Below are 72,089 nucleotides of genomic sequence, written 5' to 3'. Positions count from 1 at the left end.
ATTAAGAGATAGCTTTTTGGTAAGGTTGTTGGATACATGTCAGTCATTGAGTTTCAAAAAAGAGGATTATCACATTCACACACTTTATTGATATTGGACAATCTCCATAAACCTATGACTACTCTCATGACTATAACAAATTGGTGTGTGTTGAATTGCCATGTAAGCAAATGTTCCTCGCTTTGCATGAGGTTGTCTTGCATTGCAATATCCATGGGCCTTATAGACCATTTAATCCAAGTGCTATTTGTATAAGTGAAGGGAAATACACAAGAAACTATCCATGTAGGTTTACATAAGAGACTAATATGGATAGTAGTGGTTACCTCATGTATATGTGTCACAGTGATGGTAGAATAGTATCAGTTGAATGTAGAATAGTATTACCATCAAGTTTTATCGATGGGCCATAGCAAATGTATCAACTTTATCAAGGCGCAATGGAAATTGTCTGTTCCAAGGGCAAGCCTGATTTATGTATTACTTTTACTTGCAATCCCAATTGGCAAGAGGTTTTAGATGCTTTACTTCCTGGACAGAGTGTATGTTGACCTGATTTGACAGCTAGAGTTTTCTACCAAAAGCACTTAGATATGATGAGATATGTCATTAAGAGATAGCTTTTTGGTAAGGTTGTTGGGTATGTGTCAGTCATCATCGAGTTTCAAAAAAGAGGATTACCACATTCACACAAGTTATTGATATTGGACAATCTCCATAAACCTGTGACTACTCAGGAGGACTATAACAAATTGGTTTGTGTTGAATTGCCATGAAAGCAAATGTTCCTCGCTTTGCATGAGGTTGTCTTGCATTGTAATATCCATGGGCCTTATAGACCATTAAATCAAAATGCTATTTGTACGAGTGAAGGGAAATACACAAGAAACTATCCATGTAGGTCTACATAACAGACTACTATGGATAGTAGTGTATATGCGTCGCAATGATGGTAGAGCAATAACAGTGAGAAAACGTAACATTGATAATAGATGGGTTGTGCCATATAACCATTTTTTATCAATGACATATAATACACATATAAATGTGGAAATATGCTCCACAATTTCAACAGTAAAGTATCTGTATAAGTACATATATAAGGTCCATGATATAGTAACGATAAGATTTCAAACTCTACAAGGTGGTGATGTTTTCCGTGGTAGGGTGCATGTACTTTATATCGCCTTCTATAGGTGATCAATACTATGTTCATTTATTTCGTACTATATGCAAAGAATGTAATTCATTTGAGTTCTTTCAATTGGTTGTATGTTTCCTACCTTTAAGGTAGCTTGCATTGCTAGAGGGATATAAGAAGATGATCGAGAATGTGTTGCCTATATAGAGGAAGCATCGCCTATATAATGTGGTTTGCACTTGGACAATTTTTTGTACCAATATTAGTGTTTTATGAGCCATCTTCTCTAAGAATATTGTGGGAGAGGTTTCGAGAGGCAATGATAGAATATTTTGTACGTCATTAAGCATGGATCGGTTTAATGATATTGAATAGTTGGTTGAAACTCATGCACTCTTACATCTAGAAGAAATTCTTCATGAGCAAGGACAAACATTAGTCGATTTTGTACGTGCTTTGTATATCAAGTTTTGTAATACTTTGTCATTAAGCATGGATCAGTTTACTGATATTGAACAGTTAGTGCACCCTTACATCTATAAGAAATTCTTCGTGAATAGAATGCATTTAGAGTGCTTGGGTGAAAAATAGAATACTTTTTGAAGAGAGAGCTTTTAATATAGTTGAGCAATTCAGCATATCATATGTGATGGAGTCAACATTAAACCATTGCGAGCGAGTTTCTTTTGAAATTGTATTGCATGCTGTGCCAATGGATTTGGGTGATATTTTTTTTTAATGGATCGGGGAATCAGGAAAGACATATCTGTATAATTGCTTGCTATTTTGATTACGTGTAGAAGGGGCATGTTGCTATATTTTGATTACGTGTAGAAGGGGCATGTTGCTCTATTCACTGCATCCTCAAGTATTGCTGCTCTACTATTGGCAAATGGTCATACAACACATTCAAGATTTAAGATACTGTTGGTAGCTAGACAATTCTTTAACGTGCAGAATTCATGTGCAACATGGGCAACTTGCTAAGGTTTTGAGAGTTTCTAAACTGATTATTTGGGATGAGGCTCCTATGATCCCCATTGTTATGCTCTTGAAGCATTGGATATGAGCTTACAAGATGTAATGTCTTTTAAAAATCCATTTGGTGGAAAGGTTGTGTTATTGGGGGGAGATTTTAGATAGATCTTGCTTGTAGTTGTGAAGGATAGATGAGAGGATATTGTTGATGCATCATCATGTCGCTCCTTTCTATGGAATTCCATTAAAGTTCTAAAGCTGACTGACAATATGCGGATTGTGTCTAGTAACTTTGACAAAAGTAGTGAGTTCAAAGAGTGGATATGAATATTGGCGATGGAATAGGTTATAGTGGTGATAATTAAATGGTGGCTGTACTAGAATACATGGTTTTACAAAGATCATCTCTAAAAGACTTAGTCAATTCAGTGTACTTAGAATTGACTACTACTATAGACTATGCTATATACTTTAGTTAATGGCCCATTCTTGTTGCAAAAAACAATGAAGTTAATATTGTGAATAAAACTACTTTGGATGCTATACTTGGTGAGGCTAGAGAGTATTTTAGTGCAGATTCAGTTGTTATTGAGAGAGAATAATTTCTCTCTATACTCCACTGAATTTTTGAATGGTCTCAATCTGGGGGAGGATATTCACCTTGTTGCTTGGTTTTAAAGTTAGAAGCCCCTATTATATTGTTGTGTAACTTGGATCCAAGACGCCGCTCTTTGCACTAGTATACGACTGATTTATAAGGCGTTTCACTTAAAAGTCTCAGAGGCTGAGGTCATCATCAGCACGAAAGTTGGAGAAAGAGTTTTTATTCCACGAATTACCTTCATATACACTGACACATAACACTTGTATTTACACATGGACAATTCTATGTTGCAGTCATGAGTACAATCTCTCTATGGGATGAAGGTTTTGCTTGAGGATAGTGATGCAAATGCTTTAGCTCTATCCGAGAGTCGCACGCCTACGACTTTTTTTTATATAATAAGGAGATCTTAGATACCTCCGGGTGAATTTATGGTATTGTATTGAAGTTATGTCTTCCAATTTTTTTCTATGTGTCTTTTTGCGTGTGCCTTTTTGTATGTATGTGTATCTTCCCTATTGAGCAATCTCCCTTCCCCTGCCATGCGGCAAGAGAAGAATGCATGCCAAAAGGAGTCTCCATGGCTCTTTGTGCTTTCTTTTTTGTATATTTTTTAAAAATTTTATTTTGTTTTAGGGACAAGCATGTATGACATCATATTCACTTTAGATATGTTGGAGTTGAGGGTTAAAGGTTTAACAATTTTATATCAAAATTTTCCTATTTTTCCATATTTTCTTTCTATCGATTCATAGTTTTTTAAATACATAACATTACATAACTTTATTTGTAGAGCCACCTCTTTGGTGTGCACCCCTTCCTTATCAACATGTTGCTAGGATTAAGCTAGATGGTCACAAGGATGGATACGTAAATTGCAAAGAAATTATTACAAGTGTTAACATAGAAACATTTGCATGTTTCTTTATGTTACTTCTTAATTTCTTCTTTGTTTTAGGATTCTACCTATGATGGATTTTTTCATGGTTAGAGTTGTGGATGAGGGGATTGAGAGATATGGGATTAATATTCTCGATGAGGAGCTAGGGGTATATATATTTACAAAAGAGTGCATGTCTGCTGACATGGTCCATGACATGCAGAGATGTGTTGCCTCTTTTGAGGGTTACTGTATACCAAAGGCTTGGGTTTTATTCACTACAGATAGGAGGTTCTCCTTTTGATACGAGTTCTTTGTAGCACCACACATAGCTTTATTTCAATCTTCATTTGTGTCTGGTAAGATTACCTATAATAGATTTTTATTTAAAAAATTTATTAATATTTTATCAATAATTCTCTCTTTTGTGTGTAGGTCCACACAAGAAGAAGACATTCGCACTTCATGGTTAGTGTATTGGAGATGTGTCACCATCGTTCCATGTCACGCGGCGACATCATACATTACCCATGGTGGTTGATGGCTCTAGGAAGCACAAGCTTGGCTATTCTATTAGATCGATGGATTGATTCTACTACTTTTACTAAGCTTTTTTTATATTAATCTTTTTCATCGCTATACAATGCGGACATTCTTTACGTGTTTATTTGGATATTGTTACTTTTTTGATGATATTATTAATACATACATGTATTTATGCTTATTTTCAATGTGGAGAGAGAGACAGAGAGAGAGAGAGAGAGAGAGAGAGAGAGAGAGAGAGAGAGAGAGAGAGAGAGAGAGAGAGAGAGAAGGTGTATGTACATGTATGTAATGGAGAGATGGACACACACACACACACACACACACACACACATGTAGAAACATTCGCTTGTTGGCTGTAGTAGTAGGAACACCACAAGTCCATGACTTCTATATTTGTATCTTTTTCAAATGTATCTATTAAGCATGGAGAAAAGAAGGGCACAAGGTGCAGCCAAGGAGTGAATGCTTTATTTTTTTGTACCATAGCAATGTGTGGGTCACTAACTAGATGCATACACACATGCACACTTGCATACACATATACATATGTATGCACATATGCATACAAGCAAAAACTGTATGTCAGCAAAACGTGGGTCACGTACTAGTCTTTGTTAACAATGAGTGGCCCAGACTCACCTTCGGGGGTTGCTTACCCTTCTCTCTCTCTTTCTCTTTGGTTCTTTTTTATTTTTCACCTTTAAAACAAATCAAAAAAGCATTTTTTAAAAACTAATTCTACTCTCTCTCTCTCTCTCTCTCTCTCTCTCTCTCTCTCTCTCTCTCTCTCTCTCTCTCCCCCCCCCTCGCTTTTTCTCTCTCTTACTTGGTTCATTTTATCTTTTCCATTTAAAACAAAACAAAATACCCTTTAAAATAATTTTATTTATCTCTCCCCCCCCAACTCACTCTAACTATATAAATTTCTCTCGAACTGGCCAACTCTCTCAACACACACACACTCTCTCTCTCTAACTCTACATAAATCTCTCTCTCTCTCTCTCGCTCTCGCTCTCTCTCTCTCTCCTCTGTCAATCTCTCTTACTCTCTTTATCTCTATTTTTCTTGAGCTGGCCAACCCCCTCTAACACACACAATCTCTCTCTCTCTCTCTCCTCTATCAATCTCTCTTACTCTCTTTATCTCTATTTATCTCGAGCTAGCCAACCCCCTCTAACACACACAATCTCTCTCTCTCTCTCTCTCTCTCTCTCTCTCTCTAACTCACTCTCTTTAAAGACCTTTCTCTAAACTCACTTTCTCTCTCTAATTCTCTAGTTCTAACTCTCTCTCTCTAATTCTCTCTCTCTCTCTCTCTCTCTCTCTCTCTCTCTCTCTCTCTCTTTAACTCCCTTAATCTCTCTTACTCTTTCTATTTCTCTTGAATTAGCCAACTTTCTCTCTTACTCTTTCTATTTCTCTTGAAGTAGCCAAGTCTCTCTGTAGCTCTCCTCTACCTGACTTTCTCTCTCTCTCTAAATCTCTCAATTTCTTTTACTTTCTCTCCCTCTCTCTCTAACTCTCTTTACCTTTATGTACCTCTCTCTCTCTCTCTCTCTCTCTCTCTCTCTCTCTCTCTCTCTCTCTCTCTCTATTTCTCTCAAACTAGCCAACTCTTTCTCTCTCTAACACACACTCTCTCTCTCTCTCTCTCTCTCTCTCTCTCTCTCTCTCTCTCTCTCTCTCTCTCTCTCTTAACTTTCTATCTCTCTTATTTCCTTAGCTCTCTGTTTCTATCGAATTGGCCAACTCTTTCCAACTCTCTCTCTCTCTCTCTCTCTCTCTCTCTCTCTCTCTCTCTAACTCACTCTCTCTCTCTCTAGCTCTTCCTCTTTCTCTCTCTCTAACTCTATGTAACTCTCTCTCTATCTCCCTCACTCACTCTATCTCTACCTCACTCTCTTTTCTCTCTCTAACTCTCTCAATCTCTCTCTTTTCTCTCTCTAACTCTCTCAATCTCTCTCTTACTCTCTCTAATTGTCTCTATTCCTCTTGAACTGACCACTCTCTTTAACTCTCTCTTTCTCTCTAATTCTCTCTTTTTAACTCTCTCAAGCTTACTATCTCTAACTGGCCATCTCTCTCTCTCTCTCTCTCTCTCTCTCTCTCTCTCTCTCTCTCTCTAACTCTCACATTGATCTTTTTCTAACTCTCTCTAACTATTTCCCTTTCTCTATCTCTCTCCAACTCTCACACTGATCTTTTTCTAACTCTCTCTAACTCTTTCCCTTTCTCTCTCTCTCTCTCTCTCTCAGATAAGGTGCCAAATTGCAATTGAATATACACCACCACCCACAATTTGTTTTGTTCAAGATTAACTAGGGCAGTTTTTAGTTTTCCTATGTTGGACCTGAGGAAAACCTCAAGGTTCTTGACCATCATTAATTTGCACATTGAAAGTGAAACAATTGATGTTTTTGGTTTTCTACCATGTGTTCATCTCCCTTGCTTCTTCCTCTGCGTGCACAAAAGATCAATGCAAGTCACTCTCTCTCATATGCAATCTCATGTGCAATGTAGAAATATGTAACTGGAAGTAACTTAATCTCTCTCTCTCTCTCTCTCTCTCTCTCTCTCTCTCTCTCTCTCTCTCTCTCTCTCTCTCTCTCTCTCTCTCTCTCTCTCTCTCTCTCTCTCTCTCTCCATGTTAACCACTTCGATTAACATGGCCTTGCTTTGCTATCTTATCTTTTTGCAGCGCCGTGAGTTTATCTTTATAAGATGGTGTTGGATCATATAAAGTGACCTTACTCTATGCTTAACACCAAATAGAGGATGTCTATGACTTCATGTATATACTTGATTAGGCTAGAAAGAGAGTCCCATGGACTATTTTTTAATCGTGGTGGCTAGTCAAGTGTGAATGCTTGTATCTAAGGTAATTTTGACATTAAGCAATACACAAGCATTCCCCCTTGCAATACTTGTGAGCTCTCCTCCTTCTCCTCTTTACTCTCTTGCTTGTGCCCTTTGCTTGATGGATGATGGCAGAGGAGACTACTTTGAGAGCGATAAAATAAACATCATGCTACCTATTATTTACAAACAAAAGCAATAACTGCAATCTTGGATGGTGATGTTGGTGTTAGCATAATCACCAAGAGTTATTGTCTTGGGATACCAAAAGGGAAGCCCACCGATTGTAAACGCCAAACTTGTGGGAACACAACTAAACCAATGGGTATCCATCGAGATAACAAGACCTTTGGATTGAATTACTACCACTCATTCGTGGTCATGGACTTCCAATGAAAGAGAGCTTACTCCATGATCCTTCGAAGGCCTTACAAGGCTAGTTCACTATTGGAAAACCAATCACATTTACTAAACCCTTAAAAGCAGAGTTTAATTGGGAAGACTCACCCAATGGGTCGAGTTATTCTCGTATATGAGTCGAATAAGATCGCTTGAACCGCTTTAGTCTATAGATCCCATAACATCTGTTTGAATAGTGAAGATGAGACTCAGACTATGTGCCACTCTCGAAGTGCCTATTGATGTGACTATGTGGACTAAATTCAACAACCATGGACATTCTCCCATAAAAGCTTGGGACGAGATGGTGTTGACCACTTTGTAGGTTAACATGGTTTCACCCGCTTAACCTACCACCGTAAGAGGTGCTTTGCCATCTTAGCTGCTCGAATAGGCACCTATAGTTTGTAAGATAGCACTAGACATATAAAATGGACTCACCTTGAGCTTAATGTCAAATAGAAAAAGTCTAAAACCTTCGTTTACATACTTGCGTGTAAGATTAGTAATAGTGGAGTGGCTAGACCATTTTACGTTTGACTAAGTAATAGTGGTCGGACCATTTTTAAGTTTGATTAGCCTAGTGTAAAAACTAGTCACACTTGTATATGTCATTTTTGACACTTAGCAATACACACAATTATTCCCTTGTAATAGAATATTGGTGAGCATTTATCTTACCTACTCTTGCTTATTAAATCTTTGCTAGATAGGTTTGTTTGTAGGTTTCTCTCTTCCATTAGCTTCCTCTTTCCCCACCTTTTAGGCGGGAGAACCACCATGACAACCAATTTCAATTTGCCTCCATCTAAGGCAAAGAGAGCTCTTCACTCCCTTAGCAACGAGCATTACAATGTGACAACGGAGTAATCACGATTGTTAATTTTGTTCATGCTTTTCATATATTATTGGAATTGGTAGCTTAGAAGCATGCAAAATCAACAAAAAACAATAAAAAAATCAACCAAAAACAATAAAAAGCCACTTAATTATTTGCATAACCATCGTTAACTAGAATTAAGAACCTTATAAGCATGCAAAATCAATGAAAAATAATAAAAAAGGCACTTAATTATTTACATAACCATCGTTAACTAGAATTAAGAACCTTATAAGCATGCAAAATCAATGAAAAATAATAAAAAGGCACTTAATTATTTACATAACCACCGTTAATTAAAATTAGGAATCTCAATCGTCCCCCATCAAGTCCAAAAAACCATCTCTTTAATTTTGGCTTTTAAGATAGATGGAATTACCATCTTTTGAATCCACATCTCATGAATATGACTAAACAAAAGAACTACCATATCCACATCCCATGAGTAATCATAATCTATTTTTGGATCATATTAATGACGTCACGGAATACTAAGATCACATGTACTCCTTGTAAAGGTGCTAAAAGAAAATATATTATTATGCCAAGGCATACTAAGGACACATGTACTCCCTATAAAGGTGCTACAAGAAAATCACAGTTGTTCTCATAGAATTAAATATTGATAACTAGGTCCTCTTTTTATGCAATTGTACTTTGTGCTCGTGAATGCAGTTTTGATCTTAAACTATGATGAGGTGGATCTAAGACTAAACATTCTCACAACTCTTTTGGATATGAAATCATGCGTATTCCCGTCATTATGTAAAATAACAATTTTCTTTCCTTTTATGGTTCCTTTACTTTTAATAGAGAATGAACTTGAGTCTTGAACTTACCTTCATAGTTGGTTTGTTCGTTATCAAAATTACCCTCTTGCTTGGCATGACTATTGTCATCTTTGTCTTTAATAATGTGCATGGCCTTTTTTACTCTCCACCACTGCTTGATTTTTATTCCTCTCTAGACACATAAGCATAGTGACCCTCTTTGCTACACCTATAACACTTCACCAAATGAGACTTGTGAGGATCATTATTACTCTTTGGAGATGTTCCCCTTTGTAGATGTATCTAGCTTACTATTGTTCATTTGTAGTTGGTTGGTGCTACCACTACCAAATTTGGGTCTTTCAAATGGTCTAGAAAAGGGTCGATATTTAGTGTTTCTCACAATGAAGATAGTATTGGTACTTGAGAATACCATTTTTCTTCTCATAATCAATAGCTAAAGGTATGGTAGTGCTAAGGGAATGAGGGTGAAACATATTCGCAAGTCTACTAAATCCTTTCAATCATCTCCAAATGTTTTGACTGCAATAGCTCCAACAAGAGTTTAAAACTCACCCCTTTTGTACTCATTGTGTATTAGTGTGACCAAGGACTAAGGGTCAAAGAGAACCTAGTTGATGTTAATGGATAAAAAAGTACATAGGAAGTAAAGTAGGTTAGGGAGCTATAAAATCATGTGACAATCTGCAAAGGGACACATTAAACAAAAAAAATGTCCTCATAGGGCTTGCTTGTCAATGCTCCTATGGACTTCTAACTCTCTTCTATTTATAACAATCATACAATCCCCGCCAACCTCAATAAATATTGTAACCTTGCATATGATTGTACAAAAAAAGGAAAAAACGAGAGCAATCACACACAATTCCCCTCTCTCCCCCAATTAGGATCCCATTTGCTATTAACATTTTAATTTACTAACTAGCTTCTTCAATTCCTTTGGAGAAGCAAAGACATGTAACATTTACTTTCATTTTACATCAAAATACTAAATTTTATTTGACATTAATTTCTCTAAAAGTTCATGCGTGAATATGCCACCCTAGTTATTCACGTCATATAAGCATATGCATGATCTACTAACCTCCATCAATCTGAGTGATATATGATACTAACATGCATGAAAAGGGTCCAAACTATATAAATATTTAGACGTGAATATCTCAAGATATTTATGAAAACCAAGGCTTGTTTTTCACGCCAGAGGAAACCCTTCCAAATCATTATGTAGGTTTGTAGATCACTTGAACACATTGCCTTCTTCATCATTGTATAGGCTTGAAGATCACTTGAATGCACTGCAAAAGAAAAATTTAAAGAAAAAAGAAAAAAGGAAAAAGGAAAAAGGGGAAAAAGAAAAGAACAAGAAAAAAAAAAGGATCCCTACCAGCCATGCTTCGCTCCTAGCCAAGAAGTGAATTGTTGGTTGGGACAATTTTTTTAAATGGAATGAATGATATGCCCTCACTAGAAAGTAAACAATTACATGGTTGGGATATTTGAAATTTCCTCAAGCCATTTTTTGATTTGCAGACTAAGGCCCAAAATATTCAAGAAAATCCAAGTGAGCAAATAGTTGGCTACCCAAAATGGGGTACTTTCTACATGCATATTTGCCACCAGGTGAGCAAATAGCTGGCCTCGGTTTGCACTCAAAAAACAACCATAACTTTCAAACCATGGCTTGGCTTAACAAACCATAAAAAGTAAAAAATACAAACCGTAAAAAGTAAAAAATGCTCTAGTTGTTATGCTTTAACCAATCAAGTGATCATTTTATGTTTAGAGTATATGTATTAGATCACTCTCTTTCCCCACTTCTTTCCTTGTGTATATCACTCTCTTGTCTTTTCTCACTTGTTTCCTTGTGTAGATCGCTCCCTTCTTCTCCAAAACAACTTCCCTTCTCCTTTTATGGCCCATTCTAATCACTCCTAGAAACACAATCACAAGAGCTTATCTTCATGAGCTACAATCGTGGGATCTTTTCAATGGCCAAGCTTGAATATACCACTTCAAGAGCTTCACACCTCTATGGGTAGCAATTTTCATCACCATCTCCTATAGAGTAGTGTCATGCTATCATGTTAGATTACAAGTCCTTGTCATCACTTAGACACATTCACTAGCATGCATTAGAGAAGGTAATTAGCAAGAGGGCTAGAAAGACCAAGACTTAATTGCAAAATGGGAGTGCATATTGGGAGAGTCTCTTGCATTATGAGAAAGTGACTTATATACAAGGCCATAAGTGTTCACACACACTTAGTTGACCGGGGTGCTTTGTGAATGGGTGCATAATGCCCATAAAGAGGCCTATTTCTTATACAATGCCTAATCTCATAATACATACGTGAAGTACATTAACAAGGAATCCATTCTAGCTTATACCATACGCTCTTGGAACAAGAATCGCGAGAATAATTTTGTCAAACCATTTTTGAGCGCCCACCCAACTTGTAGATTTGGACATCATTTCTTGTAGATTGATTGATCATGCATTTTTTTGGTATCTTTGTCTTTGCTATTTGATGTAGAATTATAATGGCCACTCCTATTAACCCAAAATCAGTTAACATTCCCTCCTTCCTGACTTCAATCGTGTCCTTGTGTTCGAGTAGAAGACTTTGCTATGGGGAGAATTGAGAAGTTTCTTTTTTTATATATAATGCTTATGATGTTGCATGAATGTCCAATGGTAATTATTCCTTTGGAAGGAATGGGGAAGGCTAGTTAGTAAATGATTAAGTTAGTAAACGAGGTGGGATTTTCTATAAGTGATTGTAAAATTTTTTAAATATTTTTACAAAACAGCAATTAGGTTTACATTGATTATTTCAAGTTAGGAGTGGTTCTAAGACTTGTTAACAAAGAAGGAGAAGGGATAGGGGTCCAAAGGAACCTTAACACAATCCTCAAAATGATAGAGTGAATCCCAGTTCCTTATTTGATACATTGAAGCAATCCAAATGTAACTTCTTGGTTGTTATTTTCCTTGTTGTGTTGCAGGACTTTGTCAAATGATCTTGAAGTGGACATGTCCCTGTATTCTTTATCCTATGTACTTTATATGTATATGTGTATATATATATATATATATATATATATATATATATATATATATATATATATATATATATATAGTGATCTTATAAGCAAATATACAATGAAGTGCATTAAAGTGACTCAAGTAAACTCTTGACGTAGCTACCTCGTTGAAGTCAAAATCATTATAGAGGCATAAAAGAATTCTTTTGACTTGCGAGGTTGATAGAAAAATTCTTCACCTTGATATCAGAGCAGTTCGTTTTGGAAGCATGTGTGGAGCGTGTGATGCTAGGACGACAAGAATGGCGAAAACGTCAAAAACGGCAAGTTGGGTTGTGACTAGGTGACGGCCATGAGCCGACGGCACGAAAAGCTACCGACTGAGATTTAAGCCTTAAGATGAAGGAATTTGCCCATGGTTACATATACTTATCATGAGTAATGGGAGGCAAGGCACAGGATGGTGTGGCCGGCCAAACCCGCCGGGACCCTAGGCTACCGACATGGGGTGTCAGGAAACAACGCAGTCCTCGTCGAGACGGGGGCCCAAACGATGAACTCTGGGGACATGTTATATATGAAAAATGATCAGTTTCCCGAGGGGATCGCAACCGCACGATCTATTTGAAGAGATTCCAAGTTGTCCGACTTGCCATAAGGCTAGTGGAAAGTTGGGTTCAATGGAAGGTAAGGTATCTGGGTGCAAGTCCAGCTGAAGACGTTGACACGAGCTCGAGAGGTCCAAACGCACTCGAGCTGAGCAACAGAGATACATGCAACTTGATCTTGGTGGGGCTGACAGCACTTCAAGCAAGAAGAACAGCGGGCTCGGGATCTCATAAAGTAAACACCAAGGGAAGGTGATGCTTTGAAGAAAACAGCAAAGGCAAGCAATGAGGATAAATTGGCACTTTATGGACCGGTAGCAGATGGGGACCGAGGGTTGGTAGCCACTCAAAGGTCAAGGAAAGATGCAAGTAAAGGGGCCACGCATACTGAGACAGTGCCGGTTATGGGGCCGGGTTTGCTTATGTTAAGAAAATGGATGCAGTGGAATGGGACGTCGTGGTGGTGTGGTGCCCAAGAGTCAAAGAGCAGAACGCAAGCCGCCAAGCCAATCATTTGGGAATATGTATGCGGCAAGACGTCTGCTAAGGCCATGACGCACCTTGTGGCAACGGAGCCACCCCTCTCATCACAATGCAAATGGGCAAGGCCGGAGGAGCTGAAGCCTTTTCAGATTACTAAAAGGATCACGTCTTGGGCAGATAAAGCAAAGTAGAAGCCCCCACTTCTCCACAATGTAGAGCATGGGATAGGCCGGAGGAGCCAAGTCCCTCTTCAGATCATGCAGGATCAAGCCTAAGGGTGAATGCAGCAAAGTGGAAGCCCGCACTCCTTCACAATGCTAAGCAAGGTGAGATAGAAGGTGTCAACATCCCTTTTCGGGTTTTCAAGAGCCAAGCAAACATACCTTCACAAAGACCATCGAGCTATGGTACGGTAACCAACCTGGAATATGTAATGATGATGGCAAAGAATCGGGCACGCAGGTGAGGGTAAGACCAAAGACGGCACCAAGAGACCCATGACCCCAAAGGCAACACCAAAGTCTCCGCTACTCGGGTGAGGGTAAGTCCAAGGATGGCACCAAGAGCCCCGGGCCATGCAAACTGCTATAAGAGCACTTCGGATCGAGAGTGGTCCCCCCATGTAACCGTGTATCCCAGAGGTGGTGCACGTGTCACCCGCCGTGAAGACAACACTAAAGACTCCACCTGGGTGAGGGTAAGTCCAATCATGGTATCAAGAGCCCCGGCCATGCAGGCTGCAACAAGCAACACTCCGAGCCAAGAGTGGTCCCCCCATGTGGTCGTGTAGCTCAGCAGAGATGCACGCGCTGCCCGAATAAAGCAACACCAAATAAAACCGCACTTGGGTGAGGGTAAGGCCGAGCATGGCACCAAGAGCCTCGGGTGTTTGACTTCAATAAAGAGAGCAAGCCAAGCAATGGTCCAAGGATGTGGCTATGCGGGCCATCAAGCAGTGTACAAGTTCACCGTGCCGGGTCGTCAAGCGACGCACGAAGTTTCAATCGGCAACCATGGGTTCTAAGGTGCCACAAGCGTTTTGGGGCCCATGATGGCCCGAACTGGAGCAATCCGGGGAGGGCAAAGTTTCTTTAAGCAGGAACGTGCCAGATCAGGTCAACAAAGGCTGCAAAGGCATAGAGTTTTGTGACTTGGGAAAGCAGGTTTGATGAAGGCGACTACATGATGCAAACTGTCAAGTGCAAGACAAGGACCGTAGTGCCGGGCATATAGCACTCTGTATGAGAGGGTGAACAGGTATAGCTAGACTTGAGCAAGTCGACTCGAGTTGTGTGACTCGTGAGTTGAATGGCTTTGGAAAGCAAGTTTGACAAAGGTGACTACATGCAAGTGCTCAAGCACAGGACATGGACCGTAGTGTCGGGCACATAGCAATATGGGTGAGGGCGTGAACAGGTATAGCTGGAGTTAAGTAGGTGGTGGACCCGAGTCGTTTGGCTCCGCCAAGGCGAACGGAAGATGGAAATAGCTGTTTGTGCAAAGTGGCAGTTGTGCAGATGGTTGGGTGAGGCGAAGTGGCAGTCATTTCACTACTGAAGTCCAAAGGGAGACTTGGCCCCAAGTTGCCTAAAGATGGAAAAAGTTAGATGTGCAAGTGGTAGTGTGCATGCAGTTGGGTGGGACATAGTGGCAGCTAGCTCACTGAAGTTCAAGGAGAACTTGGTTGTGGAAAGCACTCAAATCAGGCCGAGGGGCAAAGAGGGTGCAAAGAAGGAGGTACAGCCCGAGTCGAAGTTCAAGTAGGTAAAACTTGGGACTTAGCCGTCCAAGTAGAGCTTGTTGGGATGATGTTTAAGAAGACTAGAATCTTCATAGTATGACAAGACACATTCTGAACTAAAGGTTCAAGGTGATGGTGCAAAGTTAGGAAACAAAGCTAATGTGAAGGTTATCATGGTGTCATGGTGGCCTAAGCAAGTGGACTTTACGCCTTGGTGAACAGGAACATGTATACTCAAACTTTAAGGTCAAAACCACCTAAACAGGTTTTGGAGTAGGTTGGCTAGAGCATGGCAAAGCAAGTCTTGGTGTCAAGGCAAGCTAGAGCACTCAGTCAGTTTAATGAACCAAAGCCAAAGAGGTGCAAAGATTCGAATGGTAAAAGGATCGTGGTGGTTTCACTTGGTGTCGGGTGGGGCCAAAGGCACTTTTGTCATAGAGGATCAATGCACCTATGTACCAAGTAGGTTGATTCAAGGCAAGAAGGTCCAAAGCAACCAAGTGCAAGATTGGAATTGGCACAAGATGGGGGAAACCAAGCTGGAGTCAATGAGGTGGGCAACTCTTGTCTATGAAGATTTTGCACAAAGAGCTCAAGGGGCATCGGCGAGCAACAAGGCTCACAAACAACACTCCAAAGGAAAGGAATGTGAAGTCAAATTTGAAGGAAAGATGATGCAACCAAGTTGGCATCAACTCGCGGCAAACAAGTCTCGACTTCCATGAAGGCTTATGCATTCTAGGAAAAGTTGCATTGCTTTAGGTAATCACTCTTACTCAACTCAGACACAGGAGCTTCGACAAGACCATGCAGTCACCTCGCCAAATTTTGAGGGATTGGGGGACTCTCAAGTGGGGGCTTGAAGTCTGGGCCATTTAGATGAAAAGATAAAAATACAAAAAACATGCACCATCTTTCTTTGTTGTAACGGGTTAGACACTGACTTTGTTGATGGCTATAAAGCAAGCTTAAGATATCCCGCATTTATTTACTATCTATCACTCAGCACAGATCATGCTTCAAGGTGAATACACTCAACCTTTGGTTTTGAAGGCAATTAACAAGGGCGATAATTCCATAAAGGGGGGTGTATGTGAGGTGGGAATACTATCCAAGGCCCCTTGGTGCCTTGGGGTATGCCAGCCCGTGCCGAGAAATATGCATCTATACGGGGATGAGATGCAAGGGAGCGACATAGCACAGACCCATGTTAGGCACACGTAGAAGCACTCACGCACCGGGTAGGCATGTAAGGCCTCCCGTGTTGCGATCGACGTTCCGTGATGCCGAGTGCCTCTCGGGGATGCCCTCCCCACCTTGACGATGAGATTGTCGAAACATGGAAATGGGACTGAAACGGTGGACATGGCGGACCAGCAAGCCGTGTCGTGCTGCCAACAACGGGTTGAGACGCAACCAGGTGGATAGATCATGCATGGATGGCAAGTCCCGAGTCTAGGTTGTGGAGCCAGACTGGGCATGAAGGTAAGTGAAGGGTGAGACCCCACAAGGTAAACACGCGATGACGTGCTCGACGGGCCGGTGGAGCCGAGTCATGAAGTGGGGTTGGTGGAAAGGCCGCCTTGTGGCTAGATGTCCAAGTCCCGGTCCTTTGGGCTTGTGACAAACCCGATCAAACCCTCACAAGGCTTTTCGGGTTGATTGGGTCCGGTAGGGGCCAATCGTCACCTTTAGCGAAGGAGTGGGGGAGTTAACTTGATGTGTATGGGGACGCATGTACTCATACGTCAAGAAGATCAATGACTGTTTGTGCATGCATGCATGCCCAGGATGGCAGATTCCTGGATGCATGGAGTTGAAGATCATAGCGATGGCTGGGGAGAGTGGGGTCTTGAGGAAACGAAGGACACGAAGAGGCGTCGAGAAGAGAAAGTTGCTAAGAGGGAGAGGAAGAAACACGTTCCGGATTGGCTGAATGAAAGGCTTCAAACGCATGCGCAGAGGCAGGAAAAGAAGGTATGCCTGAGGGTGAATCCCAAGCTCATTAACCGTCAATTGGACCTGTTCTCTCAATGTGGTGTGATTCTATTCTATCCTGGTAAACCTCCTACAAAGACTGAGATAGGTAGGTGGTTGCAAGAAGAGATTTTGCATGACGGAGTGGTGTCTACTGTGTTTTACCTAGGAAAAAGTTTTTTTAATGAAGGTGCCTCTCTTCATGGGCCATAGATTGGTGCATGTCTTCCCTTTTGATCCATTGTTTGATGTGAATAGGAGCCTTTAGGAAGCTTTCCCTGTTTGGGTGGAAATATCTGGTCTCCCTCCTTGGCTTAGGCCAGCCCTTAGGGACATCGCTAGAATGTTGGGCCCTGTCCTATATCTACCTGGTGAACGACACGGGGGGTAGACAAGCTAATAGTGTGTGTATATCGTGGAACACAAAGATAGAGACTCCTAAGTCAATTGAAATTGATCTGGGTGAGTTAGGCAAGCTGGATTTAGGTCTTAAGTTTTGATGAGATAATGAGGTTAGAGTCTCTTGTGGAGTGGCTGTCGTCGATGACAAGGCCTTTGAGCATGTGGTTGTCTCCTTTGATGAGGTTTGTCGATGAAGATGCATAGGCTTGTATCCTTTTGCATTTAGCATCATAGATATCCATTAAAGTTGGATCCTCTTCCTTGGCAGTATGGTATTGTCAACTTTTTGTCATTGACCATCATGATGACTTTATCGCTAGCAAAGCATAGTGGTGCTTGGGTAGCAATAGTCCATTTATGCCCCAAGATTAAATCTTCTTCCAACACATAACCACAAAAAAAATTGCAAGTAAGAGGGTTAGTTTCAATATACATTGTATGTTCAAAGTACCCCAGACAAGGCATGTTCAAGTCTTGTGTAAAGGTAATCCTTTTAGGATGTTCCGTGAGTGTTGGTTGACCTACAAATCTCATAGCTCGAGGGTCATGAGATTGTGTTCCCGTGTTGGATAAAGCTATGCTTGAGCTGTGGTGATTTTATTTGCAATTTCCAATCCAACAAAAATCCTAGGGATCTTTTTAGTAAGATATGTTGGAAGTTCCAGCTCTTGCAAGGTTTCTTCCTCTCGTAATAGCAATTGTACATTGCCTGCAAGAGTGTTCAAGGTGACTGTTTGCATGGATTCATGTAGTGAATACAACGATTCACTTATCCAAGGTCCACCAAGGATGACATCATACTCAAGGGAATCTAGGGTAACATGGAATGTAAATTCCATATCACCATCAATTGTTTGAGTAGTGTATCTAAAGTAACCTTGAACTTCAATGTTTTGTTCATTGGTTCCTTTTGCAATACTATTGCTTGCAGGGATGAGTTTAGGTTGTCCCAATGACACCCAAGTGTCTATTGTCACGATGTTATGACTTGCTTGAGGGCTAATCAATGCACGTTTGCGCTGAACATCATTGCCTGTAGGGAAATCCAACCATACCATTATAGAATCTTCCAAAGGAACCATGGATGTTTCGATTATCGACTTGGTTTCAGATTCGGTTTATGTTTCATATTCCCATTCACTTTCATCCTCTATTTGGATCTCAGCTTTTTCAAGATTACCCAATGCGTACGATGGCACACTTGGCCTTCTGACAATTCTTAATGAGGACTGTTTGGAAACTTGCAAATCCTCACAGTCCTGTTTTATAGAGTTCGTTATGCCCTTGTATATATAACTCAGGTTGAGCCATTAAAGGTGCAAGTGCTGATGTGATGCTGGCTTTATCATGAGAGAAGAGCATTCCTCCGAATGAGGTTTTGAGAGACTGTTTTAATCTTGTAAAGGAATTATCGAAACTCATCTTGGGAATGGGAACTCATCTTGGGCAATCTTGGAACATGTGATCAATGCCACATCGTTCACACATTGGGCGCAAGGTGTTAATGACTATGGGCATGGAAGTATTCCAAACTGTGCAGTCTACCACCTTGTGAGGTTCACGGCAATAGAAACACTGAAGTGTTCGACTAACTACTTCCTGAGCAATTTCTACTCTTTGGACTGTTTCTGTTTGGTGCACGGGAGATGGATGTTTTGAGTCCATTGTGGATGAAGCGGGACACTTTTTAGTATCATGGTCAAAGGTTTTACAATATATGCAGTATAGAAGGACAGGTGCCTTGTATGCACAATAAGGATTGGGATGGTCGTAGTGATTACATTCAACAGAAGGCATTTCGCTCCTGACTTTTAGAGGCATTAAGGATGTCTGGTTTTGAAGGTTTTCATCCTCTCTTAGAGATGTTTGCTGTAAGGTTTTAAGCAACCCCTTCCTAGACTAGTCAGTATGTCCAAGGTGTGGGCATCCAGGAAAGGGTTGGTACTTATAGGATTTGTGGGAATGTTAGGCAAGGGACGAAAGTCCGGTGGGATCGAAGTTACAGGGGGTGTAAAACCCGATGACACGCTTGTTATAGGCATGGCCAATGGCATTGGGAGGTGAATTTGTGGCATAGATCTCAATGGCTCGAAGATATCAGCCACCATTGGGTTGAGTCCTTGTGTGATCCCTGGCAATCCCTCTATCGTGGCCATGTAAGAGTGCCTAAATGCTCCTTAATAAGCAATTACAATTTTATTTATTTTTGCTTTTTATACTTTCCCACAGCCCGTTATAGTCTTAAGAGTCTTGGCGTACTCTTCGTTGGGTCAAACAGGTGTCTGTTTTCCCTAATTAACTTAGGTGCTACACGTGAACGACCGATATTTTTCTAGAAAAAGCGTATGCTAGGAACTTTCCAGATGGAAGAGCAGGTCCTAAAACCTATTTTCAGAAAAAGCGTATGCTAGGAACTTTCCAGATGGAAGAGCAGGTCCTAAAACCTATTTTCCATCACTGTCTCAAGACGAAAAATTTTCCCGAGAATTTTTTCCCTGTATCGCAGCACGTTTTTGAGGGTGTTCCAAAAGGAATTTTGAAAAACTATATATGAGGGAGTTGTAGTAATTTTGGAGTACTATAACTTTGTTTCCTTGGGTCGTCCGTGATTTTGTCGTTTAGACCCTTAAAAAGTAGCCCGAATATGGCTCATCGTCGTTTTCGCGCTATTTTTTTTGCGCGATGTTTCGTGGTTTTTGGACTATTTTGACTCGATTGTCGGGTCGAATTTTGAGGCTGTTGGTCGGAGGCCAAAATGATCGATTTTGACTTCAGACGACCGAGTCTAAAGTCGCAGAGCTTGATATCAGCTTTTCGATAAGCCCTAGAGTGCTTTCATCAGATATATGGTTTAGGAGATACGGGCCTCCAAACACGGGTGTTTTCCAGAGGTGTGTTTCACGCCGTGAATCGGACTTCACGCGAAAAATTAAAATTTGATATATTATTATTATTATTATTATTTAAACCGCGTGAAACTAGTGTTTTACGTCATGAAACGGTTTTCACGCCGTGAATCGAACTTCACGCGAAAAATTTAAAAACAAAATTTGAAGTCTAATGGGAAATATGAATTTTCCTTTTTGGTGGGGAACATTTTTTGAATTTAAAATGAAAGGGATATGGGCATTTTCCCAAAAAAGATAAGTGGAATAAAAAAAAGTCAACCTTTTAATGATACTCCTTACATCCTTCATAAATGACCCCCAAAAAAGATAAGTGGGATAAGTGGAATAAAAAAAGTCAACCTTTTAATGATACTCCTTACACCCTTCATAAATGACCCCCAAAATGGACAAATTGACAACTCATGAGTATCTTCTCATTGAATGCTCATTAGTCTTAATGAGTTATGTAAAAAAGTGATTAAGGATTAACTTAAGATTAATTATTTCACTAATCTTTCCCTCTTTTATACTAATTAAAGACTCTAATTAACCACTAATCCCTCATTAATTCACACAATTGAGCACATCATTGGATAGAGCAAGGAAAAAATAATCTTTGTGCATCAACAAGAGTGTAAATTAATCTAAAACAGGGGATTAATTAGACTCTTAATTATGGTCTCCTCTTTTAAGGTAAAATTAAGCAAAGAGAGTCAAATTTCTCCAATTGATCAAAAATTTGATGTGATTAGGTGTTTTGATGCATCTAGATGCTCTCAAAACGCTTAAAAATCCCAATTTCGACTACTCATATGATCCATTAAGACCCCAATTAACATATTTTCTAAATTTTTGGCCTCTTGAACAAGAATAATCACCCTTAATGACAAAAACCAATCCATTAAGAGAAATTAGTCAAAATCAAGGATTTTTTTATGGTTTTAAGAATTTTTTTGAAAGATTAAGCTACTCCTAATGCTTGCTAACCCTCTAATCCAAATAATTTCAACAAAAAACACACAATTAAACTAGAATTAATGATTTTAGATCTATGTTTAAACTAAAGAGAGCTAACATTCACTAAAAATTGCATTCTCTATTGCATTGTTTGATGCAATGGATGCAAACTAAGCCTAATAAAAAAACTATGTGCATGCCCTAAGAACATGAAAAACCACCAAAACAACACCAAAAACAACAAATTAATCTAAAAATTAAGCAAAAAATATTCTTTTCAATAACAAAAAAGAGAGTTATTCTACACCAGATCTCACACAAATCACCATCAAATCCACATCTTTTTCATGGGAAACCATTAGTCAAGATAATGGGCAATGGGTTATGCGTAGATTAGAGGTAAAACGATGGAAAAAGCTAAGGGATGGCTCCCCAGCAGTGGTGCCAAAAATGTTATGGCTCACCCTAACCCTCCTTAAAACACATCCAAAAAGAGATTACCTGGTGAACCATAACTAATGTGAGGATCTTTCCAATGGCCGAGCTTGTAATCCTTGAGGTCTCCAAGCTCTACAACTCCTTGAGAAGCAATTTGCGTCTCCCGTGAGCGTTGTCACACCGCCGCATTACACTATGGGTCCTCGTCCCTCCTCTCACCTCACCTCACCTCACTTCACTCACACACACACTCACTAGCATGCATTAGGGAGAGAGATTAGCAAGAGCAAGACTCAATTGCATAATGGGAGAGTATGTTGTATTATGAGAGAAATTCACTTATGGGGAGTAGTTAAAGAGTGGGATTATCTGTTTATGCAATCGAGGAGCATAATCTTTTTGGGGCCAAAGCTTTAAGGAAGGAAAGATTTAGGGATTGGTTGGTGTTGTACGGGGGATTAAATTCGGGCTGTAACGGTGTAATGTGTGAGATTAAGAGCTATTTGAATCCTACTATTATAGCTAATCACCCTAATGGTAGGATTTTGGTGGTGGAAGTTTTGGTCAATGGGGAGAAAATTTGGATAGTTAATATTTATGGAGATCATAATTATAAAATTAGGAGTAGCATGTGGAAGTGGATTAGTAAGTTGAATGTTTTGCACAACTGTATTATTTTGGGGAATTTAATATGGTGGAGAACCGGATTGATAGGAGTGGAGGGAGCTCCATTTTGATGGGACAAGAGAAAGACAAATGGGGTGAGCTGAGAGAGGTAAAATGGAGTTGGTGGATGTGTGGTCTTCACGGGATTGGAGGGATAATCCTGGGCATACCTATTTTAGTCTTCAATACTTAATTTCTTCCTTTAGGCTTGATAGAATGTTCTTTAGTCAACATGTCGCATGGGTACCACACACTTTAAGGGTGGCTATTGATTTCAATTCAGTATTGTCAGATCATATGCTGTAAAGTGGAGTTGGGTTTGTGAAGATCTTGGAAGTGTTGTGTTGAAGAAGTTCCCAACCAGGAAGCTGAGAGTGAATTGTTACCATATTATAGTAGTGATGTGTGTGAACACACTTAGGACCGCCGGGGCACTTTTTCCCTCACTAGGAGGTTTTTTCCCCCGTGCATTGTATATACGTCCATTATCTTCTAGGGCTTGTAATCTTTCATTTTTGGCACTCATAATACACTACTGTGTTGTGCTCAAGCTTCCTCATCTTCTTGAAGTTGTGTGTGCATTCCTGCAACCCTAATTCCAACAATTGGTATCAGAGCAGGCTTCCTCCTCCCGGGCAGCATCACCGGCACCTGCCGCTTCATCTCCTCCGATTGCGACGAGGTTTCACGAGCGTCTGCAGGTTAGTATATGCCGTGGGAGAGCCCGTAGGGCTTGGTCGTTTCAGAATTTTGATCTGAAGTCATTACGCCCTCCGTTTTTGCATTCCAAGTACTGCGCAGGCAAAATCGTCCTACTGTGCAGATTTTCTGTCAAGATTAAAATCTGCAGGACAGGTGCCCATTCGTCTGTTTTGGGCTGTGCTACATAGCACAGGTCGATTTTATACAGGTTTACCTCTTACAGACAGCATTTACATCTAGTAGTACAGTCATTGGCCATGGCTGACAACAATGATGTATTCCGCATGTTGGCTGCTGAGGATAAGTTGGATGGCACCAACTATCCATTGTGGGCATATATGATGCGACATGTATTGGTAGCAAAGGGGTTATGGAACATTGTGCAGGGTATTGATGCACGTCCTATTGTGGCTGGGAATGCTGCAAACACATCAGAAACAGGTACTGTTGATGATGGTGCAGGCACAAGTGCTATAGCAGCTGTTCGAGAACCACCACTTTCAGCAGAGCAGATTCGTTGGGATGGTAGAGATGCGCAGGCTCATGCCTTGATTGCGCTGTCTGTCAAACGTACCATTATCCCACATATTCGCTCCTGCAGGACTTCTAAGGATGCTTGGGATGTACTTGCCACATTGTATCAGGCAAGAAATGAGGCTCGTGTTGCTTACCTCCGAAAACAGTTGGAGAGTGAGCATATGAACGAAGGTGATTCTATGGATAGCTTTTTGACAAAGATCAAGGATTTCAAAGAGCAGCTCATTTCTGCAGATGAAATCCTGTCAGACAGTTCACTTGTGCAGACTGTTTTGAATGGTCTACCAGATTCTTATCAGGGTTTTGCTTCCACTCTTCGCTTGATGATGAAAGGCAATCCCAATGCCTTATCATTTGAGGAGTTAGTTTCTGTTTTGCTGCAAGAAGACCAGTCAAGGCAAAACAGGAATATTATGCGTGTCGCAGATCAAGCTTTCGTTGCTAGTCAGAGAAGCGGGAAAGGTAAAGCTGGCTTTTCTTCTAGTAAGTAGAAATCTGCAAATGCTGCGCAACCAAAGAAGGAGGACAAAGATGAGAAGAAGGGTGACAAACAGAAGACATTTTGCAAGTACTGTAAGGGAAATGATCATGTCATCAAAGCGTGTCCTAAGCTGGCTGCGAAAGAGGCTAAGAAGAAAGAGGCTGGTATGGCTGTTGTTGCAGATGCCTCTCCTTCTAACAATGAATCTGCTAATGTTGTTCAAGATACAGAATGGGCATTCAATGCGCAGTGCAGTTATGACCCATCTTTGCATGACACATGTATGTCTGCAGTAGATTCAGATGTATGGTACTTTGACAGTGGTGCCACTAAGCATATCACCTCGCAGCGCAGTTTATTCACTTTCCTTGAGTCTGCTCCCACAGGGAATACTGTCACTTGTGCCAATAACTCCTCTTATCCCGTTAAAGGAGTTGGACAGATTGTGCTGAATGTTGCAAATTGCAACACCTTTACACTTTTTGATGCATTGTATGTGCCAGGGATCAAAAAGAATCTGCTGTCAGTCTCCGCATTTGCCAAAACAGGTTTGGTTGTAAAATTTGTGGATGACAGATGTACTGTTCATGATCTCTCTTGTGGTGACATCATTGTAGCATCTGGTTCACTATGTCGAGGGCTGTATAAGCTCAATATGGATGGCAAATGTGTAGAGGATTCAGCATGTGCTATTATGGATACGCAGGCTATTTCAAATGCAAAACTGTGGCATGCACGTTTTGGTCATCTGAATTTTGCAAGTTTGCTGCGCCTGCAGAAATCTGAAATGGTGTCTTCTTTGCCTAAGCTTGAGGCACCTGTCAAGCATGTTTGTGAGGGCTGCATATTGGGTAAAATGCAGCGTGCTTCCTTTCCCAAAGATGGATCAGTGAGAGCTGAACGCAGATTGCAGCTTGTTCACAGTGATGTTTGTGGTCCCATGCAAACTCCATCATTTGGAAACTACCTTTACTTCGTGACTTTCATTGATGATTTTACCAGGCATGCATGGGTATATCCTTTGAAGGCAAAGTCCGAAGTGTTTTTGTGCTTCAAACAGTTTTTGGTTATGGCTGAAAATGTGTCAGAAAGTAAGATGGGCACCCTCCGTTCAGATCGAGGGGGGGAGTATATGTCTTCAGAATTTAATGCATTTCTGGCTGAGCGTGGGATAAAACACCAATGTACAGTGCCGTATACACCACAGCAAAATGGTGTGGCTGAGAGAAAAAACAGGTCTCTCATGGAAATGGCAAGATGTATGGTTAAGAGTCAAAGTCTACCACATGGTTTTTGGCTTGAGGCTGTCATGTGTGCCACTTATGTACTAAACAGGTGTCCCACCAAAGCATTACAGGTTGTCACTCCATATGAGGCTTGGCATAGCCGCAAGCCATCTGTTGGCCATTTACGTGTTTTTGGTTGCCTGGCATATGCATTAGTGCCTGTGCAACATCGCAGAAAATTGGATGACAAAGCTGTCAAATGTATTTTTGTTGGATATAGTGCTGAGAGCAAAGGCTATCGTTTGTATCATCCACAGACAAAGCGCATTTTGGTTAGCTGTGATGTTGTATTTGTGGAAGATGCAGTTCAGCCCTTGGTTTCATGTACTAAGGAGACAGATATCAGCTCACGTGATGTCTATGATACATTGTTGCCTCTTTTCAGTGGTGCACAGTCAAGTGCAATACCTCATGAGGCAGTTTTTCAGCCTATGCAGGTTTTAAATGATGGCACAGATCAGCCTATATCTGATGCAGATGTGCATGATGCACTTGAGGATGAGAGACAAGAGATTGAGGGCTCTAGAAACATGCCTAGATGGCTGGTGCAGACTTTGCGTGACAGCAAGTTGGATGCCCCTTTGTCTAGTCGCACTCGTTCTGGCTCTCATGGTGCCTCTTATGCGTCAGATTGTTATGCATTGGCTGTTTCTAGTATGTGCGATGAAAGTGAGCCTGTTTCATTTGATGAGGCACAAAGTTCAGAAAATTGGATGGCTGCTATGCAAGCAGAATACGATGCTATTATGAAGAATAGTACATGGTCTTTATGTGACTTGCCCCCTGGCAAGAAGGCCATTGGCACTAAGTGGGTATACAAATTGAAGCGTAAGCCTGATGGCACAGTGGATCGCCATAAGGCTAGGCTTGTTGCAAAAGGTTATGCTCAAGAGAAGGGCATTGATTTTGATGAGACTTTTGCTCCCACATGTCGTATGACCACTGTTCGTAGCATCTGTGCATTAGCAGCTCATAATGGTTGGAATGTACATCAGCTGGACATAAAGACTGCGTTCTTAAATGGAGATTTGCATGAGGAGGTGTATGTATCGCAGCCTCGTGGTTTTGTTCAAAGAGGGCAGGAAAACAAAGTGTGTAGGTTAAAAAAGGCTTTATATGGTTTAAAGCAAGCTCCACGAGCTTGGTATGAAAAAATACATGCATATTTGACTGCACATGGGTTTCAGAATAGTCCAACAGAAAGCACTTTGTATGTTAAACGTGTGGATGGTGTACATCTAATCATTGCTCTCTATGTCGATGACATGTTGCTCACAGGACCAAATGAGAGTCATATTGCTGATTTTAAGGCTGATTTGAATGCCTCTTTTGAGATGTCAGATTTGGGGCATTTGCATCATTATTTGGGGATACAATTTAAGCAGTGTGATGGAGGTATTGCTTTGTGTCAGACAAAGTATATTGAAACATTGTTGCGGAGATTTGGCCTTGAAGACTGCAAGCCTATTGCTACTCCAATGGAGACAGGTTTGAAGTTGAGTCTTCATGATGCTGGAGATCACTTTGATGTCACACTCTATCAGACAGCTGTTGGTTGCCTCATTTATGTATGCATTACGAGGCCAGACATTCAGTTTGCAGTCTCACAGGTGAGCAGATTTATGCATAGCCCAGGCATTAAGCATTGGCAGGCAGTGAAGCGTATCTTTCGCTATTTGAGTGGTACTCGGCATCTTGGGTTGTTTTATCCCAAGGGGGGATCATTGCCGCCAGATTTACATGTTTTTTCAGATTCTGACTGGGCTGGTTGTTATGACACACGCGTGTCCACGAGTGGTTTTTGCTTCATGCTTGGAAGCTCATGCATATCATGGTTGAGCAAGAAGCAGCCTACTGTGGCCACTTCTAGTTGTGAAGCTGAGTACAGGGCAGCTTTCACAACTACGGTTGAGTGTGTGTGGCTCAGACGCCTTATGGCTGATTTGGGTGTTGGGCAGCCATCTGCCACCACCATCTTCACTGACAGTCAGAGCGCATTGGCAGTTGCGCGGAACCCAGTGTTCCATGCTCGTACGAAGCACATTGAGGTGCACTACCATTATGTCAGGGAGAGACTCTCTGCAGGAGAGATCAGTTTGGCTTATGTGCCAACACAGGATAACCTTGCAGACCTTTTCACAAAGGCTCTGCCTCGTGAGAAGTTCGAAGCTTTTCGCAAAGCTTTGGGCTTACTCCCTTTTGTGGATTCGTCCACATAGCTAGACACTTCCCTATACATGAGTGCTAGCTCTTGTTCACCGCATCACTCCAGGGGGGATTTGTTACCATATTATAGTAGTGATGTGTGTGAACACACTTAGGACCGCCGGGGCACTTTTTCCCTCACTAGGAGGTTTTTTCCCCCGTGCATTGTATATACGTCCATTATCTTCTAGGGCTTGTAATCTTTCATTTTTGGCACTCATAATACACTACTGTGTTGTGCTCAAGCTTCCTCATCTTCTTGAAGTTGTGTGTGCATTCCTGCAACCCTAATTCCAACATGAATAATCTTTTGTTAAAGGACAAGTTGTTTGTTGAATACACTGAACAAGCCATCAAGAGGCTAAAAGCCAGAGGAACAGCTGTTTTGCAGGGTCATGGAGAAAATTTGCTAATGAGATGCAAGGGGTTATTAAGGTAGTAGGGAAGCTAAGAGCCGAAGAAAGAGGTAGGCTAGGAAAAACTAGAGGAGTTAGTTGGAGTATTTACAAAAGAAAAGATAGGTTAATGGGTTTACTAAAGAGGAAGCTTCTGAACTCTTTAGATGTCAAAATGCGTTGAAGCATGAGGAGGAATTGGTTGTAGAAAGGAATTGAATTGGATTAGAAAGAAAACATTTAGCAACTGCTGAAAACTAGGAAAATGTATGTTTAAGCTTGTAGGGGGGGGAAATGGTAATGAAGTAGATGGGGAGATCTTAGATGAAAAGGGGAATAGGATAGAGGGTATTGATGAGATTGCAAAAAAATGGGTTGAGCTTCTTGGGTCTACTCTTAGTCTTGAAGAAGATCCCTCTCTTAGGATAGAGGGTATTGATTAGATTGCAAAAAATGGGTTGAGTTTCTTGGGTCTACTCTTAGTCTTGAAGAAGATCCCTCTCTTAGGAGAATTCAAGTTGATTAGGTTGGTCAATAGTAGTGTCGAGCCTGATAAAGCGAGTTGACTTGAGCGAGATCTTGACATTGAAGAGTTTTGGGTGGCACTTTTAAAATTGGGAAGAGAGAAGGCCCCTAGCTGGGATGGTCTGACTGTTGAGTTCTTTGTATCTTTCTAGCCCAAACAACTGAGGTTTCTTTGGATGTGAAGCCCAAACAACTGAGGTTTGGACCCAAGACTAAAAGATGGTATTTGAAAGATAAGTTGATAAGACATACTTTTGTGGCCTTTATAGAGAACCCAATGGGGACTATCAAGATTTGGTCACGTAAGGGAGAGGTGTTGGAAAAGCAGACCCCTAGAGGGTGTACCACATAAGCATTAATGGACGCTTGTATATTGTTGGACTACAAAGTGTCTTATGAAAAATCCTCCTTTGTTAATGAGGAAGATAGATGGAATCTATTATGTTATTTGTTAAACAATGGGGAATAGAGATGTGGGATGCAAAGATAAGTACATGACACGCACCGGGCTTTATTTTGATGTAATGAACTTTCTATTGAAAAAATCTTCACCTTCTCGAGAGAGGTGTGGGATTTTATGGTGGAGAGAATATTGTGCTTAATTTGCGAGGTTTGAACAGGTGTGATCGATGAGGTTTGAAGTGGAAGGATGTCCATGATAAGCCTGGTGTGCATACAAACTGGCCCGGTGGTGGGTGCATATTTGTTTTTTTAAACTCATCACTGAGCAGCATGAAGAAGGTAAGCCAATGAAATTAAGAGCTATCTAATTACATCGACATCGAGGTCGCTCGGTAGAGGTGGAGGGATTTGAAAGGTTGCTTCCACACGGGCGATTTGAAGGGGCGGCCGGGCAGAATTTTTGGTCAAATATATATTTATTTTGTTGTGATACAGTCTTACAGAGGAGCGTGCGAGCCTCACCATCGCCGGACACTACCTGGTTCCTCCTCTTAGCCTGATTACATCAATCCCTCGGTTACCCTCCATGGATTCCTTACACTCGCCTGAATCGAATGAATCCGGTTCTCTGTGCCTGCCGCCCGCCGCGGCCTCTCCACCATCACCAGGTCTCTCTCTCTCTCTCTCTCTCTCTCACACACACACACACACACACACACACACACACACGCACACAGTTTCATTATCTCTGAAAATTGGGCTGAAGTCGAAATGTACGTGGATGGTTGCTTACAAATCGTGTACTTCATGTTTGGTTCCTGTAGGGCTCATGGATAAAGCCATGTCAAGCATTCGGTTCCTTGTAACAAACGCAGCAGCAGGATCAGTAATTGGAAGGGCTGGCGCTACTATCCATGAGCTTCAATCTCAGTCAGGTGCCAGGATTCAACTTTCCCGGAACCATGAATATTTTCCAGGAACATCTGACCGCATCATTGCACTCAGTGGTACAAACAGCGAAGTTTTGACAGCTTTTCATCTCATACTTTCAAAGATATCTAGTGAGGTAACATCATTACTGCGTGTTGAGAAATCTGCATTTGGGTGTTCCTGTTTGAATAACATGTGAGTTGCATTAGCCTTTGTTGTCGTAGTGGTCTTCTAAGTTGACATTTGTTTAAAGTTTTGAAAGCCGTACAGAACCAGTGATGGTGAAGTGCCTTATTCCATTGCTCCTTCGTGATTTTTCTCATCTTAACAGACTGCTAATGATAACGGCCAGGATGTGAAGCCAAACCAAGTCAGGCTTATCGTTCCCAATCCTGTCTGCGGAGCAATTATTGGCAAAGGAGGTGCAACGATAAAGTACGCTCCCCAAGTTACAGTATTGTTGCCAATTTACAGTGAAGAAGTTCTGCCATATAGAAACCTGCCGTGGTTTGTGAAGCCTCCAAAATTGCTTTGATGGTCCGTTATTAAACATTAAACATTCTTCTGCTCCTAATCCGTTTGACATTAAACATTAAATATCCCCCTCTCTCCTCCCCTCTTCTTTCCTCTTCCTTCCCCTATTTTGCCATGCTTTCAGCTGCCTTGTTATCTTACAGTGGGCAAGTGGGTTCAACCTAGCAGTTCTTAGATTTAGATGACAGTGCAGGTGCATGACGGTTATGCTGAGGATTTCTATGGAAGGACAGCCTTGGTCTTTATTACGAGGAGCATCAAGTAACAGCAATTTCGAGTTAAGAGACAACAGTGCTGAAGCATGCACAACAAATGAAGAGCTGGCAAGCTCACCCTCCCCATGAGGAGCACCCTTGAGCATGAGGCTAGATGGACACACCGGGCTAAAACTTAACACTCAACTTCTGGTGATACCACCAGAGCCCACTGTCCAGGTGTACAATTTCAGCTAAACAAGGCATTATCCAGGTCTGAATTTCCTGGTCATCCTCCTGCGGGAATCCCCATATTGATGCTACATCTTGCTTTGATAGATTCTACATGAGAGTACCCTTAAGGTAACCTTACGGTAACTTTACTAACTCATGAATCTATAACTCATTGATGAGTGTCCTGATCTAGGGCGTTAGTTTTACCTCATCATTAAATGCCAGCATAGCCATGACCTTTGTGGACTTAAGTTATTCCATCCATTGAATCAGTATTTGTGATGATTTTTATAATTGTTGTCAAGTTAAAGCATGTGAATCTCCTCATGTGTAATATTTGTGGATGTTAAGAAGTGATCATGCTGATTTCAATTTGTGGAGTTAATTGAGTTTAATCCTGATTCAAGACAATTGATTTTGAATTGAACGACCTTAGAGAGTGTAGATGCTTCAGTTGAGTTTTGGCTAAGTGGATTAGGCATTGACTGATCTCCTTGGTTCAATAAGGTCATTATTTACCTTATCATAAGCTTTTTTGAAGAAAGCACTCCTGCCACCCCTTGGCTTCGCCAGACCCGGACGGAGGCAGCCGGCCAGCTTAGTCTGCCATTTCATCCATCGTTTTTCAGAGCTGATAGAGATGACCATCGCTGCCTCTTGGTGCAGGCTCTCCCTCCCGAGTTGCCAAGCGCCCCCGCCCCCCCCCCCCCCCCCCCCACCTCCAAAGGGTGCTGGGGCAGCCAGTTGACTTCAGTTTCTTCTGGTGCCTCCATGTTGGAGGAGTTGGCATGTTCAAGGAGATGGTGGCTCCCATTCGCATGTGTGGTGTTACATCACTCCAAACCATCCACCCCGGAGAGTGGTCCAATGATCTTGTCCTTCCCACTGAGTGCAACACAGGGGACGGACTAGAGCATGGAGTCAGTATTTGTCAAAATACGCAGTGGAGATGATAACCAAATCTGAGACCACAAGAGCAAGTAGAGTGCAGAAAATAGACAGCACAAGAGAAGGAGAGAGATAGACGTGTAACTCTTCTCTATACACAAGATCCCGAAGATGAAAACAAGATACAATGGTGTGGGGGCCATGGGGCCATTTTATATTGCCCCACACATGCAGGTGGCCTGCTGAAAAGGCAGCCGACTGGGCCTACATGTCCACGACCAGCCCCATCCAGCAGTTGGCCAGCTGCGCACAGTCGGCCAGCATGCAGGAGAGGTCGGGGACCAGAAGGGGCAGTCGGCTAGCATCCAGAACCTCTGACCAACAGTCGGCTAGTATCTGGATCAGCTAGGGTGCAGAAAACTGCCTCCCACACCTGGTAAAAAATAGGAAAAAATGGGGAAAAATACGGGGAGTGAGGAAAAATGAGAAAACACCTACAAAGGGCGGGCACACCCACAACAAAGGCCCTGGTGTCTGATAAAGACAGGAGATGACTTCTAACACCCCCTCTTTGCTCTTGGCTATGAAATCAACTCTAGGGAGCTGGAGTGCTGCCTGAGCGTAGCCTGAGGTAGAGACTTCGTGAACAGGTTTGCCGCATTGTCCTCCGTTGAACAATAAAGTAGCAAGATGTCACCAGCCAAGATCTTCTCACGTACAAAGTGATACTGTATCTCTATGTGCTTGGTCCGGGCATGGAAGACCGGGTTCCGAGCAATAGCTATACAACTTTGGTTATCACACTGGATGACTGTGGGCTCCTTCTGTGGAAACCCAATCTTGCCTAGCAGCCTCCGCAGCCACACAACCTCGCAAGCAACACCACACAAGCAGCCCGGTACTCTGCCTCTATCAAAGATAGAGCAATAGTTGGCTGTCTCTTACTGCTCCAAGAAACTGCTCCTGAGCCGAGGGTAAAACTGTAACTTGAAGTAGATCTCCTCGTGTCTGGATCTCCTCCCCAATCTGAGTCACTCCAACCTTGGAGTCTGACTCCATTCCCTCCTGTGTAAAAGAGTCCTAGATCCTTCGTACTCTGCAGATATCGCAAGATTCGCAATCCTGCATCCCAATGAGACTTCAATGGCGTTTGCATAAAAGAGCTCAACAGCCCCACGGAGAAGCTCAAGTCCAATCTGGTGTTCAGCAACCAGATCAATGAACCAACCAACTTACGATACTGCGAGGCATCAACCGGCTCACAAGGATCATTAACAGTTAACTTTGTATTTGGGTCCATCGGCGAAGTAATAGGCTTGCAGTTCTCCATCCCAAAGGCCTCAAGCAACTCATGAACATATCGCTGCTGAGAGAAAAAACCCCCTCTGGGTCCGCTAGATCTCCAATCCCAAAAAGAAGTGGAGTAAGCCTAGGTCGGTCATCTCAAACTCTTTTGACAAGGCAGTCTTTGTCACGCCAATGTGCTCCACATGACTGCCGGTGAGAATGAGGTCATCCACATAAAGGATGATAATCGTAACCATACCGCGTTCTCGAAAGAGATACAGGTTGGGATTTGCAAAACTGATCTCTGAAAACCAGTCCGAACAAAGAAGGAATCAATCTTCTGATTCCAAGCCCTGGGAGCTTGCTTAAGACCATACAAGGCCTTACGTAACCTGTAAACCATCCCTTCTGATTCTAGAACAACAAAGCCTGGAGATTGCTCAACATACACCTCCTCCTGCAGGTCACCATTAAGGAACGCAGATTTTACATCCATTTGATACACGGGCCACCTTTGAGAAGAAGCAAGGGCAAGAACGGTCCGAATTGTGGTCATCCGTGCTATCGGTGCAAAGGTATCCTCGTAGTCGATGCCTGGCCGTTGAGCATATTAGCATAACCTTTAGCCACAAGTCTGGCTTTGTGTTTGTCCACCGACCGATCTGACGCATATTTGGTCTTAAAGACCCATTTGACACCAATGATTGACCGTTTTGACGGCCTCGGTACGAACTCCCATGTGTTGTTCTTCTCGATGGCATCAGGTTCCACCTGCATGGCTTTTCTCCAAGTATCTTGTGAAAGGGCTTCCTTAACGAAAGTGGACTCCTTGTCCTGCATGATACGAGACATCAAAGCATAGTTTACGTGAAGAAGCTCCGCTGTATTGCTTTCTGTGCGATCTTGAAGGGCCGTCCTTTGTGGTCCACTCGGAGGGTAGCTCCGTGACATCTGACTCGTGAAGGGTGTCCATCAACCACCTGGGTACTCGAACAGATCGTGGAGCCTCTTGCCGTTGCGGGGGCTCTACTCCAGTTGCGGGGGCTCTACTCCAGCTGCGGGCTCAACCTCCTGTACTGACTATGGTTGACCAACTGGAACAATGGTCTGGGAATCATCATCAGACTCCTCTGGATCTCCAAGAAGTGGCGGCTCTTGGACAGTGGATACTGGAACATGCTCATCAAAGACCACATCTCGGCTGACAACAATCTCATTCCTCTCTGGATCATACAATCTGTATCCCTTGGAAAAAGAATTATACCCCACAAATATAAGCTTGCGGGATTTGGAGTCAAGCTTCCCCCTCTGCTTCTTCGGAATATGTACATATGCATTGTTCCCAAAAACACGAAAATGGGAGACATCAGGTTTCTTGCCAAAGTATGCCTCAAACGGAGTCATATTAGGTACTGAAGTCGTTGGAGACCGGTTGAGGGTATGGACAGCCGTTGCCACAGCCTCTCCCCAAAGTGGACGAGTAAGATCATGATGCTCCAGCATGGTTCTCGCCATCTCCACCACAGTCTTGTTTTTGCGTTCTACAACTCCATTCTCTGAAGGCGATCCTGTATTGGCTAGTTCCCTCTTGATGCCATGATCTGCACAAAATCTCACGAAAATATTCAAAGAGAATTCACCCCCTTTGTTAGCCTCGAGAGTCTTTACTTGCAATCCAGACTCTTTTTCCACCATCACGTGTCAATCCCTGAACCGTGCAAAAGCTTGGTCCTTCTGTGAAAGAAAGTAGACCCACGTGAATCTGGTACAGTCATCAACAAGGAGCATGAAATAGAGAGATCCTCCCAATGATGGTGTCTGTTGAGGTCCACACAAGTCAGTGTGAATCAACTCCAATGGTTTTGAAGCCTGCCTGGAAGCCTGCTTCAGAAAGGATTCCATGTGCTGTTACCACGTATGCAAGAACTGCAACGTCCTTACTTGCTGCCAACATCTGGCAAGCCAACCACCATCTGGTCCCGGAAAGCTCGCCGCGGTGCAAGATACATTTAAGTGGCCAAAACGAAAGTGCCACAGATCTTCGACCTGAGAACCTGTCAATGAGAAGAGTGCAGAGAGCTTGTAGATACCATTCTCCACACCGCCTTCCCAAACAACTTGGCCAGTCTCACGGTCCCGTAGAGCAACTGAATGCTCCTCAAATTCCACCTGAAAGCCAGTCTTGCATACTTCATGCACTGACAAAAGATGAAAACCAAGAGCAGGGACGTAAAGAACACGGGAGGCATACTTGCTCCCCTTGCCGTCAGGAATAATCTCCATCCGGCCCTCACTATGTATCAGAATGGTGGAGTTGTCACCAATAAAAATGCGACCTGACTGCTGTTTTAGATCCAAAAAGAAGTCTTGGGACAGAGTCATGTGCTTGGAAGCACCACTGTTATCCATTCCCGGGTATCCTTTGCGGTGAAGCCAAGTGCCTCCTCGGGTGGCTCGAAACTGGTTTCCGTCCATGTGACGCAGCATTGGTCACACACGGGTGGCACTGATTTGGCTCTCGTCCATGTGACCATAAGACTGGCTCTTTCACATGGGACACTGGCCTGGCCCCATGTGACATGACATAAATCTGGCCGCTCTATGGAGTGACAGTCCCATAAAAGTGGCTCCAAAAATGGAGATGGGCCAAATGGTGACATCCCCCCGGGGTTCTAAACAGTTGACCTCAACTGAAAAGCCTCAAGATATGCCTACAGAAGCTGAGGGTAGTCAACAAAATAATCCTCATCTATCCACTTTGCATCCATTGGCAAATAATTTTTAAATTTCACAAGGTATCTCCTGGAAAACTTCCTATGTGGTAACTTTCTCTCCTTGTGAAATACAATCTGCTCTAGCTGAAGGATCTTCTCAAGCTCATCAACTTCTGGCGGATCTTCTGTGAGGACAGGCTCCTCTGGATGTGGCCCACATACTTCCGCAAAAGACTCACATGAAAAGCATTGTGAATCTTCCAATGGCTGGGTAAAGCAAGCCTGAAGGACACTTCATTGATCTTGTCAATCACTTTGAAGGGTCCATAATATCGAGTAGAAAGCTTTGGATATCATATCTCTCGTCCGGGCCTCTTTCGAAGCCTAGCTTTCTCAAATTTAAGCAATATTTATCACCTTCCTTGACTTGCATGTCCCTTCTATGCTTGTCAGCAGCCCTTTTATGCTTATCTTGTGACCTTGCAATGGCTGTCTGCACCTGAGCAAAGGCTACATCCAAGTCACGCACATACTCATCAGCTGCAAAAATCTCATCCTTTGTACGAAGGATGGGTGGCAAGACCACTCATAAATAATCTCAAACGGGGCTTTCCAGTGGAGGCATGAATTGTGTTGTTGTAGGCAAACTGTACAAGTGGAAGATACTTCTCCCACACAGTCTTTTGATCTGCCACATAACACTTCAACAAATCCAACACGGCTGAATTTGCAGCTCCACTTTGGCCATCCGTTTGGGAGTGATAAGCCGATGAAAACTCAAGTTTAGTGTCCATGTTATCAAATAAAGCCCTTCAAAAGAGGCTCGTAGTCCTAGGATCTCTATCCCCAACAATGGACTTAGGCATACCACGATGCTTGAAGATGTTAGCAAGGATGGGAGTCTGTTGGTGCCACCCGTGTATGGCCAGGATAGTGTCTTACCTATGGGACTGTCACTCCATAGGAAGACCAGGACATATTTATTTATATCTGTCGTGCCAGTTTTGTGCCCGACAGGAACCTCTTGTACAAGTTTCATGAAAGGGAGATTTCGTCCATTATTTGTGCACATGCATTTATGTCTGCATGCATAAATTTGTTTTTGCATGACTTGTTTGCGTGTGTCTGCCTGTTATTCCGTGGCAATACATTGGACGGGGACGTCCTTCAGTGTACTGTGAAGTGCTATTTGTTGGCTCGGTGGTGTGGCGTGTGAACATGTGGTAAGTATTTTTATTTTTGGCCTTTTTAAATGATAAAATCCATAAACTAGAGTGAACGTTAATATTTATAAGGTATTGTGTTCACACCTAATATAAATAGGGGCTGGACATTTGCTTATGAGGAGGGCCCAAAGTAATAATTTGAATTAAGGTTTTATAACCTTTAAAATTAAAGCCTTGCATGGAATACCCACGTGTGGGGTTGGTGGATTTACTTGCCATCTTCATCACTTGATGTACACGTCTCTTCACGCCTGGTTGTACCTGTTTTTCTCCACGCCTGGCTGCACCCGTTTTTTCCACGCTTGGTGTACCTGCTGTCCAGCTGTGCTTGGCTGTACTTGTCTTCTCCACGCCTGGCTGTACTTGTTGCCTAGTTGTACCCGCCTACAGTATTGGTTGTCCCTGCTGTACCTATCAAGGAGCTGTTGTACCTGCAAACAGAGTTGACTGCCCTGCTGTACCTGCAACTGTTGCCTGCCCACGTGTACCTGCAAATTATCTACTAGCTGCCATACTATTTGTACTGGCTAGTTGTTCTGATTTCATCAACTGAATGCTTCCATTTGGAGTATAATACAAAGGAAAATGGTCTTCATTGCTGAGATATGAATTAAAATCCATGCCAGGTATTTATTTCAATATTTTATCTCAAATTCCGATAACAATTAAAGTTCAATGTTGTTATTTCAAGCTTTGTGTAGGCAAGTTTCTTCTCCAGTTGCATACATCCTAGAAGATCATTGGGTAGTGGTTTCTCCCATGATTGTCCTGACCGCGCCCCCACCTATAGAGGAGCCAGTGAAGGTCAAGAGGGTATGAGGAAAAACCAGGTACAAAGCTTCATTGGGAGTATCGGGATACGTTTCCTCCGCGGTGTATCAATTTTGCCTGCGTTAGTACGGGCGTGCCTGTTTGTGCACGGTCCCGGAAGACGAGTGAAAGGAAAGTGTGCACCCAGTGAGGTGGGAATGAGCCTGAGATTTGAGGCTACTCCGACTGACACCTCTTCATCGACTTGAACCAGTTTTGTTTGGTTGTTTTCACTCCCTGGTGGAGAAATCTTGCCTATCAGGCTTGTGACACTTGTACAAATATAAATACTCCAAGAAATACAAAAAGTATTGAGGGGAGGGGGCAGGCCCTTTCCGGCCCCAGTACTGGTGTCATTTGTATTTTCAGTATTTGTGTTGCTGATGTTGTTTCCATTGTTTAATATCAGTTAAATTGAGTGTTCTAAATATGTGTATATTGTCTTCCGATCTGTAGGCCTCCTGCAGGGAGGGCTCTGATACCAATGTGATCGCTCTCTACAAGAGGCCTATAGTTCGGAAGACAATATGCACATATTTAGAACACTTAATCCAATTAAAATTAATCAATGGAAACAACATCAGCAACACAAACACTGGAAATACTGAAAAATACAATTGACACCAGCACTAGGGCCGGAAAGGGCCGGCCCGCCTCTCAATACTTATTGTATTTCTTGGAGTATTTATAATTGTATAAGTGTCACAGGCCTGAAAGGCCGGATTTCTCCACTAAGGAGTGAAAACAACCAAACAGATCTGGTTCAAGTTGATGAAGAAAGTGTTGGTCGGAGTAGCCTCAAATCATAGGCTCATTTCCACCTTCACTGGGTGCACACTTGCCTTTCATTGGTCTTTCAGGACCGTGCACAGACGGACACACTCGTACTAACGCAAGCAATAGTGTTACACTGCGGAGGGAACGTATCCCGGTTCTTCCAATTAAGCTTTGTACTTGGTTTTTCCTCATATCCCCTTGAGCTTCACTGGCTCCTCTATAAACGAGGGCGCGGTTAGAGCAATCATGGGAGAAACCTCTACCCAAATCTTCTAAAGTGTATGTAACTGGAGAAGAAACTTACCTACACAAAGCTTGAAATAACAGCATTAAACTTTCATTGATATCTGAATTTGAGATAAAATATTGAAATAAATACTTGGCATGGATTTTAGTTCATATCTCAACAATGAAGACCATTTCCCTTTGTATTCTACTCCAAATGGAAGCATTCAGTTGATGAAATCAGGGCAACCAGCCGGTACGGACAGTGTGGCAGCCAATAGACAATTTGCAGGTACACGTGGGCAGCCACCAACCCACACGTGGATTCTTTCCAAAAGAGTTTCATGCACTGATTTTATTTAAAGGTTATTAAAACCTTAATTCAACTTATTTCTTTGGGCCCCTCCTCATAAGCAAATGTCCACTCCCTATTTAAAATGGGTGTGAACACAATACTTTATAAATATTAAGGTTCACTCTAGTTTATGGATTTTATCATTTTAAAAGGCCAAAATGAAAATACTTGCCACCTGTTTACACGCCACACCACCCGAGTCAGCAAACAACACTCCACGGTACATTGGGGGCATCCCTATCGAGTGTACTGGCACGGCATAACAGGCAGACATACGCACACAAGTCATGCAAAAACAAATTTATGCATGCAGGCATAAATGCATGTGCACAAATAATGGACGAAATCTCCCTTTCATGAAACTTGTACAAGAGGTTCATGTTGGGCACAAAACTGGCGCGACAGATATAAATAAATATGTCTTGGTCTTCCTATGGAGTGACAATCCCATAGGCAAGACACCATCTTGGCCATACACGGGTGGCACCAACAAGCTCCCGTCCATACAGCACAAAACAAGTCACACACGGGTGGCACGAAACCGGTTCCCGTTCATGTGACGCAACACTAATCACACGGGTGGCACTGATCTGGCTCCCATTCATGTGACACCATAAGACTGGCCCTTTCACATGGGACACTGGCTTGGCCCCATGTGAACATGACACAAATCTGCCGCTCTATGGAGTGACAGTTCCATAGAAGTGGCTCCAGAAATGGAGATGGGCCAAATGGTGACTCTGGGAGTCTTCATTCGGCATGATATACCCGTGGTAGTTTATGGCATGGATGAGGGTTCTGTCTTACTCACCTTTTCTATTGGGCTTCATGGCAGATTGGAGAGAGTAGAGACTCCCTTAGAAGATTTCAGTGGCTGCACCTTGTAGAGGGTGAGGGTGATTTGTTTTCATGCACATGAGTGGCACATCAACCCTCCACTGGCCAAGGTGGTGAGAGAGAGAGAGAGTGCGATTATGGATTTGGGATCCTCCAAGCTGGTTGGCTCCTGTACTTTCATTATCTCAAGCCATATTGACAATGTGAGGGGAGGCTCTCTTTTGCTCTTTGGATTTGTAAACAACTACTTGCTCTTCTGTGATTGCAGGCGGAGCTTTCCCATCCAAGAGTTGCTTCTTGCATTTAGGTTTTGGCCCCTTACAATGTATCGTAGGCTTCTCTTCATCATCATCTTATGAATCCATCTCTCGTGGTGGAGTTGGTAGTCACTAGTGGTTGTGTCTTGTCGGCTACTTCTTTGTTGAAGGATAGTGTGGACGGAGCCACCTGATGAGGCAGAATCATGGTTATTATCTTCACCTAAACAAGTCCAATAAATGTTCAAATGAGTTCCCTGATACCCTTAATAACTGTTTCAGATCTCGAACGCATCAGTGCTAACTATTATCTTCTTTGCCTCGGGGTTGTGTAGTCGATAACCCTGTGACTCCATCTTGTACCCCAAGAAGAAGATACACTTTTTTGCTCTTAGAATCCCACTTGGTTCTGCTAACTATTATCTTCTTTGCCTCGAGGTCGTATAGTCGATAACCCTGTGACTCCATCTTGTACCCCAAGAAGAAGATACACTTTTTGCTCTTAGAATCCCACTTGGTTCTGGATAAGTCTGGAACATGCACAGAACAGTCACATCCAAATGTCTTGAAATATGCAATTATGGGTTTCTTACTTGAATAAGCTTCCGGAGGTGTCATGCCCTCTTCACTGTCTTTGTGTAACTTCTGTTAAGGATATGCACTACAGTGTTAATTGCCTCAAAGAATTGTTTAATCCTTTACTTTTGAGTATACTCCGTGCCATCTCAACCACTATGCAATTCTTGCACTTTGCAATACCGTTTTGTTGCGGAGTATAAGAAATTATCAACCAAGTTATACCATATTTTGAACTTTCCAAAAGCTTTAGCCTTATCTCGAAGAAAATACACCCACATCTTTCTACTGATTAGTAACAAGGAGGAAGAACCACCCAATGCAGTGGTTGGTATTTTACCACCATAGGGATCTGCGTGTACAAGATCTAGGGGAGCCTTTGCACAATTCTTGCTTTCTTGTGGAAATGCATGCCGATGCTACTTGCCCATCATTCAAGCCTCACACACATTTGACATCTCTGAAAATGGTGGTGGAGGTGCCACAATCCCAGACCTTTGCATCTCTTTCAAGACTACAAAGCTCAGGTGTCCAAATCTCTCATGCCATAGCTTGCTTGTCCCCGCATTGGCTTAGGTTGTAAAAGCGGACATCTCATACAAGTTGCTACCAGATTTCTTTCCCCAATGACATTATCTATGATGACTGCACCAACCTTATTGAAAAGAACCTTTAAGTCACGATTAGCTATGGCCGCAACAGACAATATATTTCTCTTGATGTTTGGCACATAAAGGACATCAGGCAACTTCTTAGTATCACTATTGCTAGAATCAAAAGAAATGGTACATGAATCCATGGTTGGGCATTTCGTGTGGTTCCCGACCACTATCAGGATGGACTCCCCAAAGGCTTGAGGAAGGTATAATAGCCCTTTTGTCTGGTCATGTGTCGTGATGTGTAGGCATATGCTCACTTATGGTAGTGCTATGTGTGAACAAGGCTTAACCAAGGGCACTTTTTCCCATGTGGTTTTTTCCCTTGGATGTCAAGTGTGAAAGGACACTCTAACATATAATATTTTGTACTTCTATATTATATGGATGTGGCACACATGCAAGGATTGACTTGCATTTTGTGGATACCACACTTTTGGCTCTCTCTCTCTCTCTCTCTCTCTCTCTCTCTCTCTCTCTCATTTTTGTGTGTGAGCTTCTCTATCCTGTACCTAACCCTAATGTGTAGGTTTGTGTGTGTGAGTGTGTGAGTCCAACACCAACAATTAGTATCAGAGCTGGGAGCTGGCCTTGGAATTCTGCCCGTGGAGAATCTGCAGCAAACTCGGCGAAATTCCGTCGAATTCTGACTTGCCGGCCGTTCACTGGTTTTCGCAGCTCAGACCGCGGCCGCCGCTCAGACCCGCCGGCTTCACCCGCGCCCGGGTCGCCGCCGTCGCCGCCCAGCCCAGCCGGCGCGCTTACTGCGCAGAGACTCCCCGCCGCCCAGCCTAGCCGGCACGCGTACTGCGCAGAGACCCGTCGCCGCCGGCCGGCGCGCGTACTGCGTAGAGATCCGCCGCCGCCCAGCCCTCGGCGCACCTTCGCCTGGCCCGTCTGCGCGCCACCTCCGCCTGCTCTCTGCGCCGCCGCCTCCGTGGACCCCGGCGCACCTCCGCCACCTCCGCCTGCTCTGCGCGCCACCTCCGCCTGCTCTCTGTGCCGCCGCCTCCGTGGACCCCATGTGCTCCTCCCTGTCGACTCTCCAGCTCCGGCGGCTCCCTCCAACGGCCACCTTCACCCTCTGCACGCCTGCGCCTCGGTGTTGGCCCATCAACATATGCGCCTGTGTGCTCCCCGCCTAACACCTGCTTTACACGTGCTGCCCTTGCCCAAAGAAGTTGCCCTCTGCGAGAAAAATTGAAGGTGCTGCCATTCACTTTGTTTGGTTTGGAATTTGGGGGATTTCAACATTGAGGTCAAAATCAACAAATTGAGCCTCTTTCAGTTGCAAAAAATTGGGGCTTTTGTGCAAATTGGCCAATTAAATGCACATTGAAGCGATTGGAGTGCATAAAAATTGGGGATTTTCAGATTGGAGCATGTAATTGGGCATTACAGCTGTGATTTGTTGCGTATGTATACACACTGTCTGTAATTAGACAATTTGGTGCAGGTTTACACTTGCTTTGGTTTGCAGGCATACATTTGCACAGGACATTTGGTGCTTGGTTTGCTTGTAGGTATATTTTGTTGACATGGCACAGAATGCTACAGATGTATTTGGTGTGCTCACCCAGGAGGACAAGTTGGATGGATCTAACTACTCCCTCTGGAGTTTCATGATCCGTAATTTGCTGGTAGCCAAAGGGCTTTGGGGCATCGTGTGTGGTGATGACACACGCCCACTTACCATACAGCTAGCCACGCCTCAAAGGGGAGGTGCTCAAAGAGCTCCTGATGTAGAACCTGCCCCCACACGAGTAGAAGAGATGGGACTCTAGAGATGCACAGGCCATGTCATTGATAGCCCTTTCAGTGAAAAGGACTATTATTCCGCACATTCGTTCTTGCAAGACATCGAAGCTTGCATGGGACACATTGGAAGCAATATATCAGGTACGCAACGAGGCAAGAGTGGCCTACTTGAAGAGGCAATTGGATCTTCTTTCTATGGATGAGGGTGACTCCATGGCAGATCATCTCACCAAAGTGAAAGATTTGCAGGAACAATTGCTCAACATTGATGAGGTTATCCCAAACAGACAGATGGTCACCAACACTCTTCATTCTTTACCACCTTCCTACTTGGGCTTTCACACCTCTCTCAACCTCTCAATGAGAGGAGGTGGTGATCCCGTCACTTTTGAAGAGCTAGTGGGTTTACTCTTGCAGGAAGAGCAAACAAGAGCAAACTTATCGAGCAACCGTGGTGGAGACAAGGCATTTACAGCCAAGAATAAGGGTAAAGCATGGGGGACAACAGTCTAGCAAGACTGGTCATGGACAGCTCTCTTCTGGTGGTGAAAAGTCTGACAAAGGGGATGCAAACAAGCCCAAAAGGAAGGGCAAATGTCACTACTGCCATAAGCCTGGACACTACACCAGTGAATGTAGGAAGCGGATTGCAAAAGAGAAAAGGAAAGAAGCAGGCAATGTAGTAGCAGACTCTTCTGATGACAAAGCACAGCAATCAGTTAATGTAATCCAAGAAGAGTACACTTTTTTGGTCACATGCACTAGTGCTTCAGACACTGATATGTCTTGCATTGCATCTGACAGACAGAATGCATCATGGTATTTTGATAGTGGTGCTTCGAGCCACATCACTTCATGCAAAGATGTATTTCAGCACTTGGTTTATGCTTCAAATGGCCGCACTGTATCATGTGCAGATCATACCACATATCGAGTAAAGGGAATTGGCAATGTCATACTTATTGCAGCCAATGGTGCCAATATATGTATGAAAAATGTATTGTATGTTCCAGGGATAAAGAAAAACCTGCTTTCCGTCTGAGCCATAAACGACCAAGGTTTAAAGGTTGAATTTGAAGATGGGAAATTTTTGGTAAAAGACCCATCAAAGGGTTATGAAATAGTCACTTCTGGAACACGATTCAAAGGCTTGTATAAGCTGGACAGCTATGACAAGCGTACTTATGATGCAAATACAGTGGCTTCCAACACTCTTGCTATGCATGATGCAGAGCTATGGCATGCTCGTTTTGGGCATGTAAATTTCCGGAGTTTGATGCTTTTGCAAAAGCATCATATGGTTGATAATATGCCGTCTCTTGAGTCTCCACCAAGACATGTATGTGAGGGGTGTATTTTGGGAAAGATGCAACGAAAACCATTCCCCAAAGATGGAGCTGTTAGAGCTGAAAGTAAATTACAGCTCATACATAGTGATGTATGTGGTCCAATGCGGACACCATCCATAGGGGGGCATCTTTACTTCGTCGCATTCATTGATGACTACTCCAGGTTTGCTTGGGCTTACTCCTTGAAAGCGAAAGCAGATGTGTTTACATGCTTTCGACACTCTGTAGCAATGGCTGAAAATATGTGTGGATGTAAAATCCAAACACTCCGCTCAGATAGAGGTGGAGAATACATGTCAAATGCATTCAAGGATTATATGCTTCAAAAGGGCATCAAACACCAATGTACTGTGCCTTATACACCGCAGCAGAATGGTGTAGCTGAAAGGAAAAATAGATCTCTCATGGAGATGGCAAGATGCATGGTGAAAGCACAAAAGTTGCCTCACAAATTTTGGATGGAAGCTATAATGTGTGCAACTCATGTGTTGAACAGGTGTCCAACAAAAGCTTTGAAAACCATAACACCATTTGAGGCTTGGTATAGTCGAAAGCCAACAGTGGACTAAATGCGTACATTTGGGTGTTTGGCATATGCACATGTGCCAAAACAACTCCGAACAGAGCTAGATGACAAAGCAATGAAATGCATTTTTGTGGGCTACAGCAATGAGAGCAAAGGTTACCGTCTTTATAATCCAACTACACGAAGGATTTTTGTAAGTAGAGATGTGGTATTTGCCTGAAAATTCAGAACAGCCCATGTACAGCTTGTATAAAAGCAATGATACAGGCATACAGGACATGTTTGATGGACTTTTACCCATTGCAATTAGGGGGGATTCAAATCAGCCAGCCCCTACACAAGAAAATCCTCACGTAGAACATGTGGAACAGCCAGCCATTCAGCCCCCTTCTATGGAAGAAGTGGAAGATCTTGTCAGGGAAGAGCAAACAGCCATAGACAAAGCCAAGTCAGTGCCAAGATGGTTGCTGAAAACTTTGCAAGAAAGCAAACTTGCAGCTCCACTCACAGGTAGAACAAGGGCTAGTTCCAGCCATGCTTTGAATATACATCGTGGAGCCTTCTTCTTATGAAGTCTGCATTAGCAATGGGTGGTCTCTAGAGCCTTCTTCTTATGAAGAAGCACATGAGAATGAGCATTGGTTGCAAGCTATGCAAGCTGAAATTTCTTCTATCATGAAGAACAATACATGGGATCTTGTGGAATTGCCTTAAGGCAAGCATGTCATTGGAACAAAGTGGGTGTACAAAGTCGAAAGAAAGTCTGATGGTACTATTGACAGGTACAAAGCAAGACTTGTGGCTAAAGGCTACTCCCAGAAAAAGGGAATAGATTATGAAGAAACTTTTGCTCCTACTTCGAGGATGACCACAATAAGATCAGTGATTGCATTGGCTACACATAAAGGATGGAAAGTGCATCAATTGGACATCAAAACTGCATTCTTAAATAGGGATTTACAGGAGGAAGTATATGTAAATCAGCCCATTGGTTTTGTAGTTCCTGGTGAGGAACATAAAGTATGCAGGTTACACAAAGCATTGTATGGGTTAAAGCAAGCTCCAAGAGCTTGGTATGATAAGATACATGCTCATCTAACGAGCCAAGGTTATGTGAATAGTCCAACTGAAAGCACATTGTATGTGAAGAAAACCGATGCCGATATTCTCATAGTCATCTTGTATGTAGATGACATGCTCATTACAGGTACTAGCAAAGCACAAATTTCAGATTTCAAAGCTGATTTGAAAGCTGAATTTGATATGTCAGATTTGGGACCTTTACACTACTATCTTGGCATACAGTTTATGCATACAGATGATGGCATTGTTATGCAGCAAACTAAGTACATAAAAAGTTTGCTAAAAAGGTTTCACATGGATGAATGTAAGCCAATTTCTACTCCAGTAGAACCAGGTGTACGGCTTACTATGCATGATATTGGAGAGCCTTTTGAGGCCGGCATTTACAGCCAGGCAGTGGGATGTCTCATTTACTTGTGTAACACGAGGCGATCTATCTTTTGGGGTGTCTTTGTTGAGCAAATTCATGCATAGCCCAGGCACAAAGCATTGGCAAGCAGTCAAACGCATTTTTCGTTATCTTAAGGGTACCCTGGATCTTGGTTTGCTCTATCCCAAGGGGGGCAGCTTGCAGCTTTATGCATATAGTGATTCAGATTGGGCTGGTGATTATGATACCAGGCAATCCACCAGTGGGAATTGTTTTTTTCTTGGCAGTTCATGCATATCTTGGTTGAGTAAAAAGCAACCCACTGTTGCCACATCTACTTGTGAGACTGAGTACAGGGTAGTCTTCACAGCTACAGTAGATTGTGTATGGTTGAGGAGACTATTGGTTGATCTTCGTGAGTGTCAGCAGACACCCACCACCATTCTCACTGATAGAGCTAGAGTGCTATGGCCGTGGCACGAAATCGAGTATTTCATGCACGTAGCAAGCACATTGAGATTCATTATCACTATGTCAGAGAGAGAGGCTACATGCAGGGGAGATCAGTTTATCTTACTGCCCTACAGAGGATAATGTTGCAAATCTATTCACAAAGACTTTACCTCGAGAAAAGTTTGAAGCTTTCCGCAAAGCTTTGGGCTTACTCTCATACAGAGAGTGATCTGCTACGTTGTACAGGTTCACACTTCCACTACAGGTTCCCCTTGGATATCAAGTGTGAAAGAACACTTTTGTACTTCTATATTATATGGATGTGGCACACATGCTAGGGTTGACTTGCGTTTTGTGGATACCACACTTTTGGCTCTCTCTCTCTCTCTCTCACTCTCTCTCTCATTTCTGTGTGTGAGCTTCTCTATCCTGCACCTAACCCTAATGTGCAGGTTTGTGTGTGTGAGTGTGTGAGTCCAACACCAATAGGATGCTCCACTGGCGATGATCCATGAACCATTGAATGCCGAGGAATGTTCTGCTTTTGCACAGATTTCTTCTATTACCACAAATAACTCTAATGCCCCTCCAGCATTATTCCTAGACTCCTTCCAAGGCTTCAAAGTGCCATTCTTCTCATCTGCTTCCTTCAGTCTACATGCTTTGACTATGTGATCGGGCTTGTCACATTAGAAAAACTTTGCCTTAGATTTTTTCTTCTTTTCAGAAGCATTAGGGTTCCGCCCTTCCCCTTGCCTTTCTTTGCATTTGGGGAGAATGCCTCATCACTACCATCTCTGGCTTTGAAACGCATCCCCTCCTCCACCAACATTGAGCCAAACTCCTCAAAAGTAAGAGGCGGGTTGTGCACCTATGTGTTCAGTGAGGTCACCAAACTAACATACTTCGGGGGCAACACTCTGAAGTAATTATGTGCTAGCTCCTCGCGGGTCTCTGCAATCTCCACTGCAACCATCTGATCTTGCAGATTCTTTATCCGTGATATGAACTACTCTGTTGCTTCTCCATCAGAATGCCTTTCTGCTGTAAGCTGATTCTCAAGGTTTTGAATCCTTGTCTCATACTGGTTCTTTAGAATTTGCCATGCTTCAGAAGCTGTGGTAGTATGGTGAATCAGGGTCATCACCGAATTAGTCACACTTGTGACGATGGCACAGTGTGTATTTGCATTCCTTCGCCTCCACGCCAAAGCAAGAACAAGATCACGTGGTATGATCTGTAGTGGATCTGTTGGATCCGGAGTAGGACCTGGCTTTGCATCAACCCTTGTTGCGGTTTTCCACAACTCATATGAATCAAAATGGATCTAATCTTGAACTTCCAAAGAGCGTAATTTGTCCCATCCAACTTTCCATCACCAAAAGATGGAGGGCAAGCACGAGCGGTTGCATTATTTGCAAGTTGGGCCATTTGCCTTCAAATAGCAAACTACCAAAACAAGCTTTGCCTAAAGCCTATGCTCTAATACCATGTAAAAATACACAGCAGCGGAAGTTAGATCAACACAATACAGAGCATTGAATTGCAGAGTGGAGTGGGGAGTAATCAATATTACTGCTTGCAAATTGATGGCGTCCACCCACCCGTGTGTTTTGGGTAAGGAGCTTTGATGTGGCGATCCAGACAGACTCTGGACAGATGATGTCTTGCTTACAAGAGTGCTTGAACACAATGAATTCCATGATTATGGAGTTCCACAACTTCCCTCGTATATAGTACACCATATGGTAGGTTGGTCATCTAACCCTACCTTCGACCACGTGTATCTGTCGACGGGATATATGTACTATGAACTATTGTCACATGCATACCTTAATCTGGTGCCACTTAGATATGATTATTCCTTACAGCCACCTTAAGGGCAAAGTTAGACATTGTGTATGGGCAGTTTGGAGTCAATTTGGTGGCCCTATAGGTGCCTGAGGGTGCCAAGTACATGTACCAATGGTTGGGACATATTATGGACACAATATGAACACATTTTATGACATTTTTGATGACTTTTTTATGGCCTGAAAAGTGAAAACCGACCTGATCACTTTCCTACATAAAGGTAAGTCATGGGTCATTCATAATCATTCAAAGACGGAGATTGTAAAGGCAAAGTCCAAGGGCATGCAGTCTAACATTTGGATCAGCCAAGTACAACTCCAAATCAGCGTTTTCCATTAACGTAGGGTGGAGGACAGTAAGCATAAGTTCATTCGTAGCATTCATAGTCTAGATATACATTGGATCTATGACAATCATTGTAATTACTCATTCATTCAGTAATATATAGGAGTAGGTTAGGTAAAGAGTCTCTCTCCTCTTCCACTCTACTTCTCTATGTCATGAGTACTTGATTAGCGTTAATCTTTATTGTTTTGCGTTAATAATCATTAAGCACGCTTCCACATAGTAGTCATACAACATTGGTATCAGAGCATGTCTAGGTCGTTCCTAGGAAAAGTTTTGCATCAATGCTAAGGTTTGCATGTAAATCAGTAAGTTAGGGTTTGTATTAGGGTTTGCATTTTTGCATTAAATCGGTCTTTTTGCATCAGCTTTTTACTCTTTGTCAGAATAGTATGGTACTAGAAAGTCTAGATTTCAGTCTAGCATGGTTCTAGGGTGTCTTGGATGCATGTAGAAGCCTAGGTTTTGGGTTTTGGGGTTGATTATAGCAAAAAACAGCAAGTGTTTCTTCATGGCAACCATAGAAGATATTTTCGCTTTGATGAAAAGGCAAAGTGAAGCTAGTTGGGCAATGTTCGAATGGGCATCCTAGGAAAGGGAAAAGATTTACCACCAAGCATGTGAAGATCAAGATCGCCGAAGGGAATAATGTGAAGAAGAAGCAAGGCAAAGAAGAAAAGACGACGAAAGACGTGAAGAAGAGTATTGGAAAGAAATAAAGAAGCTTTTCGCCATGATGTGTCAAAGTACTCGAGTGGAATTGTGGTAAAGACCAAGGAAGAGGACAAGAGTACCACAGTAGAAGAACAAGGACAAAGGGAACCAAAGAGGCACTAGAAACCATGTTGGATCCACAGGTCGAGGTAACGAAGAGGTACAATTGTTCAAGCATGCAAAGCCACAAACAATTTCAAATTCCATTTGAGTTCCCGAGATCATCATAGCCATCGAGGAGGTGATAGTTCGCGAGGTTTCCACAATTATCTCCGAATCCATCGACGAGGAGGAGGAGAAGATAAGTACTTTAATTTCGGAGGTGTTCATGGAGTCTACCATGCCAATAGAGCTTCCAAAGGCACATGGGTAAATTCCATTGCTCGCAGTTCCCGAGGAGATAGTGGTGGAGACACCCTATGGGAGATACAATTCACAGTCGAATCGATAGCATGGAGCAAGGCGCATCATGTGCACCCTAGCTCCAAATTTAGAAGGTGGGGATATCACCTGCACACCTTGATCCAGTGCCACATAGACATGATTATTCCTTACCACCACCTTAAGGGCAAAATTAGAGGTTGACATGGGCAGTTTCGAGCCAATTTGGTGGCCGTATGGGTGCCTGAAGGTGCTTAGGACATGCACCAATGGTTGGGACATATTATGGGCACAATATAAACACATTTTATGACATTTTTAATGACTTGCTATCACTTTCCTATATAAAGGTAGGTCATGGGTCATTCATAATCATTCAAAGATAGAGATTGTAAAGCCAAAGTCCAAGGGCATGCAGTCTAACAGTTTGGGTCAGCCAAGTACATCTCCAAATCAGCGTTTTCCATTAACGCATAGTGAAGGACACTAAGCATAAGTTCATTCATATCATTCATAGTCTAGATCTACATTGGATCTATGACAATCATTGTAATTACTCAATCATTCAATAATATATTCGATTTGCTATCCAGTGCCCACATAATAGGGTCACTTAGTCTGCACAAGCATGCATCCTACTTGGCAAAGTGCCAAGTCTACATAAGCCATCTCCTAACCATCTGGCCACACTAGGCCACCATCTAGTGTCTATATTGGGAATTGTCGAGTGCCCACACGAGTACTTCTCGTGAAGGGGGCCTTACAAAATAGAGCACATCCATCACCCGCAGAAACATCATGAGGGTGATCTTTCGAGGCCAAAAACTATCCCAAAGCCTCTTCCAAAAATGTGAGAGAAAACGCTATGAGAGACCTTGTGACTGCCAATGTACTGCTGCTGTTGGGGTGCCGTCAATTTGTGGCATGTGAATTTTGCGGCCTAGCTGTGCTGTGTATGCGAAAAAGGGTGTGTGTCGAGAGTCTTCTCCCAATCAGTAGGATCATGCCAAGTCCTCTCCACTGAGTCCCACTGGAGGCGCGTGAGGGGCTGACTCTCCCAAATCCATAACCGCTAGTCTCTCTCTCTGGCCACCTTGGCCGGCGGGGGTCTATGTGCCACTCATGTGCTTGAAATCTGATCACTCTCACCCTTTGTAAGGTGCAACCACTGAAATCCTCCAAAGGAGGCTTTGATCTCTCTAGTTTGCCATGGGGACCAATAGAAAAAGTGAGCAAATCACAGCCCTCACTATGCCATGGACTATGAAGAGAATACCATGTTTAGTAAACATGCCTAGCCACTGTGGGGGAGTCGGGTCTGGGATAGGTGTCAACCACTCTCGGGGAATAGCAGAGTTGATGTCAAGGTTGAGTCTGTCTCTACCTCGGATCCCTGCCAGGCCTCTCTCCTGAGCCGCCGGGGGTAGCTGCCTGTGTGCAAGCCAATCTCCAAGGGACCTGGCAAGTCCAATGCTCAACGCTCCCCATGATACATGCGGATGGGCCCCCAACATATGGCCACTGGGTAAATGGATCAAGGGGTTCCAGATTAGGAGCTGCCAAAGAGGCTCCTCTGAGGCTACCGGAGCTAAGTGCCTAAGGGCCGGCCTGAGGTGATCCCAAGCACAGAGTAGGCTGGATGCAAATCTCTATGAAGATCCATCTAGTGCTCTGCGGCCAAGGGCCCCCTAGGCTCAAGGTACGAGCTAAAATCTAGATTAAGAGAAAGTCCTTCCAAGGTTCACCACTAGGAAAGAGTCCTCTAGAAACAATCAGCTTGCCTAGCAGGGCGTAGCTCTGAATGGCGGGGTCAATGATGCCTAGGTCCCCTTTGCGTCGTGGCTTAATGATCACTCTCTAGGCCACCTTGGCCCGAGCAAGCCTCCCATCACTGCCGGCCTACGAGAAGTTCCGGATCAATCGTTGTATCTGACCAATGCATGCTTGGGAGAGGGCCCAACAAGACGTAATGTACGACATGGTGGCAAGAAGAATTTGGTTCGCCACCACCACTCGATCGGCTAAGGAGAGCCTCGTAGAGCTCCAATACAACAGCTTCCTCCGAATGCTTCGCCACTCAATCAGCTAAGGAGAGCCTCGTAGAGCTCCAATACAACAGCTTCTTCCGAATGCTCAGAAGAAAGGGGCAAGTTGCTGCTCCGGAGAGATATCGATGCCCACCTGACATCCCAAATAGCAGATAGGAATGCCCCTCTGGATCCACTGGAAAGCCTCAATTGGCCGTCAAGTCGGGGTGGATCCAGAGCCTACCCAGAAACCACGAATTGTGCCAGTTGATCTGCACTCCTTATGCGCGACATAAGATCTCAATCGCCTCAATGAATCTCTTGAGATTCCCCACATCTCCGAATAGGTATGCTGCACTGTCATTTGCAAACTCTAGATCGAGTAGCTCCTCGTGACTACGGAGGGGGAGATGCAAATCTGAAGCTTGGTCTCCTGAGCTGAGAGAAAATTGCTCATGGCCTCAGCGAGCGACGAGTAGGAAAAGGTAAGGTGCTAGTGGATAGCCCCGTCGGACCGAGCAAGAAAGGGGAAATCTGTCGCCTCGGGCTCCTGAATGAGAACCTAACTACGAGAGGTTAAGTAAAGTCCTGAAACACCACGGATCCACTCCCCTGGGAACCCCATCTGATGCTCCAGAAAGCTCCAAGCAACCCTATCATAAGCTTTCTCAAAGTCTAGGAGGAGCACTATGAGGTCCTATTGCCTCATCCTAGCCAAAGCAGTCACCTCCCAGAAGGTGAAGATGTTGTCCAAAATGCTCTGATCCTCAACAAAACCTGTATGAGTGTCATGGATCAAGTCAGGGAGGAAAGGCTGAAGTCTCCGTCTCTCTGTGTCCCCGAGGGGCCGAAAGAGTGTCACCATTTGGCCACCCGATTGGTCCACCGGTGCTTTCTCATTATGTATGTACATTGGACTGGCGTACATGGCAATTGCATATGCCAGGGATTGATGCCACTCATGTGATACTGTGGACTTTTTTGGTATAGTCTCATGAACGGGGATTGTCGATACCAATGTTGCATTGCATAGCATCTTTATGTGCTTACTTGCAATTGAATTTGCATGCTATTTTCATGCTTGCTTGACCAATGTGTAGTTCCGGGTAAGGGGATGCCCGCCTGTGAACCGTGCATGTGAAAATGTATGCTGACATGGTTATGTGGCATGTGACAGGTGGTAAGTATTGGTCATAAATCTAGGAATTAGCATTAATTTGTAAGTGAGTGTATACACACTTCATTAAGTTTTGGGCGACCAAAACTCATTTATAAATTATGACCAACCGTGTGTTTGCACACACTGATGTCTCGAGGTGGACAAAACCCAATGCCCACCGCCCAGACCTTATCCTCTTTGTACAAAGGGAGCAACCAGCCATTGTCCATCCCAGCTTGCACCACAAGTCACTTGTCCTCTCTAGCTGACACCTAGAGTGGACATCTCATCATCTCTCTTTTCCCTCTCTCTAGAAGTAGGCGCCTCCTTCATGAGGCCTTTTGGCTGTATTTTCTGCACTTTCTCCTTCCCAACTCCATATCCAAGCTTGCTAGTGGGTTTTCCAAGATTCCAAGAGTGTTTCTAGGTGGTGTTCACTCTCCCACACACTCCCAATGACTGAAATTCAGTAAAACAGCTCTTATTTTTGATGTAATTTCTGGTCTTTTGCTGAAAATCTTAATTTCAGCCTTCCTTTCTCAATTTGAATCATAGGGGAAGCTTTCCCAGGGTTCCCTTCATCCTCTTGAAGACTTTTGTCGTGAAGGATTGTGACAAATTGAAGATTTCAACAATTCAAACGCTTCCATCACGAAGACTTCCGTTGTCATCGACTCTACTTGCAATTGGTAAGCTTTGATGCTGAAATATGAAAGCAAGTAGCAGGACTCCATGTTCACATACCATGTGTAGTGTTCTCTCGTCCTACGTGCTCTCTTGCAGATTGTTGCTACCATGTGTTGGTGGAACAATAGAGAGCAGATGGTAGGGAACATGGGCACTTGAGAAGGTAGTGTGAGTTGCAAGGTAGTGTGGGATCCTGGGGTTGCGTGTGGATTACAGTTTCTTCTGATGTGTTCCAATGGAAAGAACTGATATTTTTGAGGAGACAGTGGCTCCCATTCAGATATGTGTGGTGTTTCATTATTCCAGACCTTCTACGCTAGAGAGTGGCGCGATGATCTTCTCCTTTCCCTTGAGGGGCACAGTGACTGGAGGGGGCCCATCGCTGACGGGTGGGTACTACGATAAATGCTTGAAATGGTCTGCTGAAGACACTGCAAGATGAAGACGAAAGGGACGACGGAGCCGGAGGAAAACGAGATAAACTGTGAGGCTATGGAGGAGAGCGAGGAGGGGGGGGGGAAGGGGAAGGGGAAGGGGGAGAGGGAGAGGGGGAGGGGCTACAAAGAGAGCAAGGAGAGAGAGGAAGGAGGGAGGAGAGGGACGGGCAAGAAGCTGGGCGCAGGCAGGGGGGCAGCGGTACACGCGGCGAACAGAGAGGGGAGAGGAGGGGGGGGGAGGTGCAGGCAACGCAGCAGGGGGGAGTGCTCGCAGATCGACGCTAACGAACTCGATGAGCAAAGATGTAGAGATCATTTCACTCCACATCTTTGCGAAAAGGTGTTCTATGTGAGGAATTTTCAGATTTGGTTGTCGGTGAAACCCGTGAAACCTAGAAGGCATCAAAATTTATGGTCTTCCGAGGACAGGCTTCCTGGGGGTGCCTACACACTTGTGTGTGTGTCAAAGTACTAGTGAAGACCTCAGGCAAGGAACTTTGAAGACTCCACGTATGGTGTGTGTAACGGGAGGCGGACGCGTGTATTGGAATCGTATAAATGTGAACAAGATTCTGAGCACTTAACACTTGAGCATTACAACCACAAAGCTGAGAACCAAATGGGAAATGGCCATAAGCTGTCCGGACTTCATTAATTTTGGTCCAACCAAATGCGAACGCATTATAAGTTGTCCGGCCACTTATTAATGAGTGTGGACCTGCAAACCAATAAACCTTAGTAGTAAATGAAGTAAGTTGTAAATTGAGTGTGGACGCACTTACCACCTGCAAAACCCATAAGCCCACAGTTTTAGGCCCAAACAGGAGTGCACACACGTGTCCACAAGGTGCCCGGGCGTCCCTGGTCCCTCGGACTTCACAAGCCAAAATAACAAGCATTGTCCAGGCAGCAAGACAATGTCACACAAAGTAAAATAAAGTTATGGCATGCATCATTTATGCATTGTGCACATGTAAACTTGGAGAACCACCTATCATCATTCTTGTACTTGAAAATATTCCGCCTGCCATCATAACACACCATGTGTGCATGGCCGGAATCCACACGGGCACCGCCCGAAAGTCCACAAATGTCCTGCCATGTCCTTGGACTCATATGCATCCACTCATATGATCCATACACATGCCCAGGTATAATACATACACGCATCCGCATGTTTCTAGGTCTGACACGCAACTGCATGTCCCTAGAATATAGGGGTTTGTGACATCCGCCTGGCTTCTAATCAGTTGACCGCAACTGAAAAGCCTCCGGATAGGCCTTCAAAAGATCTGGGTAATCCTCGAAGTAGGCCTCATCCATCCATTTCGCATCCAAAGCTGAATAATTCTTGAACTTCACAAGGTTCCTACGAACAAGTTTGCCTCCCGCAAGCTTTCGTTCCTTCCAGCTCATCCACCTCGGGTGGGTCTTCCAAAACCGGCTCAAACGGTGTCGGTCCCACATAAGGCCTCAATAGGCTCACATGAAAAGCATTATGCATGTTCCAATGATCTGGGAGTACAAGCCGAAATGCAACATCATTGATCTTCTCCAAGATCTGAAAAGGTCCATAGTACATGTTGGAAAGTTTAGGGTACTTTCTCTCTTTTCCTGGCCTCTTCCGAAGGCGTGCCTTTTCAAATTTCAACAAGACCCAATCACCTTGTTTGAATTGTAGATCCCTTCTATGCTTATCAGCTGCCTTTTTATTCTTGGTTTGAGACCTCTCTATGGCTGTCCGGACCTGTGCAAATGCAGTATCCAAGTCTCTGACATACTCATCTGCTGCAAAAATCTCATCCTTTGTACGAAGGATGGGTGGTAGTACCACCTTGCCATAGATAATCTCAAAGGGCGCCTTGCCCGTAGAAGTATGTACCGTATTGTTGTAGGCAAACTCCACAAGTGGTAAATACTTCTCCCAATCCGATTTGCGGTCGGATACATAAGATTTCAGCAAGTCGAGGACGGCTGAATTTGCTATTTCACTTTGCCCATCTGTGTGTGGATGGTAAGCTGATGAGAAGTTTAGCTTTGTACCCATATTGTCAAACAATGCGCGCCAAAATAAGCTTGTGGTTCTAGGATCTCTATCCCCCACAATAGATTTAGGCATGCCATGGTGTTTGAATATCTGTGCCAAAAATATCCTAGCCATATGATCTGGCTTTATTGTCTTGCACACGGGAATGAAATGTGCCTGCTTGCTAAACCTGTCAATGATGGTCCAAATAGCATCATTTCCCTGTGGCGTCCTTGGCAAATCCATAATGAAATCCATAGCAATGCTTTCCCATGGTTCATTTGGTATAGGCAAAGGTTGAAGCAATCCAGGTGTTTTATGTCGATCAAACTTGACCTTTTGACATACCATACATTCACGTACATATGCTTCAATATCCTTGCGAATATCTGGCCAAAAGAAATACCTCTCCAAAGCTTGTGCTGTGGCCAAAATGCCTCTATGACGTGCATATGGAGAAGCATGGCACTCATCCATAACCTTATGGCGAAGGTTCTTTACCACACACATACGATTTTGCATCATGAGATATCCATCTCTTATGACATAAGATGGGACAGCAATACCCTCTTGTAATTCAGCCCATACATGTGCAAAATCCTCATCCAGATGATAAGTATTACGCATATCCGATAAGTCCTCATGGTATGCAACTGTAATAGCATGAACCTGTGGTCGTCTAGATAAGGCATCTGCCACCACATTCTTTTTCCCTGGAGTGTGTAAAATCTGAAAATGAAACATTGAGAGGAAATTTGCCCATCTCATAGGCTTCTCTGAGAGCTTACTTTGAGTCAAAAAGTATCTCAAACTTTGATGATCAGTTTTGACCATAAAATCAGCCCCTAAAAGATAGTGTTTCCAAATAGTAAGGGCATGAATTGCAGCCAACAACTCCTCATAAACCTGTAAGTGAAGCTCTGCATGTTGCAAGCGTCTGCTCTCATAGGCAATGGCATGTCCTTCTTGGTTCAAAACAGCCCCTATGCAGTCCCCACATGTATCACATTCCACCACAAAAGGTTTGTGCAAATCCGGAATAATGAGTACCGGTCCCGAGATGATTGCACTCTTCAACTTTTGAAAGGCATCTCTCTCTTCTTGTGTCCATTTAAAGATTGCTTTCGTCTTCGTTAACTCATGTAACGGAGCGGCAATGAAAGCAAAATGCTTGATGAACCTCCTGTAGTAAGCACATAAACCAAGGAAGCTCCTCACTTCATGGACTGATTTCAGCTCTGGCCATTCTTGCATGGCTTGTATCTTTGCGGGATCCATGCGCACACCATCCTTTGATACAATGTGACCAAGATAGTGAATCTCTGGGAGGAAGAATTCACTCTTTTCTGCATTTATGTAGAGCTGATTTTCCTTAAGCTCTTTAAAGACAATAGCCAGGTGCTCACGATGTTGGGCTTCATTCTTTGAGAATAAAATAATGTCATCAAAGAATATACCCGTGAACTTTCTATGCTTTCTGAACACCCTGTCCATCATCCTGCTGAAGGTAGCAGGTGCATTTGTAAGGCCAAAAGGCACCACCAAAAACTCATAAAGACCAAAGGCTGTCCTAAATGCAGTCTTGTGTACATCTTGAGGTGCCACTCTCACTTGATGATACCCACTCTTGAGGTCTATTCGGTTGAAACATGCCAAACCTTCAAGCTTGTCCAAGATGTCATTGTCACGTGCACACCAGTCAGGTGTACAGTGACATGGCATCATTATGGCATCATTAGCATCATCAGATTCATCAGGCATTTTACCAGCATTTATTCAGGTATTTTATGCATTTTAACAGGCATTTTTGGGGCAGCCGACTAGCTTTATTGGGAGACAAGTACTGGCCGACTGCAGCCATCTGGCCGACCAGCCCTCTCACCCACATATATATAGGCGCCTCTCCATTCAGCAAAGCAAGCTCATCATAGCAGCATTCAGCCCATTGTGCTCCAATGCATCTCCTCCAGGAAGCTTTGGGAGCAGCAGCAGTTACAGCTAACGCATCATCATCAGCACCATAATCAGCAAACGCATCATCCTCAGCATCATCATCAGCAAACGCATTCAGTTCAGCCCATCAGTTTGCGTTTCATCATCAGGTCAGCATTCAGCATCTGTTCCAAAGCCTCCCTTCAGCGTTTCCTTCCCAGGAGACAAGGGAAAGAGTGGACAGCAGTTCATCCCGCATATTCAGCATATAGGCAGCATATTCAGCAGTACAGATCCATTTGGATCTCATTGTAACCACATTCATTCATCTAATATAGCTGCATTGCATTGACGCATATGTGTCTATCTCTTAAACATCATTAAGTGCAATTTAGTTAGACTAAGGTTGTGATTACTACGGTCTTAACCTCCCACATGTCACATTGGTATCAGAGCGTTACAGGGTAACCAGCCTTAGAGCATGTTCATTCCAGCAGTCATTCAGTCAGTCATCAGTTTTATCGCTTCCGCACAGTTAAACCCAGTTCTCAAAATTTTGCAAGCCACCCTTAGGGATTTTCCCTTAGGTCTGCATTAGTAACCCATCCATCTGCATTCTTGCAGATGGATATAGGGTTGCACATGGTTTGCATAGCAGTCATCTTAGCAGTCATCCTAGCAGTCAGTCCTGCATACATGTTACCCATGAACTCTCAGGGAAGAAGGACATCCATCATCAAAGGAGCACATAAGTTTTGGCTTCAACTGGCAGCAGGGGGTTTCTCTTCCACAGAAGACGGAAGTTTGCTCCAACATCGCCTCAGGAGGTTCAGAGCTTCAGGTACGATGGAGATGGTAGGTGAAAGGTTTCCAGGAACAGGTCAGGGGTGACTCAGGTAGTTTCCATTCAGTTCCCGCAGTACATAGAGTCTTGGCTCAAGGATTTCACTCCTGCAGACGGCCTCAGTCCCAGCAGAAGACAGAAGGGGGCAGTGGTTCGGAGGAGAAGGATCGCAGAAGAGTCGAAGGTTGCCAGGTTTATCACCCAGCAACAGTTTAGCAGCGGGGAATGTCACGTGCACACCAGTCAGGTGTACAGTGACATGGCATCATTATGGCATCATTAGCATCATCAGATTCATCAGGCATTTTACCAGCATTTATTCAGGTATTTTATGCATTTTAACAGGCATTTTTGGGGCAGCCGACTAGCTTTATTGGGAGACAAGTACTGGCCGACTGCAGCCATCTGGCCGACCAGCCCTCTCACCCACATATATATAGGCGCCTCTCCATTCAGCAAAGCAAGCTCATCATAGCAGCATTCAGCCCATTGTGCTCCAACGCATCTCCTCCAGGAAGCTTTGGGAGCAGCAGCAGTTACAGCTAACGCATCATCATCAGCACCATAATCAGCAAACGCATCATCCTCAGCATCATCATCAGCAAACGCATTCAGTTCAGCCCATCAGTTTGCGTTTCATCATCAGGTCAGCATTCAGCATCTGTTCCAAAGCCTCCCTTCAGCGTTTCCTTCCCAGGAGACAAGGGAAAGAGTGGACAGCAGTTCATCCCGCATATTCAGCATATAGGCAGCATATTCAGCAGTACAGATCCATTTGGATCTCATTGTAACCACATTCATTCATCTAATATAGCTGCATTGCATTGACACATATCTGTCTATCTCTTAAACATCATTAAGTGCAGTTTAGTTAGACTAAGGTTGAGTTTACGACGGTCATAAGCTCTCACATGTCACAGTCATCAATGCGCGGAATGGGAAACCGATTCTTGATGGTTATCTTATTGAGGGCACGGTAATCAACACACATCCTGTAAGTACCATCCTTCTTTTGAACAAGAAGTACCGGCGAGCAATATGGCGAGGAACTAGGTCGAATCAAATCCTTTTCCAAAAGTTCATTCACATGTGCCATAATCTCTTCTTGTTGACTAGCACTCACCTTGTATGGTGGCCTATTAGGTGGAGAGCTACCGGGAATTAGATCTATGCAATGATCTTCCGGCCTCTCTGGTGGCAACCTTGCTGGCAAAGCATTCGCAAAACAATCTTTGAAGTCATTCAAAAAGTTAAGCTTGTCTTGATTTAATGTACTAACATCAACACTAGAATGTTCAATGGTATCACGTACAAAAACCAAGTAAGAACAAGCTGATTTCTTTATTGCCTTATTAATTTGTACATGGCTTACAAGAGGTATGGTACTTCCAGTAGTACCAGCATCTATAGAGTGTACAAAGCTGATTTTCTTCTCTTTGTAAAGCCTTAATAGGCTCTAAACGGTGATGCTAGGGCATCCCCAACAAAACATCACAACCTGTAAGAGGAGCCACTAAAAAGCTCTCATGGTCGAGGTAGTCCTGTATTTGTACACGGAGCTTACCAATGACCGGAGTTACATTAACCTGTTTGCCCTCAAAAGCGGCATCTGCATTCATTTGCATTCCCATGTCTTCCACATTGAGACCTATGGCGGCAGCCATCTTCACGGATATAAAATTATCTGTGGAAGCATCATAAAAAAGAAACAAAGCGGGTTGATCCTTCAATTTGCCCCAAGCCTTGCATATGACTCTACTCTTGGGCTCATGCCCTGTATTACCTTGTACATCGGGTACAACATTCACAAGAGGCTTTTCCACATTAGGCTCAGCATTCTTAGGATTCTGTGGGCATTTAGGATATATATGATCTTTACTGCCACACTTAAAGCATTTTCCAGTCTTCCTGTACTCTTCCAATTGCTGTTTTGAGAGTCCAAAATTGTGGCGTTTACCCCCCGGCTTCTTTTCGGAGTCATCCTTTGCATCTCGGCCATCTTTGGGAGCATTCTTAGGTGGCTGTCCACCCTTTTTCTGGTCATAACCAGTCCTGAATTTGCTCTTGTTTTGACCTGCAAATGGCTTATTTGTGGGTGCTTTTATGTGCAAGTTCTCCGCAATCATGGCTGAGTGTATAAGCTCTTGTATGGTCTTATTTGGGTACACTCCCAAGCTTTGTTGAATGATGTGATGGAGCCCCGATTCAAACTTTCTCTTCTTCTCGTCCTCTCCAATATTCATGAAGGGGTTAACCTTGAGAAGGACTTTCCAAAACTTTGCTATGTATGAAGCAACGGACTCTCCCTCATCTTGGGACAGCCAATCCCACTCCTTGTGTACATCCTTTGCAAAGTTTGGTGGTAAGAATTGATCATAAAACTGAATTTTGAAAGAAGACCAAGTTGGGGCAGCACTTCCATCAAGTATTTTTGCAAGCCACCAATCACTTGCCGTATCCTTGAGATGCATTCCCACATGCCTGAGCATAAACTTTTCTGAAAAGTCTTTATTGCAAAAAGCTATCTCAAACTGTCTAATGAAAGCAAGTGCTTTGGTAGAGTCCATCCGTCCTTGAAAGTTTTCAAACTTTACATCCTTGTCACCGGACTTGAACTCTCGAGGCTTCTTCCTTCTATATGCATCCCTATGTACATCCTGTTCATCTGCATGATGATGATGCCGCGATGAAGATTCACGATCCCTCTTCGTTCTCTCTTGAGCCACACTCTCCAAATGAGTGGAAAGCTCTACACGAGAACGAACATGTCTTCTTGGAGCAAAGCGGGAATGAGTAGAGGATCCCTCATCCTTACTCTTCTCTTGACCTGCATCAAGCCTAGCATCAGGGACTCTTGTCCTTTCAGCATTTGGCACTTGCTGTGCTCTTCCTGCTTGTTGTGCATCATGTGCACCACCATGGGCAGCCATGAGGGGTGGCTTCTTGAAAGCCAAACTACCATCTGCTTCAGTGTATACATCACCCTTAACCATTAGGTATGCAAGTGCAAGCTCTCGGGGTTTCTCAACATCCATTTCCTTTGCAATTGCTTCAAAAGTGACTTCATGGACCGAAGCTTTTGCCTTTGCAGCCAACACCCTTTGTACATCCGGGTCATTTTTCAATGACCTAAGCTCTTCGGTTTTAGCCCTATAGCGTCGCACTTGACGCCTCAAAGATTCCAAATCAGAATGCATAGTGTCATGAATACCTACATCTCCATAGACATCATTGCCTGCAGCATCTTTTGCATCCCTTGTACCATGAAATTCACGGTCCTGTGTGTTCTCCACACTGTCAGAAATGTGGCTGTCCATGACACACTCAAATCAGGTCACCAGTTATGATTCCAAGCCTCAGACCGTTTTCCAATGAGGGGAAAAACTGAGCTCTGATACCAATGTAATGGGAGGCGGACGCGTGTATTGGAATCGTATAAATGTGAACAAGATTCTGAGCACTTAACTCTTGAGCATTACAACCACAAAGCTGAAAATGACAGTATACCACATAAAGGGGCCGATGATAGGCTGACCCCCCTCCCCCCCCCCTTTAGGTTATATTACCAAAAGAGTCTGCAAAGTACAAGATTACAGGTGCCTGGGGATTCACCACGAGCCTGCACCTGATTCTTCCAAATACATCATGAATGAATACATTTCAAACAAGAGAATCTGTAGGTACATCTGCCCTACACACAGGTACATCCGCCGTGCACAAGCCTCTTCACAGGTACATCCGCCCTGCACAAGAGTATCACAATCCTCACAGGTACTCCGCCCTGCACAAGATGTAAATGGATCTTTAAGCCCTGTTTCCACGCGAGAAACTGATCCAGAAACCTGTGTTCTCTGCGAGCAAGTGTCCCCAATGCTTGCCCTAAGCATCTGCTATAGCAGGAATCCTTGAGACACATCCATGCTTACATATTCCATTGCTGTCCGGCTTGTTTTGTGCAATAACCAGTCCAAAACAGCAACTTTCTATCGCGAGAAATCCACCTGTAAAGGGTCCTACAGCCTTGTGGAGGTCCCTAGAGCTGCCCTGTACTGTCCAAGTTGACTTTGGACACCTGTAACCAGCCCAAAACTCGCAATAACCAGAAATTGCAGGTCTGAAATTTACCAACCAGCCCTTAAGAAGAGTGTGGGGATCGTTGTCCAAGCTTGTGTGAGTCCGGGAAGCAAGCAACCAGCCCTGTAGCAACTCCCAAAGCTCCAACCAGCTCTCCAATGTGTTGAATAATGAATAAAACAGCCCAAAAGGGCCTCTTGAGGGAGGTGCCTTTTTCCAGTGCCACCTAAGGGGCCTGGTGGGTACACATACTGGCTGACATGTGTCCCCATAAGGTGTCCAGGTAGGTGTCCAGCCCATAGTGCTCCATTTGTCTTGTTTGTATAAGTTTAGGTCCAACCAAATGGGAAATGGCCATAAGCTGTCCGGACTTCATTAATTTTGGTCCAACCAAATGCGAACGCATTATAAGTTGTCCGGCCACTTATTAATGAGTGTGGACCTGCAAACCAATAAACCTTAGTAGTAAATGAAGTAAGCTGTAAATTGAGTGTGGACGCACTTACCACCTGCAAAACCCATAAGCCCACAGTTTTAGGCCCAAACAGGAGTGCACACACGTGTCCACAAGGTGCCCGGGCGTCCCCGGTCCCTCGGACTTCACAAGCCAAAATAATAAGCATTGTCCAGGCAGCAAGACAATGTCACACAAAGTAAAATAAAGTTATGGCATGCATCATTTATGCATTGTGCACATGTAAACTTGGAGAACCACCTATCATCATTCTTGTACTTGAAAATATTCCGCCTGCCATCATAACACACCATGTGTGCATGGCCGGAATCCACACGGGCACCGCCCGAAAGTCCACAAATGTCCTGCCATGTCCTTGGACTCATATGCATCCACTCATATGATCCATACACATGCCCAAGTATAATACATACACGCATCCGCATGTTTCTAGGTCTGACACACATCCGCATGTCCCTAGAATATAGGGGTTTGTGACAGTGTGGACTGCGAGGAGCTTGATCTCTCACGTAGGGCAGGAGAGATCAAGAGAATAGCCTTGGATCCCTACACAAGGGAGGAAGGATCTCAAGAGTAGGACTAGTGAGCTTTGTGGTTGGGTAACCAGGGAGGCCCTGTTAGGTGCATACCTTTATATAGGTTGGACCACGCCAACAGCTGGTCGGCATGGTAAAGGGGTTTAAACCCCCCTTTTGCACCCTTTTAAAGGTACCTTGGGCTCACAGCGGGCCCACCTACATTGGGTCACTTTTAGGCGGCTGTTTTGGGCAGACCTGGGCTGCCCACGACCCTCTAATGCAGCTCAGCCTCCAAAGGTTGCTGGATCCTTAGCATTTCCTCCTGCCGATTGTTCTTCGCGTTTCAGTTTCATTTCTCCCTACTCTTGAATCTCATAGGCTAGTGCCTGCGAGCAGCTATAACTCCTCATAGGCGTGCATCTACACCTATCCTGGGTGCAAACCTTCACCTCCACTCATAGTTACTCATTGATGATGTCCTTTCTTTGAGGTCTTACAAAGGTCTGCTAAACCCTAAAATTGTCATATACTACCCTGTACTTGTCATCATGTCATCGTGACACATGCGTTTGAGGATTGATCCTTGTGACAATCTCCTTGATTAGAACTAAAAAGATGCAATTTGAAGATCACAAGTGCTAAGAACAATCATGAACTCTCAAGAAAGACATAAGAAAGCAACAAATAGTCATTGAGGAGACATGGAACTGGGGATGCAAGGGACAGGAGGATGGGATGTGGGGACACCGTTTTGGAACGCATCAGGGATGGGGACAGACGGACGTCCCCCTGGAGGCATCCCTCACAAGGGACGGCGGGACGGGGACGGCGAGGAGCCATTGCGTACTGTAACAGTCATTTTTCTGACCGTTTTATGGCCGTTGGGGACACCGTCTTGGGGGCCATTTTGGCCCATAGTCACAAGGGCCATAGTGGCCCTCTTGGCTTGCCTCTTCCTCTTGCCTCTCCCTCTTGCCTATCTATATAAGAACAAGCAGCACACACACACACCTTCAAGGCTCAAGCCTTCAAGTACTCTAGTCTCTCTCCCTCAAGAGTCAAGCCTCTTGAGTCTTGAGTCTTCCAACTTCCAAGCCTCTAGGCTCTCACACAAGCCTCTTCCAACTTCCAAGCTTCTCACACAAGCTTATGGCTCATTTTGTGTAAATTTGTGCTCATTTTGATGTATTTCCAAAGTAGAATAAGTGTAGAGTAGAAAAACTTTTAAAAAAGGTATTTTTTAAGTGCCGTTCCTTCCCCCGTCCCGTCCCCCCATCCCTTGTTACTATGGGCTAAACCCTAAAATTGTCATATACTACCCTGTACATGTCCTCAAGTTGTCGTGACACATGCGTTTGAGGATGGATGCTTGTGACAATCTCCTTGATTAGAACTAAAAGGATGCAGTTTGAAGATCACAAGTGCTAAGAACAATCACGAACTCTCAAGAGAGACATAAGAAAGCAACAGATAGTCATCGAGGAGACATGGAACTTGATGAGGTGCACCGGGTTCGTTGAGACTAGATTGAGGAAGAGCTGTACCAATGAGCCAGTAATTATGTAATGTCTGTAAGGGACTTTGACCTGGAGGATTTTTAAGCAAATTAATGATGTTGACTGTAAGTGGAAGCATTGTAGATTAACGATGCCATAGATTTTCATTTCAGTCCATGGGGAAATATTGTGAGACCAACTTTTACGAGAAGATTATGCAGTGAGAAAACTAAATGCAGTCTTGTGTTTTCACTATTCCATACATTTTTCAATGGTGCAGGTCTTTTGTAGAAGAATCAAATGCAAACATAAAGCTTTCTTCTGTAGAGCAGAGTATTCCAGGTGTAAATGATCGTGTTGTCACAATAATAGGTAATTTGCATCAGCAACTCCATGCTGTTGCACTAGTAGTCTCAAAGCTTGCTGAAGATCCAAATTACAATCAATATGCATCAGCTTCTCTTTCCTATACAAGTAAGACATCCATGTTTTTCAAACTATCTGTGGTCCTTTCTTCATTAATCATCTTGGTGGTGTTTTACTCTTTTGTTAATGTATTCTTTGGATCCAGGTGCAGCAGCTAGTTTAGTGGGTTTGGGAGGACATGTTGCTATGGCAGGATTCCCACCAATGGGTTATGGAGGGGCACCATTTTTGCATAATGGTATGAATAGTAATTATTGCATGAAGGTGGGCTCTTACACGAGTTACAATGTTTCTTCACAATATGCACTGTAGAAAGCTCACTTCATTTTTTCTGCATAAATGCTAAGCCACTTAATTTTTGTGGGCAGGGTCTCATGACGCACCAAAGACCACCTGTTGCAGTACATGTTATGTCTGGAGGCTTAGTCACTACCTCTGTAACTTTAGCCATTCCAGATGAGCATGTAGGTGCTATTTTAGGAAGGGGAGGAAAGATAATCACAGATATTCAGCAGGTGTGTCCCTATTTGCAATGGGAAATCTTCCACTTTTTATGTATTTAAATGCAGTCAAATACTTGCCAATGTCATCGTTTGGCAATCTGCAGAGGAGTGGTGTACAGATCAAATTTTCTGATCGGGGTGATTATATACCCGGCACAACTAATCGGTACATTGTCTACTGGTTTCATGCATTTAGTTTTGAATTTGATTACTCTGATATTTATACGTGCACTTGCTGTTTGTCTGCAGCAAAGTGATTATTACTGGAACTGCTGAAGGTGTTCGTATGGCACAGCAGTTGGTGACCCAGAAAGTTAATCAGAGTGTAACTTCTGATTTTGAGAGGTGATCTAGTTTTTCATGTTCAGGAAGGTTTTTCCTCCTGATTTGAAACTGAAAAGAAAGAGGGACATTTTATTGAAGCTCTCTAGCCTTCTCAATGCTGTTATAAATACAAGTTTCAATGTATGTGACTAGAATTTGTGATGGTTCCTTGGACACAGAAATGGGCATTGGAGCTCAAGTGTCAAGTGGAAAGCATGTTTGATGAGCTCCCAAGCTTTAGGTGCTAGATCTTTTGTATTAGATAATCCCCCATTCCCAAAGCTTGTGCTTTCCAAATATTTAGATGTCGTGGAGTTCACCAGACCCCTTTTATATTGGAAAATGTCAAGGCTGGTGACAAACGACTTGGGAAAGTGGATATTGGGAAATATTGGGAAATGCCGAGGGTGGTGACAAACGACTTTGGAAAGCGGCACTCCAAGCTGACCAATATTATTATCCCTAGGATATGACCAAACAACCAAGTGTGGAATGCTTCGATAGTCATCACCCCATATGTGACACCTATAAAAAGGACACGAGTGGTGGTGGTTACCTACCCATTGCCTACCTTTGCTCTCACAACACGGGCTACTGGCAACACACCAACTGAAGTAGCATCTACAACAATGATGGCAATCTCTGCAAAGATACCTATTGCCACCTAAATGACCCAAAAAGTCACACCTCCTTTGATGTACGACGGTCAACTTTGGGACTTCTTGGGAGCTAGTTATTAATTGGTTAATGATTACTAGTGCTTGGTTATATAAATGTTTAAGGTTTTTGGCATGACCATGTGTTCTCTATGCATTGGCATAATGATTGCAGATCTTGTGTAGTGCTCACGGTAGTGGTGTGTCTCTTGATTGCCATGTGTGCCCAGTGGAATAGAACATAAAAGTCATGCGCCTCCCTAGCTTGTGTAATAACTCTTGAGGGTATACCATACTAGATGCTTCAGTCTTCCATTCATTGTGCCTAGGCACCAAGTCTACTACGTAAAATATTGACATGCTTGGTGGGACCCTCATGAGAACACGAGTCCTGTGCATCAAACCAAGAGCCTCTGCCATTAATGCGAGGTTATGTTAATGTTGGACTTCCCACTTTCAAAAGTTTTGCCATAGAAGCCCAAGGTCTTGAGCCTCTAGCAATGTTAAACTTCCCACTTTCAAAAGTTTTGCCATAGAAACCCAAGGTCCTGGGTCTCTAGAAATGTTAAATTCCCCACTTTTAAAGGTTTCTCCATGGAAGGTGCCAATGACCATTTGTGGTGGTTCTTGGCCATGTGCAAGAGCAAGGGCCTCAATAAAGAAGATGCCCATCCCATCCATCGTGGAAAGCTCTGTAGACAAGTGATTCAGTTAATTTTTTATGACCACTTTGTCGATGCCCTTGGCCACTTTGTGGGTACCTTCGTCCGCACCTTCCAATGAGGGAATTATGAGGATTGTATGCTTTAAGAGCTAACATCTCACAGTTACGACCTAAGGAAACCACAGTTGAGCTTATGATAAGAATCAAGGTAATGTTGGCCCATCTACCCAACCACCTTGATGAGTTCATGGTACACCAGCGGTACGTAGACATCAATCCACTTAAGAGAGGATTCAAGGAAGTTTGAAACCGTATGTACCTTGATGGAATTTCATGGTACACCAGTGGTACGCAAATACTACCTTAATCCACTTAAGAGAGGATTCGAGGAAGTTTGAAACCGTATGTACCTTGATGGAATTTCATGGTACACCAATGGTACACAGGGGCACTTCCTCAATCCACTTAGGAGAAGATTCGAGAAAGTTTGAAACTGTATGTACCTTGATGGAATTACAAGAGCTAGCTAACCACGTTGGTGAGTTCATGGTACACCAGTGGTACACAGGCACTACCTCAATCCACTTAGAAGAGGATTCAAGAAAGTTTAAAGCCGTATGTATCTTGATGGAATTTCAAGAGTTGAGAATGCATGTTTCATGTTTGGGTTGGCTTGGGGTTCCACTTCACCTACCACTACTTCCTCGATTGACACAATTACCTAGCTCAAGAGGGAACCAAAAGCTTTGAAGCTATAGAAGACCCAAAATGAGGAGGGCACCTTGGCCCAACTCAATAGGGAGATAGTAGAGGTGAGATCTCAATAAGAGGATAAGAAAGAGTTATGGTGTGCTCCATGTTAAACTTATGGTCATACCTCTAAAGAATTCTCAAAGAGGTGGTATTGCTTCTTTTGTGGTTGGACAAGAATTGCCATTACCCTGAATGGATTCTGCCAACTTCATCAACACAGTAGTTCCCAACCTTTATTGATGATGACCAATCACTATACTACACCCTAAACCCCGCATCATCATACTAACATGACATTGCTCCTAGCTACCTCAAACCCCTTTCCCACAAATACCTTCCACCCTTCCTACAACACCTACCTACCTTGCTACTTTAGCTCATGCACCATTCCCTCCCTACCAACCTTGTCCACCTATGCCTTGCAATCATTTAATCCTTTGCTATAGGTGCAAGGAGTACAACCATTATCAAGGTTGATACCCTTTGCTAGAAGGATCACCACCATGTTGGCATTGTTGAGGAGGATAAAAAGATCACAATACTTTAAAGTGCTTAAAACAAAGGCATAAAAAATGATGAGAAGGAACCAATTATGAAGGAGAATCCGGTTCTAGTGTTCTTGTTTGAAATTGGGATAGTTTCTCAGCATATGCCATCAACTCTCATAGTTCATCCAATCAAAGAAGTTGGCATCCTAGAGGATCTCAAAGGAGTATATTAAAGCTTTGGCAACCACAAAGGAGTCACATGAGAAGGAAATATAGCATACTCGGTGAGTTGAGGATGAACTAGAAAATTTGAGTAGGAACCTAAGATGGTTTGTGTTAGCACCAAGCTAGATTTAGCCTTCAAGGAGAAGTTGTATGATCTGTTGAAATCCTATGTAGATATATTTTCTTTGAATTATATAGATACGAAGGTCATCGATCCCTAGTTTTACTAGCACCATCTCGATTTGAAGGAGGATGCAGTCCTAGTTAAGCAGCAAAAATATTGAATGAATCCAAAATATGCAAAGCATGTTATGGAAGAAATTGATAAGCATGCTCTGGCAATGTTTTAGAGGAGGGTGCAAAATTTTCGATGAATTCTTAACCTCGTTCACGTGGGTATTTCTGGACGATTTCAACAAAATGATGGATAATTTGCATCGTTGGAAGCTTTAACCAGCCATAATATTCAATCTATTTTTTGAAAGTAGTGCCTTCAATGGTATCAAAGATAAAGTCTTTGTAATTGGCCCATTCACCTTTTGGCACCTTCTCTAGAATGAGAATGGTGAACTTAAAAAAGCAATAGATTCCAACTATTAATAGATATGGCACTTTGGCATTGTATTTGTCAATGAAGTTCTTCATCCTCAACAAAGCAACATCTCCATGGTGGTAAGTGGTTTAGGCTCGTCAAAGAAAGGAAAGTTGTAAAAAGGGTCGGTATTCTTGAGCCATAATTGGTGCTATCACGGTGTTTGGCGAGGGAAAATGGGAGGCATAATTGGGGTTCTTTATGGAGCTACTAGCACTCCGCTTGGATAGGCTTCATTGGCCTATGGTAAGTGCTCTTAGAAATGCAATCAAGTGCATCGTGGCCCTTGGACTAGGACTATGGGCTACATCTTTACTCCATAAAACAATCTTGGGTAACATGATTTTCTAATATATCACAAATTTGAAAGTAAGACCTTGTATTGCACAAGTTGGGACACTCAATTGTTGCATAGTTTGCATAGTAAATAATACACCAAATAATATCATGTTAGCATCATGTTGTGGCTGAAATTAAAAGGGTTGGCACCACACTTACCTTCATTTTCTCTGCATCATGGTGAGACTAGATCCTTTACCACCTTACCATTGCATATTGCGACTTCTCTTTCTTCTAATGAACTTGATTGTGGCTACTAGACCTTAGTATTAAGGAGGAGGCTTAATCATCCATAAATGGATCATCATAATCTAGCCTCCATTTATAGCGCCTCTTCCATGTTTATCATCATAATCTAACCTCCATTTATACAACCTTTTGGAAGCAATCATCCAATGTTTCAAAAGCTCTTACTCTCATCTCAGCACAAATACTATGGGATCGACAATGAAGTATTTATGTAAGCCTTATTCTCTTGGTTGTTCATCCTCTAAGCATTATACAATGAGATTACGGACTTTGGTAATTTTTTCTCGCGCTTTATCTTTCTTTTGATTGAGTTCTCTTAGATGGAGAATTGGTTTGGTGGTCCCCAAAAACATAAGTTGGAACCTTGAAATAAAGACAGGGAAAAGTTTCTCCCATGCCTTCATGGGCCATTGGGGGCAAGTCCTTATACCAAGCACAAGTCATACCTAAGATACACATACAGATATCCCTTTGCATGGTTTCCCTCTTTTTTGATGGTGTTGTGAGGACATCATTGAAATTGTTCACGACCACTACATAAGTTATCCCAAAATGCAATAATAAGTACTTCAATACCGCGTCACTTGGGCCTACATTCTTGTCCCTTAGGGTGTGTCGAGCCATGTGTACTCCTAGATCCGTGTTTACTAGAATATGTTGCCGAAGAGACCTTCAAAAGGTCCCATAAGTGGTTGATTTTGTGAGCCTTCCAATGGTGGTCTCAATAGGACTTGCAATTCCATTTCACCTTGTGATGTTGCTAGTGGATCCATCTTGACTTTTGTATTCTCTAACGCTCTAAATATCACATCAGACCTCAGCTTCATGCATCACCTAAAATTTGATTGAGGGTTTTTGCCTCTTTATAGACCGTATCCCTCTCCACTTGGGTGTTACACTTAGTCAGTGCAGAATCAATGAGCTCTTGCTTTCAAATAATTACGACTTAACTAGCTCACATAAGGAACTAGTACACAAGCGGTCTTAGCCACACAATGGGATACTCTACTAGTAGTGTAAAAAATTTATTAACTTGGTCATCGAGC

The 72,089-nt window shown here is 43.2% G+C and overlaps 1 protein-coding gene across 2 annotated transcripts; it reads left to right on the top strand.

The window, feature by feature from the left end:
- The first annotated feature begins 29,312 nt into the window (after positions 1–29,312).
- Positions 29,313–67,854, top strand: LOC147623481 (protein BTR1-like). Of its 2 annotated transcripts, none has more exons than XM_086821642.1 (8): positions 29,313–29,484; positions 29,641–29,882; positions 30,099–30,181; positions 66,105–66,298; positions 66,396–66,514; positions 66,619–66,765; positions 66,858–66,919; positions 67,003–67,854. In XM_086821642.1, exons 1-8 carry the CDS (start codon positions 29,403–29,405, stop codon positions 67,100–67,102), a joined length of 1,029 nt encoding a protein of 342 aa, XP_086677768.1. In that variant the 5' UTR covers positions 29,313–29,402; the 3' UTR covers positions 67,103–67,854. The 2 variants fall into 2 exon arrangements, with proteins under 2 accessions (XP_086677768.1, XP_086677766.1); XM_086821640.1 differs by having other exon boundaries at positions 30,078–30,181.
- The last annotated feature ends 4,235 nt before the right edge of the window (positions 67,855–72,089 follow it).

Source organism: Cibotium barometz, chromosome 27, assembly GCF_041138505.1.
Source record: "Cibotium barometz isolate CiBa-2024 chromosome 27, ASM4113850v1, whole genome shotgun sequence".
NCBI classification, from domain to species: domain Eukaryota; kingdom Viridiplantae; phylum Streptophyta; class Polypodiopsida; order Cyatheales; family Cibotiaceae; genus Cibotium; species Cibotium barometz.
This window is presented reverse-complemented; position numbering and strand designations above follow the sequence as displayed.

What these genes read in the sequence shown, in the direction of transcription:
- LOC147623481 (XM_086821640.1), top strand. Translation starts at nt 29,403, where the DNA reads ATGGATTCCTTACACTCGCCTGAATCGAATGAATCCGGTTCTCTGTGC. An exon ending in ATAGTAATTATTGCATGAAG is followed by an intron (nt 66,515 to 66,618) that starts GTGGGCTCTTAC and finishes TTTTGTGGGCAG; the next exon opens with GGTCTCATGACGCACCAAAG. An exon ending in ATACCCGGCACAACTAATCG is followed by an intron (nt 66,920 to 67,002) that starts GTACATTGTCTA and finishes GTTTGTCTGCAG; the next exon opens with CAAAGTGATTATTACTGGAA.